This window comes from Microtus pennsylvanicus, chromosome X (genome assembly GCF_037038515.1).
Source record: "Microtus pennsylvanicus isolate mMicPen1 chromosome X, mMicPen1.hap1, whole genome shotgun sequence".
In the NCBI taxonomy this organism is placed as follows: Eukaryota; Metazoa; Chordata; class Mammalia; order Rodentia; family Cricetidae; genus Microtus; species Microtus pennsylvanicus.
This window is the reverse complement of record NC_134601.1, coordinates 133,653,017-133,725,105: the sequence shown is the minus strand read 5'-3', so window position 1 is coordinate 133,725,105 and position 72,089 is coordinate 133,653,017. Positions and strand designations below refer to the sequence as shown.

Sequence of the window (72,089 nt, the reverse complement as noted above, 5' to 3'; positions counted from 1 at the left end):
AAGAAGTTTTAGTAACATACTTTTCATGACAGTGAGACACATCTACTCTTGGCAGCACCAATGTATTCCAGTGAAGATGATGGACAACAAAGAAACTCTGTGTAGAGTCTGATCTCTTAGTGACAAAAGCTAACCATGTGTGCAAAGAAACTGACATTGCCTCAATTGCTGACAGTTACTCTCTAAACTGGACCAGGAGGACCCATGAAAGGTGACTGCTGACCTTCACAGACAAGTCTGTCAGATATGCTAGGCCTATAGGCCAAAGATGGATGCCCCAATGTTACAGAGGAAGCTTGGGTGACGGCCCAGGCAGCCAGCTGTTTCTGTCATTTCTCACACGTTTTGGAAGTTGCTTGCTTGCACTTCCTGCTTACTCAGGTAATATTTCCTTCCCGGGCCTCCAATGGAGTTGAAGACTTTATAGCTATAATTATAGTTATTTTTTAGTTATGATAAAAAGGAGATTAGATATAAAAAATTAAACTCACAAAGACAGGATAATTAAATATTTTCTTTAATTTTGTCAAATACAAATAGACTAAATACAAATTACTAGGAACTGTAATTCCTAATTAATAACATTTATTGTCTGTAATTTTCTATGTTAAAGTTGAAATCTTCCTTTTTAATTAGACAGAAAAGGGTAAGTGTTGTAGGATAACCCTTCTAAATGCTGTAAATATTTATTCTTCTCATTGTTTAATAGAGAAGCTATTTTGACCTATGGTAAGGCAGGATAGAGCCAGGTGGGAATTCCAAGCAGAGATACAGGAGAAGAAAGGTAAAGATAGAGAGATGCCAGGAGCTGCCCAAGAAACAACATGCCAAGAGACCAATAAAAGAGAGAGCCACATGGCAATATATAAATTAATAAATGAGTTAATTTAAATGTAAGAACTAGTTAGTAATAAGCCTGAACTGTCAGGATCTAGGGTGAATACTGCTGCAGTCCTAGCCACGGTGGGTTCGTATGTTCTAGGGTAGGGTCATGAGACTTAGAAAAGTTAGGTAGGAGGAACAGACCTAAGAAGGAATCACAGACACATAGGATAGTACTGAGAGGGAAACTCCTGAATGCTGAATTCTGACTTCTGAGTCTGCCCATGCTTAATTTTCCATACACTATTATACCCCAATACAACAGGAAGAAGAACACAAAAGACTGCTTTAACATGATACAAAGAACAACTGGAGCACGTACTTGCTTCAATACTTTGAGACATAAAGCCATTAATTCTTGAGAAATGCATTCTGTTGTTTAGGCAGTGAGCCTACCCTAGACCAAGTATCCTAAAGGCAACCACTTTCTAGGTCAAACCTCCTAACTCAAAAGAAGGAGCAGAAGTGTGCTTGAATTCTCTGACATTTGGTCAGGATGGAGTGGATCTACCTGTATGGACCATCATAATTTCAAAACACCTGGTAACCACACCCTACATCAGGGCGTGTAGCCACACTTGTTGACAACAACTTTGAGCAAGACAAAACTCTCCGACCTTCAGGCAAGGTGGAAATAGGCTCATACTTTTGGGCCTCCACATTGAATTATTGGTCAAACAGTTTACAATTAATATTAAGCTTCTGAGTGATTTAGAAGTGGCTGTGGGACAGGACAAAGACAGCAAAATCTCCTTTTATATACAGGCTCTTGGAGATCTAACTGCTCAATTTTAACTTGTTATATATCTCAGAGTGTAGTGGCATATCATTTGTATTTTAATAAATAAAGTTTACCTGAAGATCAAAAAAGTAAAATGGCCATACTGGCCAGCCTTATACACCAAGCAATGGTGACACATACCTTCAATATCAGTAGCCACAACAACACACACTTTTAATCCCAGGAACCATGCTAATTTGCCATAGAATCCAGGTTCTAGTGGTGCATGGCCTTAATCCCTGTACTACACAAGATTATAAAACGGTGGGCACAGGGAGACATCTCTCACACACAGTCTCATTCTGAGATTCCCGTAGGCAGGATTGTCATTTTGGATTGAGATAGAGCCAGTGGCTAGCTGTTTCACTTTTCTGAACTTCAATTGGAACCAAATTTCTCTGGGTTTTTATTAACTGTGCTACATCAGAGAGAACCTACCTCTTGTTTCCTGTACCCTGATTACATGAGTTTCTTGAAAGTACAAGACTTTAGGATAAGGGAAGTATCCAGAGAAAAGGTGTCAGGATCTGCTCATGTCTATCTGGGTGGAGTGTGATTGTCTGTGTTTAGGACATGGCACCGGACAATGTAGACTATAAACTGAAGGTGTTACATGTTTACTATTTGCCTATTATCCATAATACATAATACATGTCCACTCAGCCCTGACCCAAAGAAAGAAGCTTCTTACTCTTTAGCCAGGCATCTTGACTGAAAGACCTTCATAGACCCACTCTGTCCACTCGGCTTCACTGCTATGGCTATGGCCACTATCAGAATTATTGATCAAGAATCCCATGGCCTGCTCCTTGCAAGTCATGAAAACCAGGATATTGACTAAGATTCATGGAAAGAACCAAACTGTTAGTCCCTCACCAGGCAGCATGAGCAGATGGATACACGGGGAGTTCTGGGATGTTTCCCATTTAATAATACCCACAGGAACTAAGGCCTACAGGAGATAAAAGCCCAGGACACAGACTTGCACTGTGCTGGCTGATCTCTGCTTTCAGCCATGGACGGGATACAAAGGGTCAGGATGCTCAACAACTCCCTGGACATTTTCCCATGAAGAGAAGGAACATGAGGGAGGGGGACCAACTACAGGCTCAGAAGAAACCCCAGCACTAGAAGGGAATAGGGGACACCTGGGCTTCTCTGAACCCACAAATTCCTGCTACTTAGTTTAGGCCTGTCATTCTGATGTAGTTTCTTTTCATAAACCCATTAGCATATTTATGCCATATGGCCAGGTTTGCCCACTCTTCCTCAGTGAAGTGTTGAGAAATATCCTGGAAGGCCTAGAGAAGAAAAACAGTAAATTCAGGCAGGCATTTTGTGGGACATTTGTGCCACTTTGTCTAGACTGACTTCTCTGTAACGGGATATCATTGGAATAAGTGGGAGCCATGAGCAACAACCTCTTCTCAAAAAAGTTATAGGTACTGGGTGGTGATGGCTTTAATCCTAGCACTAGGGAGGCAGAGGCAGAAAGATCTCTGTGAGTTTGAGGCCAGCCTGGTCTACAGGGCAAGTTCCAGGACAGCCAGGGCTATATAGAAAAACCCTGTCTTGAAAAACCACATGAGAGAGGTATAGTTCTTCAATACTGGTTACCTGTTCTCCTCCCTCATATACAAGGGATTGAAACCCACCCAATTTGTATGGCAATATGTCACCAAACTGATGTCTTCACAGATGCTGGAGAAAGACATTCTGAGTGTGTATTTGTGTGTGGAGGGAGATCTGGAGACATCTTCTTGTCATAGGGAGCTTCAGTTCCTTGTCCCAAATACTAACATTTCCACTTTCTGAGAAACCTTACAAAGACTTTTGATCACTGAACTCACCCTGACCAATCCTCAGAATGTCTCATCTTACATGTCTTCTCTGGTTTACGAATGTCTTCTCCAGAGCTCTTGAAACAGGGCCTAACTGCCTTCACATCACTGGGAACAGTGTGGCATTGATATTCACAACATGACTGTCTCCAACACATGACATGTTAAGATCATGTTAATGAAGATAGCATGGAGGAATAGTTGCGCCTAGCACCTGCAATCAGAGTGTGCTTTTCTTTGCCTTAGATTGCCTATTTCTGGGAGCCATCATGGTTGGGATGAGAGAGATTCCATTATCTTACATAAATTGACTTTGATTCTTTGAGAATAGTCCAGCTCCTGTTCTGAGTAGGTTTTCCTGGAGTATGTCTTGAACTAAAGACAAAAGAGAAACACGTTGGTTTCAGCAGGCACAAACACTACATGCTTGTACCCACGTGTGGACAGTGAAAAGTGATTTCATAAAAAATGATACTCAAAGACTAGTCAGTGAGAACTTGGCAATGGAGGGTTGAGTAGAGAAAGGTGAAATGGTAACCAAGTACAGTAAGTAGAAATAATGTCTAGTTGTTTTGTTTACTCCTTGACTGCTTGATTGGTTGATTGGCTGGTTTTTATTTTTGTCAACTTGAAACAAATCCAAGTGTTCAGGAAAAAGAAAAATGAAGCTCAGAAAATGCCTTCAACGGATCGGCCTATGGGCAGGTCTGTGAGACATCTTCTTTAATAGTAAGTGGTGGGACAGGGTCTACAGGAAGGTGGGCAGTGCCATTTGTGGGAAGGTGGCCCTGGGAGATACAATGAATGTAACGAAACATGACCCTGGAGCACAAGCCAGGAAGTAATATTCATATATGCCCTCTACTTCAGTTCCTCCTTACAGGATCCTGCCTTTTTAGTTTTTGCTGTAAGCTAAAATAAACATTTCCAAACTGAATGTTTGGCAGTTGACAACCAGACTACCATGTGACCTGAACTCATCATGTGCTGTTATCTGACCCACCAAGTTACAAAATAGGATGTGCACAGCAGCAGTCTATAATCAAATGGAAGTGGTACCTAAACGATCAGGACTGAGCAGGTCCTGAAAGCACAAGCAAGTTACACAAAGACACTGCCCAAATGCCTATACTTTCTACTCCTGTTACAACGCTGCCTGTTGACAAGTATGCACCTACAACATCATGGGGTGTGTCCTATGACTGGTTGAGTGAGGGAAAGAAGACTAGGGCCTGGTTCGTGGGTGGTTCTTCACTTGATGCAGGCACCACTTACAAGTGGACAGCTGCAGCATTGCAACTCCTTTCTGGAACAACACTAAAAGATACTGGTGAAGGGAAACCTTAACAGTAGGCAGAGCTTTGGGTGGTGCACACGGTCATACAGCTTGTTTGGAAGGAGAAATGGCCAGATGTACAGTTGTCTGCTAATTCATGAGCTGTAGACAATGAGTTGTCTGGATGGTCAAGGGTTTAGAAAATTAGCAAGAAAGACATCCGAGGAAGAAGTATGTGGAGAGATCTCTCTGAATGGGCAAAGGTTGAGAAGATAATTGCATCCTATGTAAGTGCTCATCCAAAGGTGACTACAGCTGAGCAGCAGTTCAGTAATCAAGTAGACAGGACAACCCATTCTGTGGACAGTCAGCCTCTGTCCCCAGCCATTCCTCTCATTGCCTGATGGGCCCATGAACGAAGCAGCTATTGTGGCAGAGATGATGCTTATGCATGGGCTAAACAACATGGATTTCTACTCACCGAGGCTGACCTGGTTACAGCTGCTGCTGATGCCAAATCTACCAACAGCAGAGACCCAGATATGACACCATTCCCTGGGGTGACAAGTCAGTGACTTGATGGCAGGTTGACCACATTGAACCACTTCTTCCATGGAAATGACAAAGCACTGTCCTTACTGGAGCAAATACTTATTCTGGTTATAGACATGCCTTTCTTGTACATATTGCTTCTGCTAAAACGACCATCTGTCGACTTACAGAATGCCTGATCAACCATTTGGCATTCCACACAGTGATCCTTCTGACCAAGGAACTCATTCATCAACCAGAAAACTGTGACAATAGGCACACAATCATGGAATCCATTGATCTTACCATGTTCCCCACCATCCTGAGCAACTGGTCTGATAGAAAGATGGAGTGGCCTTTTGAAGACACAGTTACAGTGCCAATAATGTGGCAGCAGCCTGGAGGCCTGGGGAACAGTTCTCCAGAATGTGGTATATGCTTTGAATCAATATCTAATAGATGCCAAAGTTTCTCCCATAGCCTAGATCCATGGGTTCAGGAATCAAGGTGTGGCAAAGGGAATAGTTCCACTCACTATCACCCCTACAGACCAGTTAGGAAAATGTTTGCCGCCTGTTCCTGCAGTTTTAAGTTCTGTTGGCCTAGAAGTTTGGTTCCATATGGGGAGCACTTCTGCCAGGAACTACAACAAACATTCCATTGATCTGGAAGCTCAGACCCCCACCCCCGGCCACTTTGGGCTTCTGATGCCCTTAAAACAACAGGCTAAGAAAGGAATAACAGTGTTAGGAGGGGTGATTGATGCAGATTACCCTGGGAAAATTGAATTGCTTCTCCACAATGGAGGTAAGAAGGATTATGTCTGGAGTGCAGGAGATCCTTTAGGGCATCTCTTGGTGCTACCGTGTCCTGTCATTAAGGTAAATAGCAAACTAGAGTGGCCTCATCCAGGCAGGATGACAAATGGCACAGACCTTTCAAAAATGAAGGTATGGGTCACTCCTCCAGGAAAAGAGCCAAGGCCTACTGAGGTTCTTGCTGAGGGTGGAGGAATTACAGAATGGGTAGCATAGAAAGGTCTTTATAAATTCCAGCTAAGGTCATGTGACCAATTACAGAAATGAGGAATATAATTGACATGACTATTTTCTGTCGTATTTTGTTAAGAATGTGTTCTGACAGATAGTTGTAGGGTTTTTCTCAATGTCTTTATCATGTGATGTAACACCAATTAAGAGAATATCAATGGTTATCAATTTGTCACTGAAGAGACATTGCCACCTATTCTAAATTTATTATGCATTTATGGCTGTAAGATAGATAGTTATCTAATGTTAGTTGTAATTATGACCTGGTTAAATACACAACACATTTGATATTATGCATGAGATAACTCTACCATGTTGAGGCATTATTATGACCTGGTTATCATTTTCATTTGGAGACTAAACATGACATAAGGAGATATGATTAGGTGTAAGTTGAAGAGGGGTGGATTGTGATGGCTATTTTGGTTGTCAACCTGACTCCATCTCAAATTAACTAAAATCCCAAAATGGAGGGAGCACATGGGAGGGATTTTTGCTTAATTTGATGTAGGAAGATCTACTTTTATTCCAGATCTAAGATGTAGGAAGATACACCTTTAATTCAGATCCTATGAAGTAGAAAGATACAGCTCTAATATGGACCACATCATCTCTGGAAGCTTATAAAAGGACATGGATAGAGAAAGCTTGCTCTCTTTGCCTGCTTTCTCTCCCCTAGCGTACAACTACTATTCCCCATCTACTATTACAGCCTATGTCTTTGGTAATGTGTCATGCCCTTCTGTATATATCTGCTTTTATTGGTCCATGAATAACACTGTTTTGGCCAATGAATTAGCAGAGTAAAGCCATGTGGGAAATCTGAACAGAGATATAGAGAGAAAGTAGGTGGAATGAAGGAGGTGCCTGTAGCTGCTGAAGGAGGGAGACACCAGAAACTTACCAGTAAGCCACAGCATCATGATGATATACAGATTAATAGAAATGGGTCAATTTAAGATAAAAGAACTAGATAGGAATAAGCTGAGGCGTTGGTCAAACCATATTGTAATTACTATAGTATTGTGTGATTATTTGGATCTGGGTGACCAGAAATGTAAGTGTGGTCTCTGATTACAAAATGGTGCCCAACATGGGGTGCATATTAAAGAGGTCCACAATAACCCAGAATGGAGTATAACAAAGGTTTATTTTGGGGGGGATAAAACTCACAGTAAGGATAGAGATCCGTGTTCCTTTGTGTGTACTGGAAGCTGGGACCTGAATCCAGCATAAAAGGGACCATACACACTTTTCATCTGTGCTTAGCGTATCTCACATCATGCTCAAAATGGGCCAGTATCTAAAAGGCTATTGGCTGAAGGAGTTCCCACAACACTTTGGGATTTTAGTTGATACTACAGAGCAGCTGAGATATCCAGCCTCATGCACTGAACAAATACTGGATTCCAAGACCTTTTCTATAGGTAGGCAGTCATAGTTGGAATAGCTAGACCACCAGCCTGTAAGTTGCTCTAATAATGCCCTTTTCTATTTATTTAGAGAGATTTATTATGTAAGATCTGTTCCTGTAGAAAACCTTGACCAATACATTTCTACACAAATGAAAAGAAACCTAGCAACGTACAAGGTATGACCTAAATAAAGCATGTTTCCAGGACAACGATGCTTGTCTTTATATTCTGCTAGACTGACATTTGTGCAAGCACAAAAGATGTGCATGTAATTAGGGGTGCAGTTTAAGGTCAGTTTGAAGAAGAAAAGCAATGGATGGATCCGCAAGTCCTGTGAAAGGCATAAATTCTATGAAATATGAGGCCCCACACAGAAGCTTGTGCACTAGGTGGATGGTAAATTTATGACTAGAGGGGAGACAGTACTGTGCCATGATGGTGTGTGCTGATGAATTCAGGGGATGGAGAAGAAAGAAAAGAGACACAGTGATCTTTATCAGAGAATGTGGTGCCAGGTGTGGTATGACAGGGAGTGCTCGTGAGAAGACTCACATGGCATTGGGCAAGGGAGCACATGTACCAACTCTGCTTGCAACAGGAGTTGTTGCTGGTCACTAACCCTGGGCTACCATTCACTCAGCTTCCCCAGATTTACTGGAGAGAATCTATGTGCAATTAGCTGAGAGAAAAAATTCCTGATGTTGGGAACACTACGCTCTAACTTTTTAATGTATATTTAAATCTATTCATGTGTAGTATGTATATACTTATGTCATATTCATGTTCACGCCTGGGGGAGGGCAGAAGATTTTGTCAGATTCCCTACAGCTGGAGCTACAGGTGTCAGTGAGCACTCCAATATGGATGCTTAGAACCGAACTCAGGTCCTCTGAAACAACAGCAAGTTCCATTAAATATCAAAAGGTCTTTCCAGACCCCTCTTTTCCCCCTGTTATTTCTTATTTGGCTCCTCGTTCTGAGACTGTCTCTTTCTATCTTGTGTAAAGGTCTAAGTGTCGTGACCATGGAGACCTGAGAGCATATGCGTGTGTCAACACACTCAGAAGTAAACCCTGATTAAATGGTGCAATCACGATATTGAGTACTTTCCCAGGGATCCGCTCACTGCATTTGATCTTCAGTTGTACTGTAATTGCCCTCCACCTCACCCTTAACCCTCTAAACCTCTGAACATGCATCAGAGGAAGCTCCCAGTTCGTAGAGTCAGTCGCTTCTGAGGGATCCTCTGAGCTGGCACTGAGGAGCAGGCAGTTCCCACGTAAAGACACCATCCTGAAGGAGACCGCAGTGGCAGGGGTCAGCAGAGAAAGCCCTGTCATTTCCTGAAGGAGACCACAGTGGCAGGGGTCAGCAGAGAAAGCCCTGTCATTTCCAGTCAGGGGTGACTATTTCACAAAGCAGAGACTTTCTGGTCTATCCTGCACGGGGAGTGGTTCTCAGAATGCAAGTGTTGGGAAGCCGTGTGGGAGAATGCCCAGGGCAGGCATGATGCTGAGCAGGCTGAGCTTCAGAAACCAATGAAGTCGGGAACACAGTTCAACAGTCTGGGCTACTGGTTAGAGAGACAGTGAAGCCACTGCTCAGGACAATAATTGATCACATTTGTTTGATCCTCGTTATTATTCCTCTAACCATAAGAATACGCTGACTGAGAAAACACATACCTGGTGGTGTCAGTCTGGCCAGGAGTACATGGTTGGGGAGCTCACAGGCCCAGAGATGAACTTGGGATGATTATTTTGATAAACAGACACATATGGAGTTGCCCTCTACATGGATGTCTTTATACCCACAGATTAGTGTAGCGCTCACTGTTCATAGGAAGTTTCTTTGTGCAGTGGACGGTGGTTGATGCAGAAACCCACAAGTGGTCACAGTGCAGAAGAGCTGTATGTTTAGCCACAACAGAGGCACATGCTGTACTCAAGGCTCAGGGACTAGTGCAAAACAGAGGACAGAAAGATGGCAAGAGGCAGAAGACTGGGGGGATCTGAGGACGACTGTGTCTTCTAGTCGTGACAGGATGGTTGCACTTTTGAGCTCACCGCAGTGGAGTTTGTGTGCATAAGACCTGCACAGGATGACGTCAGTCAACATTAGACCATGGGGATCAAGAGACTCACGAGCCCCCCCAGCTAATGGAGGAGCTGCTGACAGTTTATGGCTTCTGGGGGAGGAAGAGTTGGTTTCCTTCAAGAGTGTGACTCCTGGCAGATTGACTATAGTCCAGCGGATGGCTATACTCACGAGGTATACATATTTCTGTTCTTTGGGGTAATTTAATGAAGGAATTGAGTAAAGGGATCATCTGGTAGGTGTGGAGTTATGTTTCTGTGAAACTGCCCAACTATTTTACAATGTGGCTGTACCTTCTTTTTTCATTTTGTGGTAGCTTCTCACTATGTACCCTAGACTGGCTTAGAACTGACTCTGTAGACCAGCCTGACCTTGATCTTACAGGGGTTTCTTCTGTCTCTGCTTACTTAGTATTAGTATGCAGGCAAGTGCACTCACATGCCCACTGCCCTATTATGGCTCATGCAGGTATTTCCATACCGTCTAGGCACCTGCACTCACCAGTTCACTGCCCCACTCTGGCCTCCTCAAGCACCTGAACTCACAAGTCAACTTTCCACTCAAGCTTCTGTAGGCACCTGCATACACATGCCCACTGCCCAAAATCTGGTTTTGTAGGCACCTCCACTCACATGCTCACTGCCAACCATGAGTCTGCAAGAACCTATACTCACATGCCCATTCTCTGGTCTATGTGCACACCTGAACTCTCATGGATACAGTCCCACTGCAGGCACTACATGTATGTGCCTCCATGCTTGAATTATTCACATTTTCCATCCTTCTTGAGATAGGGTGAAGTGGTCCCAGCCTTGAAGTCCTATTACTTTGTGCATGTGTGTGTGTGTGTTTTATATGTTGATGAGTGTATATGTATGTGAAAGTGCACAGTGTCCATGAATGTCTATGCACCTGCATGTGTGGAGGAAAGGTTGATTGTGGAGTGTCTTCCTTGATTGCTCTTCACCTTATTTTTGATACAGGGTCTCTCACTGAACTGATCATTCTATGCCGTCTATAGCGACTGGCCCGTGAGTCTCAGCAATATACCCACACTATACTAAGGGTAAAGAGGTATATGAGTATGCCCACTTCTTCATGTGGTCCTAGATACCCATACTCAGGTCCTCATGCTTGTGCAGGCGGCACTTTACTACCTGAGTCATCCCCTCCTCCACCCTAATGTTTCTGCATCAGTCTTCAAAGCTCCTGGGCCTAGAGCCACATTCAATCATCCCATGTTCTGGTTGTACGATTTCAAATTCCTTGAAGCAATGATTGTGTGTACCAACTCGTCCAGGTATCTGTTCATACCTAGTATGCCCTGTGTTAATCAAGACTGTAGACTTGATCTAGAAACACCTTTGGGGCATGCCAGTGAGGGACTATCTAGATTAGCTTAGTTGAAAGGGTAACACACATCCACTGTGGGTGGCTCCTTTCCTTATGCAATAGTCCTAAACTGAATACACACAGGGAAAGTAAGCTGGGCATTCATCCCTCTCTACTTCCAGACTGGGGAGAATATGTCACTACCTGCTTCAAGCTCCTGTTACCATAATTTCTCTGCCGTGACAGAATGTACACAAAAACTGTGAAACAAATTTAAATCTTTACTTCAATTCCTTTTATCAGGTATTTTCTCACAGCCACAATCCAAGGAACTAATGGAACCAGTCACTTAATTGTTTTCCATTTAAAGAGCTATGTGGTAATGTATTATGTTTAGATGTGTATATATATATATATATATATATATATATATATATATATATATATATATAATTATGGTGATGTTGTTGAGTATATTTTCATGTGCATATTTGTTATCCAAAGATCTTTGACTCAACTCCTAAATTTTTCTCTTCTTTATTTTTCTGTTTTGTTTCTGAAGATCCAGGAATCAAACACTGGATGTTAGCCAGCTGGGGAATTGATCTACCAATGGTCTACACTCCCAGACTTTATTGATTTGTTGGCTTGTGCATTTGGTGTCAGATCTAGATAACATTCTATTATTCACATATTAAGAAATTCACTTACTGTGCTTATTTCTGGAAGGTCTACACTCTTACCTTTTACGATGTTGGTCTCCGAATCTGCTTTATTTTTGGATCTAATGAGAGGCAGGAGTCGAGCATGTCCAGTTGCCCACCAATAGCCATCTGCCACAGTGCCATTTACTTCACTAAACTGCCTCTTTCTCTTAAAATTGTTGCTTTTTGTTGCCACCTGATAAAATGATAAACACTTTTGCTGGAGATACTAAACTTTGGTCTCAGGTCATGGAAAAATTAAACTGATACTTACCAAAAAGCTTCCTCTCTAGTGGCTAGCTTTTATAGTACAGAATTTCTATGTACAGTTCAGAAGCAGGAAAAAGCCATCAACAGTCTTTGTCAGCTGTAAACCCTGTGAGCTACAATAATGACCATCATGGCAAGATATGCCCAAAGGGGCACAGAGGCATGGAAGATGTCTTAGTTAGGGTTTCTATCGCTGTGAAAAGACACCATGACAATAGCAACACTTACAAGGAAAACATTTAATTGTGGGGGCTCGCTTTCAGTTCAGAGGTTTAGTCCTTCATCAACATGACAGGGAGCATGGAGGCAGGCAGGCATGTGGTGGAAGAGTAACTGAGAGTCCTATTGATGGAGGAAGGTCATTGGTTAAGTAATAAAGAAACTGTTTGGCCTCATAGATTAAAACATAGATGGGAGGAGTAAAACAGAACAAAATGCTGGGAGGAAGAGGAAGTGAGCTCAGATGCCATGCAGCTCTCTCCAGGCCAGACACGATGAAGCAAGCCACCAGGTCAGACATGCTGAATCTTTCCCGGTAAGCGCACCTCGTGGTGCTAAATAGATTATTAGAAATAGGTTAAGAGGCTGAAACTAATGGGCCAGGCAGTGTTTAAAAGAATACAATTTGTGTGTTGTTATTTCGGGGTATAAGCTAGCCAGATGGCCAGGAGCCGGGCTGTGGGAAGAGGCCCACAGCTCCCACAACAGAATGGCGCCCAGACGTGTGGACAACTGAATCCACTGAAAGCCTGAGAAGGCTTGGGAAAGAATAGAGTAAAGCATGTTTTCTTGGTAGCAGCAATTTCTTGGGTCTGCTCTGCTTGCTAGAGGCAAGCAAGCACTCTCATCTAAGAGAGGCTTACTGACTCAGCTTTAGCTGCAAACCTTGCAGCTCTTTTAAGAGGTCCTGCCACGAAACACTTAAACGGTGTTGATGAAAAGCTGAACGCATGCTTTTCAGTTTTCAGCCGTAGCAGGAAAAAAAGCTGCGCCATTTAAAAATGCCAGCTTTCTGGGCCGTCCTGCCAGGGCAAACTCTGACTGTTTGAGGCAGGAGGGCCGGCTACAGAGAGAGGACTTGAATGTTGTCTGTTACAGCTCGCTTGCTGGCAGGGACCGTGAAATGCCATAGAGTTGTGGCTACAAACATGGCTACAGCTTGTATCTCCTCCATGAGGCTGGAAAGCTAAGGAATGGGCTGGATCCAGCCGTCAAAGCCATGGCTTTAGTCCTACTAATATTGCTTGGTAAATTAAAGACTCATGTGGTCAAAAAAGAGAGATATACAGTAAAAGAAAGATTCAAAGAAAAAAGAAAACTTTTAAATGATTTACAGTGTGTTAAAAATATATGCAGGCTAAAGTTAAAGTTCTTAAAGTAAAAAACAAAAAAAGGAAGAAAGAGAGTAGTTGGGTGTGGTAATACACACCTTTAATCCCAACACTTGGGAGGCAGAGGGAGATTGACCTCTGTGACTTTAACGTGTGGTAGCACACGCCTTTAATCCGAATGCCTGGGAGGCAGAGACAGGCAGATCTCTGAGAGTTCAAGGACAGCCTGGTCCACAGAGTAATTCCAGGACAAAGATATACAGAGTACCTGTCTCAAAAAGCAAAAGTAAAAATAAATGAAATAGAGGTTAAAATAAAGCGCACAAAGATGGAAAATACACAGAGAATTTTGATACTGTATGCTATTATGCTCTGTTTGAATTGTTTGAATGCTGAGGAAGGAGCAACAGCTGCTAAAAGATATTTGCTTATAAATGCTGCTGAACTAATCCAACATATATATTTTGAAAATACCTTGATTTCAGAATTTGGATCTAAGGACACGATACTTTGGAAAAGAGATTCTTCTTTTGTTTTCACAGACAATGAGACCCTGTGGATTGTTTCTATTCCAATATGGAATGACAGACCACGCCCTCCTGAAAAGTTGCTGTGAATACCTTCAAAAAATTACTTCACTCAACTGCTGACTGAGATGAACCTAGCACACAGGTTATACCCTGAAATACCTGATTAACAGTGCCCCCATACAGCAGGAAGCAGTTTGGAGAGAAATAACTGCACCCATATTCCCAAATATTGTTTATAAATGTTCTTTTACATCTAAAGGGGGATATGATATAGGACTTTTCATGACAATGAGACACTCTGCTCCTGTCAGCACCAATCTACCTCACGAAAACGATGGGCATCGAAGAGGCTCCTTATGGAGTTTGATAGCCATTTGGGCAAGAAACTGCTCTTGCCTGGACTATTCCATAAACTGGACACAGAGAACCCGCAGAGAGAGGACTACTGAACTTGCCTAAAGGTGAGATGATCTTTCGGGGTTCCTGATTCATGAAGGAGTCTGCAAGACATTCTGCAGGACACAGCAGATAGTGACTGAACTGACTTTGAAACTTCATGCTTCATGGAAATGTCTCTGAATACTATGGGCCTGTAGACCGAAGATGGATGCCCCAATGGTACAGAGAAACTTTGGGTGACTGTCCAGGCAGCGAGATATCTCTGTGATTTCTAGAGTTTGAAAGTTGCTTATTTCTTGTTTACTTAGGTGATATTATATCCTTCTGGAGTCTTTGATGGAGTTGAAGAATAGATAGATAGTTATAGTTTTCCTTAGTTATGATAAAGATAAAATAGATGTAAATATTGTAATTTTTACTTGATAACTGTTTTGTTATATGTAATTTTGCTATGTTAAAGTTAAAGCCTTTCCTTTTTGTTTAAACAGAAAAAGGGGAAATGATGGAGGAAGGTCATTGGTAAAGAAACTGCTTGGCCTCATAGATTAAAACATAGGTGGGAGGAATAAACAGAACAGAATGCTGGGAGGAAGAGGAAGTGAGCTCAGATGCCATGCAGCTCTCTCCAGGCCAGACACGATGAAGCAAGCCACCAGGTCAGACATGCTGAATCTTTCCCGGTAAGCGCACCTCATGGTGCTACATAGATTATTAGAAATAGGTTAAGAGGCTGAAACTAATGGGCCAGGCAGTGTTTAAAAGAATACAATTTGTGTGTTGTTATTTCGGGGTATAAGCTAGCCAGATGGCCAGGAGCTGGCCTGTGGGAAGAGGCCCGCAGCTTGCCACAACATCCTATGTCTTACAGATATAAGGAAGGCAACTGAAACACTGGTCAGTATCCTGAGCATAGAAAACCTCAAAGCCCATCCCCCATGGTGACACACTTCCTCCAACAAGGCCATACCCGTTCCAAAAAAGCCACACCTCCTAATAGTGTCACTCCCTATGAGATTATGGGTGCCAATTACATTCAAACTACCACAGATATTATGGGGTAACCAACAGATTTCTGGTTGGAATTAAGGCTTCCATGGGAGGAATCACTTGTCTACTATGGTAAATCTGGCCAAGAATGCAAGTCAGGGAGCTCCCAGGCCCAGGGAATAAGCTACTAGTGTTATTTTACTGAGTGAACACAGTATCAAATTACCCTGGAAATTCTCATCTCATTCTCCGTAGATCCGTATAGCTCTCAGACCCCATCAGAGATGTTTCTCTGTGTAGTGAAAAACAATGAATGCATTAAGTCACAACTGGTCAAGAAGCAAAGAAGTGGGAAGGGGAGAGAAGCCACAGATGGGATATCACATCCAATTGCCTCACCCCATGGCTACAGAAACATTAGCAAAGGAGAGACAAAAAGTCTCTAAGATCCAAATATCAGAGAGTATCTTCCTAACATGACAGGATCACTGCGCCCATGAATTTATAGCATCTATGGTTGTCTGTACAAGACCCAAGCAAGCCCAAGCCAGTCAATATTCTAGTGCAGGGGAGAAGGCCGTTAAGTTCATCCCCCTAACTGGCAAATAACGACAGTCAATGACTTCTGGAGAAGAGAGAGAGCCAGTTTTCTTTAAGGGTGTGGCCCCATTCTCCAGTGGATAGTAGCATACCCATGACTATATAGGCAGGACAATTTGGATTCAGTAGACTATTAAAAAAACAAGAGGAAGTGGTGTTGGCAGAAAGTGTAAAGTTCAGGGTCCAATCTGGAAAGATATAGGGAAAAGAGTAGGGGGGGTGAATATTATTAAAATACATTATGTGCATATATGCAATTTTCAAAACCTTGATAAAGTTTTATATTTAATTTTTTTCTGCTAACCTATGTGGAGGTATATGTCTGAGCTACATTCTTTTTCTTTATTTGCTTTTTATTTTTTTTGTTTTTTTTTCTATTTTCTCAAACAACTTTAGTAATTACATTTTAAAACACTTTGTTGATTTCCTACACTTATTCTTCAATTTCCTGACATAGCTAAAGAAATTTTATATTTGAAATCTTTTTTTTATTGAGAAAAGGAAAAAAAAGTTTCCCCCTCCTCCCAGCCTCCCATTTCCCTCCCCCTCCTCCCACCCTTCTCCCCCTCCCCCCACTCCTCTCCCCCTCCCTCTCGAGTCCAACGAGCAGTCAGGGTTCCCTGCCCTGTGGAAAGTCCAAGGTCCTCCCCCCTCCGTCCATGTCTAGGAAGGTGAACATCCAAACTGGCTAGGATCACACAAAGCCAGAACATGAAGTAGGATCAAAACCCAGTGCGATTGTCCTTGGCTTCTCATCAGCCCTCATTGTTCGCCATGTTCAGAGAGTCTGGTTTTAACCCATGCTTTTTCAGTCACAGTCCAGCTGGCCTTGGTGAGCTCCCAATAGATCAGCCCCACTGCCTCAGTGGATGGGTGCACCCCTCGTGGTCCTGACTTCCTTGCTCATCTTTTCCCTCCTTCCGCTCCTCATTGGGACCTTGGGAGCTCAGTTCAGTACTCCAGTGTGGGTCTCTGTCTCTATCTCCATCCATCACCAGATGAAGTATCTATGGTGATATGCAAGATATTCGTCAGTATTGCTATAGGCTAGGGTCGTTTCAGGTTCCCTATTCCTCATCTGCCCAAGGAACTAACTGGGGACATCACCTTGGGCTCCTGGGAGCCACTCTAGGTTCAAGTCTCTTGCCAGCCCTAAGGTGGCTCCCTTAACTAAGAATTGTGCTTCCGTGCTCCCCTATCCAGCCTTCCTTTATCCCAATCATTCTGTTTTCCCAAGTTCTCCCCATCCTACCCTTCTCACTTTTCTCTCCCCATCTCCCCTTACCCCCATCCCACCCCACCTCCAAGATCCCACTTTCCTCCCAGGCAATTTCGTCTACTTCCCATAGGCAAGAGGATAACTATATGTTTTTCCTTGGGTTCACCTTCTTATTTAGCTTCTTTACGTTCACCAATTGTAGACTCCGTGACCCTTATTTATGGCTAGAAACCAATTATGAGTGAGTACATCCCGTGTTCATCTTTTTGGGTCTGGCTTACCTCACTCAGGATAGTGCTTTCTATTTCCATCCATTTGCATGCAAAATTCGAGAAGTCATTGTTTTTTACTGCAGCGTAGTACTCTACTGTGTATATATTCCACACTTTCTTCATCCATTCTTCCATTGAAGGACATCTAGGTTGTTTCCAGGATCTGTGCTATTACAAATAACACTGCTATGAACATAGTTGAACAAATGCTCTTGTCATATGATAGGGCGTCTCTTGGGTATATTCCCAAGAGTGGTATGGCTGGGTCCAAGGGAAGGTTGATCCCGAATTTCCTGAGAAACTGAAACACTGATTTCCAAAGTGGTTGCACAAGATTGCATTCCCACCAGCAATGGATGAGTGTACCCCTTCCTCCACAGAGGCGCTAAAAGTATACAATGGAAGAAAGAAAGCATCTTTAACAAATGGTGCTGGCACAACTAGATGTCAACCTGTAGAAGAATGAAAATAGACCCATATCTATCACCATGCACAAAACTCAAGTCCAAATGGATTAAAGACCTCAATATCAGTCCGAACACACTGAACCTGATAGAAGAGAAAGTGGGAGGTTCCCTACAACAGATGGGCACAGGAGATCGCTTCCTAGGTATAACCCCAGAAGCACAGACATTAAGGGCAACATTGAATAAATGGGACCTACTAAAACTGAGAAGCTTCTGTATAGCAAAGGACACTGTCACTAAGACAAAAAGGCAACCTACTGACTGGGAGAAGATCTTTACCAACCCCGCAACAGACAAAGGTCTGATCTCCCAAATATATAGAGAACTCAAGAAACTAGACTTTAAAATGCTAATTAACCCAATTAAAAAATGGGGCACTGAACTGAACAGAGAATTCTCAACAGAAGAAGTTCAAATGGCCAAAAGACACTTAAGGTCATGCTCAACCTCCTTAGCGATCAGGGAAATGCAAATCTTTATTTGCTTTTTTTTCCTTAAAGGGATAGAGTCACACTGCTACTCACAGTGTCCTAAAATTCTGATTATCAAGCAATTCTCCCGCCTTCACTTCCTGAGTAGGTGGGATTCCATCTAGGAGCCATCACACCTGTCTTTTTTTGTATTTGATTTGTTTAAAATAAGAGTTCTTCTATGTAGACTTGGGGAGCGTGCGACTTCCTATGTAGATCAGGCTGGTCTTAAGTTAGTGTTGATTCTGATTGATCTCTACCAGGATCACCTGGTGTGAATGCCTGAAGCATTAGAATACATAAGTCAGGTTGTGTCTCATCCATAATCCTTGTGTCTCTACTGTTGCTTTGACTATCCTGCATGTTTTGCATGTCAGTATGAACCTTACAATCAGTTTCTCAGTTTCATCAAACATCTTGCTAGTATTCTCATTGACATTACACTGGTACGTGAACAAGTTTGTGGTAAATTTGCATTTTAACAATCTTTAGTGTGCTAACTATGGAATAATGTATGTCTCCATTTCTTTAAATCTCACTTCATTTCTCTCAGTCCTACCTATTGTGACTTTGATTGTACATGTCATTTTTATCCTCACCTGTACTAGGAGGCTGCTTGTTCATTTTCCGGCTGTACAGACTCCCTAAAATAATCACACAGAAACTATATCATTTAAATCACTGCTTGGCCAATCACTTAAGCATATTTCTAGCTAGCACTTACATCTTTGGCTAACCCATTTCTATTATTTTATATTTTACCATGAGGCTCATGGCCTACCAGCAAGATTCCAGCTGGCAGCTCCTGTCTTTCCCTTCTAGCGGCTCCATGGCATCTCCCTGACTGGGGTCCTCTTTCTCCCATCATTAAGTTTAGTTTTCCCCACCTAGCTCTGTTCTGCACTGTTATAGGCCCAAAGCAGTTTCTTTACTAATCAATGGTAATCACAGCATACAGAGGGGAATCCCACGTCATTCGCCTAAATAAGTCTTTGAGTATATCATTGTATATTAATACTTAATTTTTAATTGCTTGAAAGTGGGATTAACTTTTCTATATTACTCATGTACCTTGTGTCAATGCTAGGGGTACTGGCTGAGTTTTAAAATTTTTATTATTTTTTTAGAGAATTTTGCACAATGGTTTTTGGTGATATTCATATCCTTTCCCCCAACTAATCCTAGACACCTCCCCTTTACAAATAATCCAACTTTGTGTCATTCAAAAAAAGCTCACCAAGGACTGACAAGATTGCTCAGTGGGTAAAGACACTTGCTGCCAAACCTGATGATCTGAGTTCCATCCCTGGAATCCGCATGATGGAAAAAAAATGACTGACTCCTGAAAGTTGCCCTCTGACCTCCACACACGCACCATGACAAAGCCATGCACTCACACATACAAATAAATCTAAAAAATAAAAATTGGCTTTGTGGGAGCCTAGCCTGTTTGGATGCTCATCTTCCTGGACCTGGATGGAGGGGGGAGGACCTTGGACTACCCACAGGGCTGAGAATCTGGACTGCTCTTCAGACTCCAGAGGGAGGGAGAATGGAGTAGGGGGAAGAGGAGAGGAGTGGGAGGAGGGGGAGAGGAGTGGGAAGAGGGGGAGGGAAATGGGAGGCAGGGAGGAAGCAGAAATTTTTTCAATAAAAAAATAAAAAATTTAAAAAATAAAATAAATAGTTCAAAAAAATAAATAAATAAATAAAATAAAAAACCTCAAAACCAATTTGTTCTGCCCAAATATTCCCCCTGGAGTGAGTTTGACTTCCCAGGGTCTATACTATCAGAGAAAACTGCCTCTCCTTCTTCCAGCCACCTATTGTTCCTGGACTAGCAGCAGGACATCATGGCCAATTATCCTTGATTATACAGAAGTCTTGTGCATGTCTTAACAACCTCTAGGAGACTGAATGCTTCATCTTATTTTGTCATTTTTGCTATTATCTCTTAGAAGCCTTTTCTTTTCTAATGAGGGCCAGAAAGAATGGATGTGGATGAGAGGGGAGGTGGGGAGGAACCAGAAAGAGTAGAAGGAGGGGAAATTGCAATCAGGACATATTGTGTGAGCAAAGAATCGGTTTTCTTTTTTTCTTTTTTAAATGTTGGGATGGATGTTATTAGGGCTTCTCACAGTGTAAGGGTCAGTCTGTCTTCAGAACAATCACAGTACAAGATGTACATCACCCAGATTGCCCAAGAAGTCTGAGCAGCTGAGTCATATTGCTTAAAATACACATATTCACAATAACTGGCGGACATTGATTTGTCTCCCACAGGAATGTGTTCGTGGCTGCAAAGCTGACCACAGCACCAAGTCTTCTGCCTACCCGCTTCTCCCATTTACCTGAAAACCCAACTCAGTCATGTCTCCCTGGCCCCTAACTCACTATTTCCGATGCTCTCTCTGAGCAGCAGGGGCTAGACTTTAGCTCAGTCATCATGGTAGGTGCTTCACGGAAGCTAGTCAACCCCTAGGCCAGCTCCCTACTCTGTCGGGGGAAAGAAAATGAGAGGTCCTACCTCATCATCAGTTGACTAAAGAGGGGTTCATTTGGGAAAACTTATTCCCCTGTGAGAAGCTTCATTGTCTGAGATTCTAACAAGAAGGCTGCAGCTTAGGCCCCTCTGGCCACACACCAACCGTCTAGACCTCCACAGAGGAGGTGCGCACTTGTGGCATCAAAGTGTCTGCCAGAGATTCCTAGAGATCCTGGGCAGGTTGATGGCTGGGCCTGTTGGAGAGCGGTGACTCACTCTCCTGTACAACCTGTGAAATGAGTCTTTTGGGCAGGAGGTGATAACCATCTGCAGGAGGACCTCTGGGCCTTGTTATTGTCGTCTGGCTCTAGAGAACCAGTCGTGCTTTGATAGGAAAAAGGAGCACAGAAGGAGCTGACAGGAACATTTCCCACACAGTTCAGTTCATGCAAAGAATCTGGTTCTTTCTCTGCTCTTGAACAATGATACGTAGACTCAGCACTGTCGGTAAGAAAGGAAAAGGAAGAAGAAAAAGTCAGGATGTAAACACACACAAACAAATTGGAGGTCATGAGATAATGCATGTCTAGGGACAGGGGCAGCCATGAGAACCACAGATAACCAAGGTATTCGTTTTAAGTGGTAAGTTTAAAATGAACAACAGACTTAGTCAAACTCAAGAGAAAATAGTGTTTGAGAGACAGGCTGTGAGGCTGCCTTACCCAGGTCACACAACTTCCTCAGTCCACCTGCTTAGGAAGGACAAGGAGTGACTGCAGACTGTGTTCAGGACTGGCAGTGACCACTGGTCACCTGTGTGCATAGACAAAGGGCAAAGGTGGAGGAGGCTACATATCAACCAGACGTCAGACTTAGGCCCCAGCTCACAGAAGGCCCAGGGCTACCACCACCAGGCCTGTTCACACTCTCTTCTGACCCAACAGTAGCCAGACTCTTGCAAACGCAACCTGGGGAAGAGCTGCAAAATTCCCTTGTCCAGAAGAGAATTCCTGCCTGCCCACTAGCACGGTTCTTATTTCCAGCTAGCCATTGTTATTTGTTTTTGTTTGTTTTTTAATTTATTTATTATGAATAGTATTCTGCCTGAATGTATGCCTGCAGGTCTGAAGAGGACACCATTATAGATAGTCGCTAGCCACCATGCAGTTGCTGACACCAAATTCAAGACTTCTGGAAGAGCAGCCAGTGCTCTTAACCACTGAGCCATCTCTCTAGCCCCTTGTTATTTGTTTTTAAAGAACACAGCATAAGCTTATCCACCTGAACCAGGCTGAAGCCTGCAAAAGCCTACTGGGAAGGGCTCCCTCTACAATGCACAGATGTGTACTGTCCCCCCGGGGCTTGCCAGATCTACAAGCCCCTCATCAACTTGTCCATTGGTTCTCACCCTCACACTAGACTAACCTAATGTCAGCTCTGCAGACACTGGCAGCCACAGGTGACAGCCAGAGGCTCGGATTTCCTACTTCACTCAGGGCCAAGATAAACTGTCTCTCCCAGACTGAGACACAGTGACACTCTCTTCCAAATGCAGTCTATCACAGAGCACAGCCCCAACCTCAGTCCTTGAGGGCTTTCCAGACACACGGTTCTCAGCTAGGCAGGTAGGTGAGATATAGCTCTGAAAAGAGGGGGTGCAAAATGAATCCCAGAACTGCTATAATTAAAAAAAAAAGCGGGAGACTGAGAGACGCCATCCTGCAACAGGGCTCACAGGGAGGGCTTATTAGGGGAAGGGAATGGAAAAGCGGGGAGAGAGGTGCAAAGGTCTGTTTGCCTCTTCAGTGAATCAGCAGGAAAGAAAAGGGAAATGGGCAAAGCTCACTTTTAAAGGAGGCTTAGTGCGTGTGCACAGACTACATAGTGATGTAGCAACCATAGAAACCTGGGCTGGAGCATTGTTTGTAATAGCCAGAACCTGGAAACAACCTAGATGCCCTTCAATGGAAGATGGATGAAGAAAGTATGGAATATATACATATTAGAGTACTACTCAGCAGTAAAAAACAAGGACTTCTTGAATTTTGCATGCAAATGGATGGAAATAGAAAACACTATCCTGAGTGAAGTAAGCCAGACCCAAAAAGAGGAACATGGGATGTACCCACTCATATTTGGTTTCTAGCCATAAATAAAGGACATTGAGCCTATAATTAGTGATCCTAGAGAAGCTAAATAAGGAGAACCCAAAGAAAAACATATAGGCATCCTCCTGAATATTAACCTTCATCAGGCAATGAAAGGAGACAGAGACCCGCATTGGAGCACCGAACAGAAATCTCAAGGTCCAAATCAGAAGCAGAAGGAGAGAGAGCACGAGCAAGGAACTCAGGACCCCAAGGGGTGCACCTACACACTGAGACAATGGGGATGTTCTATCGGGAACTCACCAAGGCCAGTTGGCCTGGGTCTGAAAAAGCCTGGGATAAAACTGGACTCTCTGAACATAGCGGACAATGAGGACTACTGAGAACTCAAGAACAATGGCAATGGGTTTTTGATCCTACTGCACGTACTGGCTTTGTGGGAGCCTAGGCAGTTTGGATGCTCACCTTACTAGACCTGGATGGAGGTGGGTGGTCCTTGGACTTCCCACAGGGCAGGGAACCCTGATTGCTCTTTGGGCTGACGAGGGAGGGGGACTTGATTGGGGGAGGGGGAAGGAAATGGGAGGCGGTGGCGGGGAAGAGACAGAAATCTTGAAAGAAAGAAAGAAAGAAAGAAAGAAAGAAAGAAAGAAAGAAAGAAAGAAAGAAAGAAAGAAAGAAAGAAAGAAAGAAACCCTGGGCTGGTCAAGTATCTGCATGCACACAGGGGATGCTCTTAGTGGTTATAGCTGAGGACCTTGGGGGCAGTGCATGTGCATAGGGAGTGATTGGGGTTGGTGACATATTCTGCTAGGTCACCAAGGGCAGGTGGACATAATGCCTGAATGCTAACAAGAACCAGTCTCTCAGTCTTCTACTGAGAAACTCAGGCCCCAGCAGATCTGTAGCCATAGCACAATCCCTGAATCCCTGAACACCTGACTCTGAACCCAGAGCTGGTGAAAGAAACACACCCTGGATCTGGAGCCAGCAAAAGAAACACCTTATCCCAGAACCCAGAACCAGAGAAAAACACCCTGACCCTGAAACCAGAGCCAAAGAAAGACACTTGCCCTCTAGAATCAGAACCAGTTTAAGAAATACACCCTGACCCTAAAATTAAAGCCAACCAATCCTTGAACCGGAAAGTGGCTCCCTCTAGTCTATAAGCTTCACCTCCCCCTGATTTTAGCCCACAGGGAGAAGCCAATCAGAAACAGGCAGCACATCACCCTACCAAGAGAGACCAATCAGGAATGGGCAACACCTCACCCCCACAGGGAGATACCAATCAGAAATGAGTAAACAATTCCAGGTGTCCTTGTGCTGAGACAACAATGTTGCAATTCCCCCTAGACCCAAGGCAGCCAATCAGCTCAGTCTGGATACCCTTCCTCAAAGCTTGAGCCAATCCCAAATCTGTAGCTATGCATGTTTGGAATTCCCCAAACCTGCCCCTTCTTGCACGGCCACTATAAAAAACCCTTCATCGTGCTGCCTGGGATCTCTCCTGCTCTACTGCTGCTTCAGATGGATGGACAGAGAGGCCTGAGTTAACTCGCAATAAAGACTCTTTGCTTTTGCATAGGATTTGGTCTCATAGTGGTATTTTGGGGATCTAGATTTGGGGCATAACACTACAGTTCTGTGCTTTTGTGGGGGAGATGAGGCATACACCCCAAGTTTGTGTATGGAGATGTGGAGAAAGTTAGACAGGAAAGAAAAAAAATAAAAGGACAAAGTGGTTGTTTTTTGTTTTGTTTTGTTTTTTGAGACACATAAAGCTGTTTAATTAGGTTATCAGCAATTTAGAAAACCAGTTTGTGAGGATACATCCCGTTTGTCAGAGAGAACTGAGAGTGCAGGTAGCCCTGCAGCTGAGGAACAGCTTTGATCTTTGGCAGAATCTGCGAGTCCACCGTTTTCTGATCAGCCTTGCGCTGCTCCGTAATCTCGTATTTCTCCTTCTCTGTGTCAAAGATCTCGCCCTCCTGATGCCTGGGCTTACGCAGCTGCTTTTTCTTGAAGTAAGCATCAGTCAGGTGTTTGGGAATTTTAACTGTGCTGATATCAACTTTTGTAGAGGTGGCGATGACAAACTTCTGATGTGTTCTTCTCAAAGGAACCCTGTTGAGGGCAAGAGGTCCTGTCACAAGCAGTAAACCACTGCCCAGTTGCTTCGGGAAAACCACTCTCTTGCCCCTGTGGCGCCCGGTAAGGATGATGAGGACAGTCCCAGGAGTGATGCTGGCACGCAGGTGTCTCACATGCTAACTGAAGGGCTTTTTGCCATGGCTCTGCAGCTTCCGAGGCACATCTTCAGTAGGATAATTCCTGGGCATTTTTCGAAGCTTAACCACCCGGGTACCACCATTCTTGTCACCACCAACTGGTTTTGTGACAGTGGCAAGGACCTTTTCCTTTTTCTTCTTCTTTTCAACCTTGTTTTTTGCAGCTGTGTATTTCCTTTTGTACATGGCCTTTCTGGAATACATAGCAGATCGGGAGTACCTGCCGATTCCTCTAACAAGGACTAGATTTCGGCTGCAATGGGGCTCCCCCTTCTTGAGCTTTTTAGCCTTAGGGTCACCCTTTTTGGCTGCACCAGTGGCAGGGGCATCACTGCCAGGCTTCTTGGCTGCAAGTTTCTTCTCTTTTGTATCAGGTTTCTTGCCTTTTTCACCCACCATCTTGCAAGATGGGAAAGAGGACAAAGTGGTTGTTATAGGACCCAGTCATGACAAGCTCAATAGAGGCCTGAGTCTCAGTAGTTTACCCTGAGGCAATACCTGATTTAGATAAAGACCACAAACTGAGATTACCCAGGTATCACTCAGAACAGAACATCCAAAGGAAATTCCTAGCGTCCAACCATTGTAGATGGGATCCCCAGCCAGCACACACCCATTGCTTTTCACCGGGACACCCCTAGACAAATGTCAGTCAACTGGGGTCCTAAACCTTAGAAATCCCTCATTCCCACCTTTGCTACTATAAAAACCTAACTCTAAGCTCAGGGCTCTCCAATCACTGAAATACATTGGACACATGGAGAGACCAAGTTTGCAAACTTGTGGAAGAAAAAAGGCTCTTTGTTTTTACATGCAGGACTCAGTTTTCTGGTTTGTTTGGGGGGCATTCCGTGATCTTGGCATAACAGTTGTACCACTTCTAAAAGTCACTTAATGCTTCTCTTGTGGGTGTCCCCTACCCTGGTTGTTTGTCAAGCTCTCAGATACAGGCAGGGCATTATCTAGCTGGGGAAGTTGCTGCACTGTGAGTGTGGGGAGGCCTGTTCATTGATGGCATTTAGCAGTAGGCATGAAGACAGTGGAGGCAGATGGGGGAGCCCAGGCTCTCAAGACTACTCCTCAGAGGACAGACAGAGTCCTTCAGTGACAACTGTCGCAGAAGTCCAAGGGCCCATCCAGGACATCATCTGAGTGTATTGGATTCTTTGAGACCATCCTCATGGTGGCTCCAGTTGCACACACATAACTTAATGCCTGAGTCATCTGTGAAGCAGTGATGCCTGCCAGGTGTCTTGTCATTGCTGTTGCAGGAGGAGGGGACACTACCATGCTCAGAACCTGAAACTTTCCATAGCTTCCTCCTACACTCCAAATCCCTGTCCAGCAAGGCCCCTGGGTCCAGCTCCCCATGGCCAGTCACTGAGGCACTGGATTCTATTCCTTCAAAGGGCTGAGGGTCAGCAACACTTGGGGGTCTTGTGCTGCTCATCGGGTCGATTCAGACAAAGGACTGCTCTGTGCTCCCTGGGAGCCCTGGGGTAGGTCAGCCCCTGGGGGACTGCCACCTGCAGGGCCACCCTGAGGAAGCAGCAGCTGCTGCTGTTATGGCTGGAAGGCCCTACATGATGCAGGAGGAGTTGCATAATGGATTATTAAAAATTGTTGCAGGATCCCCAGCAGGGGCAAGCAGCAAAAACACTGCAGGACAACAAGTAGTGGCAGAAGGCCATGTGGTAGCAGGCAGCAGGTCCTGAGAAAAGCCAGGCCTAGACAGGGATGGTACATGAGCCCATGCTGCAGGTCTCCAAAGGTGGCTGGTCCCCAGCAGCAAGCCATGTGGCAGCAGGCAAGAGACAGATGGATAGGCACACCATGTAGAGTGAGGTTGGATATTTATTTAGTGGTTATGGAAGGGCGGGGAGAATAGCAGAGAGAGACAGACAGGGAGACAGAGAGACAGAGAGAGAGGAGAGGAGAGAGAGAAGAGAGAGAGGAGAGACCAAAACTGCCTCTCTGAGAGAAAGTCGGAAAAGAGAGAGACTAAGGCTGCAAGCAGGAAGGAAGACCTGCCAGCCTCAGTGGATGGGGGAGGGAGTGGGCGTGGCTTGTCTCTTAAAGAGACAGAACAATCATTACAGGTTGTAGGTGGGTTTCACCACTTCCTCATAAGGAAGTAGTAAATAGTTTGCCAAAACCCTAAAGTAAAATGGCAGCATTGAGTAATTGTTGACTTTCTGGTAGACAATCAGGTTGACTTCATATTGCCGCTGCTAGGCTTGGCTCAGTGGTGGTGATAGTGGAGACACAGCAACAACTCAGGATGATGGTGATGGTCCACGCCAGCCATAACAGTAACTCATTAGGAATTGATGTCAAACTAAGTCCACTAAGCTGAGCAATAATAGTAATAAGTTGCCCACTAGAGGTTAGGACCTACCTAGCCATAGGTTCTTGGCCTAAAAATGGTGACAGATAAGGGGTTTATCTTGAGGAATTGAAATTAAATCCAATCAGAAAGTGGCTGGTTATTTCCATGATGTTTGTGCCATTATTGCAACGATGAGCATGTCTTGCCAGGCCAACTGTTATCACAGCTTGCAAGTTTCCTAGCTTGGTAATACAGATGATTCTTTTTTCTCTTCTGTTAGCATGCATGGAACTTGTCAGCACTGTAAAGATAGGATGGAGCTTCCAGGTCAGTTAGTACTTGATTTATCATTGTACATTTACACATTATACTCAAGTGTATGCTGTCTTCTGAAATAAAGTGTTACCTTCAAGTTCTGTAGGATAGTCAAGAGTGTTGCCGTGTTTGAGGTTCTATGGTACCTCACTGAGAAGCAATTCCTAAAGCAGTAATCCATTCCTGACACAGGGATTTTGTTAGACTGTGGTATCTAGTAGGAGCATTGCTGCTGTACTATAGAGTAACTCCATTTTTAAAGAAATTTATTTATTATGTCCATAGAATTCTACCTCCATGTATGCCTGCACACCAGAAGGCACCGATGATCTCATAGATGGCTGTGAGCCACCATCTGGTTGCTGGGAATTGAACTCAGGACCTCTAGAAGAACCGCCAGTGCTCTTAACCTCTCTCTGAACCATCTCTGCAGCCCTGGATAACTCCATTTTAACTCTTTTTTGTTGTTTGTGTGTCTTCATATCTATCTATATCTGTGTCTATCTATATCTATAGGAAGCTAGATATAGCTATAGATATAGGTGGGAAGCTTTTATGGTAATGGGCTTCCATATGACTTTTTGAAAGGTCTTTAGTATTATAACTGCCTTTATTCCCCCATCTATCCTGGCCTCTCATAACTCACCCTAATTTAACCTTTCCTGTTCTGTAATTTCCCTTTAATCTTTTATAACTGTGCATTTTATCTCCCTTCCCTTAAAAGTCCCTCCCCATGGTTCCTTGTGAATTTCCCAATATCTATGAATATTCCAAATTAAACCCACATAATCAAAGCTAAATTCACAAATGAGAGAAAGCATATGACATTTGTCTTTCTGGGTCTGTGTTACCTCACTCTCTAATGAGTCTTTCTAACTCCATTCATTTCCTTGTGCATTTCTTAATTTCATTTTGCTTAAAAATTAATATTCCATTGTGGAAATATAACACATGTTCATCATCTATTTCTCAGCTGATAATGTCTAGGCTGCTTCCATTTCCTGGTTATTGAGCAGCAGTGAATATAAATGAGCAGGTATTTCTGTATTAGGGTTCAGAGTTCTTGGGGTGTATGTCCAAGAGTGGTGTACCTAGATCATGTGGTAGATGTATTTCTAACTTTTTGAATATCTTACAGAAGGATTTCCACAGTGGATACCCCAAATGTAAACAAAGGCTCCCTTTCCACATCTCAGGCAACATTTGTGGTCATTTGTTGTTTGGATTTTAGCCGTTCTGACAGGTATAAGATGAAATCATCTTTTATTTTCATTTTCTTGATGGCTAAGGATGTTGAGCATTTTTTTAGTGTTTCTTAGCCATTTTTTATTTCATCTTTTGGGACCTGTCTGTTTAGTACCAAGTCAAGATTCATTTGTTCCTTGATGTTTAGTTTTTTTCTTCAGAAAAGGACAGGCCTCCCAGGGATATCAACCAAACATGGCATATCAAGTTATAATAAAATTAGGCACATCTCCTCGTATTAAGGTGGGATGAGGTGACCCAGTAAGAGGAAAAGGATCCCAAAAGCAGACAAAAGAGTTAGACACAGTCCCCGCTCCCACTGTTAGATATACCACAGGAACCCCAGGTTATATAGCCATAACATTTATGCAGAGGATGTAGATCAGACCTATACAGGCTCCCTGATTGCCAGTTCAGTCTCTGTGAGCCCCTATGAGCCCTGCTTAGTTGGTTCTATGGGCTGTGATCTTTTACTGTGTTGACCCTCTGACTCCTTGCTGCTTTTAGTGCTGTTTATGTATGGAATCATCATCTGAAAATAAAGACATTTTGACTTCTTATTTGTATCCCCTTTCTCTCCATTATTTGTCTCATTGCTCTTGTCAATACTTCAAGTATTAAGTTGAATGGAAGAGAAGAGAATAAACGTCCTTATCTTGTTCCTGATTTTAATGGCCTCTTTTACTTTGTATTACTTTAATGGATTTTACATATATATGTACACACACACATGCATATCCTTTGGTACACAAATATTACCTGCTCAGTCTGTGGGATATCACAGGTACATATATTTTCAGGGCTGACCATTTGGTATTAGATAATCAATTGGTGTGCCCAACCCTGGGGAAGACTATTTCTCTCTCCGTCTCTCTCTCTGTCTGTCTCTCTGTCTGTATCTCTGTGTCTCTTTCTCTGTCTCTCTGTCTCTTTCTCTCTGTCTCTCTCTCTGTCTCTCTCTGTGTCTCTCTCTCTCTCTCTCTGTCTCTCTCTGTCTCTCTCTCTCTCTCTCTCTCTCTCTCTCTCTCTCTCTCTCTCTCTCTCTCTCTCCCTCTCATTATTCCTTAGTTGCCTGTGGTTCTTTATGTAGAACTGAGACTTCCTGAGCCTTTCCCCTTCCATGTTAGCATTTATTTTGGTGTCGTCCTTATTCAACTCAGGTTTAGGCAACCATGTTGGTGAGCCTTCATAGGTGTAGCTTTTGACATTCCTAGGAAACACAATTTCACAGCAAACCCCATTCTTCAGGCTTTTACAATCTTTCCACCCCCTCTCCTATGATCTCATGATCTCAGAGCCTATCAGTTGGGACTGGGTTCCAAGACCCAGGACTTCACTAGTCCTGAGTTGTTGGTCAGGTTTTAATACTAGGCATGGTTTCCTTCTTGTCTTATTGAGCAAATTTTAAGTCCAACTAGAGAGCTGTTGGCTACCATCAAGCAATGTATGTCACTATTGAACCCTTGTAGTTATTGTGCCGTGCTGGTCATTGTGGTGCACAGGCACCAGAGCTGGTATGACTGTTGGTTGCTTCCCTCCTTTGGAAGTTTGCATGATGCCTTCTGGGACCATAAAAGCTAGTCCTCAGGGAAGAGGCATTCAGGTCAGCTCTAGCTCAGGAGCCTCTGGGCCCTTTATCTTACATACATGGTGTCTTCAGCAATAGGGACTTTCCTTCTATCTCTGGTGTTGGAGGGGTGGGCCTAGGGCAATAACTTGCGATTTTGACTGGGGTAAGATGAATTCTCAAAGTTGTTTTGATTTGCATTTCTCTAATTGCTATGGAAGATGAATATTTTTTAGATATTTCTTAGTCACTTTTTCTTATTAAAAAAATCTATTCAGATCCCAGGACCATTTCTTGAATGAGTAATTCTTAACTTATTTGTTGTTGTTGTTTTGTTTTGCTTTATTTTTTTAATTTATTTATTTAACATTTCCACCTCCTCCCATCCTCCTTTTTCCTTCCCACTTCTCCCACTCCCCCTCCCCCTCGCTCTCCAGTCCTAAGAGAAGTCAGAGTGCCCTGCCTTGTGGGAAGTCCAAGGCCCTCCCCCCTCCATCCAGGTCTAGGAAGGTATGCATCCAAACAGACTAGGTTCCCAAAATGCCAGTACATGCAGTAGAACCAAAATCCAGTGTCATTATCATTGGCTCCTCAGTCCACCCTCATTGTCAGCCACATTCAGAGAGTCTGGTTTGATCACACGCTCCATCAGTCCCAGTCCAGCTGGCCTTGGTGAGCTCCCATTAGATCAGGCACACTGTCTCAGTGGGTGGATGCACCCCTCGCAGTTCTATATATTTTCTAGATAGTAATTCTCAGATATATAACTTGCAAAAATTCTCTCTCATTTTGTGAACTTCCTGATCACTCAGTTGGTTGTTTCTTTAGCTGAACAGAAACTTTTTAGTTTTAATGAAATACCACTTGTCTATTGTTTGCCTTATTTCTTGGGCAAATTGTGTCCTTATTCAGAAAGTCCTCTCCTACACCTATATCATGTAGGGTACTGCCTATATTTTCTTCCAGAAGTGTTTCAGGTTTCACATTTAGGTCTTTGATCCATTTGGAGTTAGTTTCTGTGCAGTGTGATGTTACATGTCTAATTTCACTCTGCCCCATATGGACATCCAGTTTCCCCAGCACCACTTGTTGAAGTTTTTTTTTTGTTTTGTTTTTTTGGTTGTTTTTTTTTTTTTTTTTGAGACAGGGTTTCTCTGTGGCTTGGAGCCTGTCCTGGAACTAGCTCTTGTAGACCAGGCTGGTCTCGAACTCACAGAGATTCGCCTGCCTCTGCCTCCCGGATGCTGCTGGGATTAAAGGCGTGTGCCACCACTGCCCAGCTGAAGATGTTTTCTTTTCTCCAGGTTATTTTTGGCATCTTTACCAAATATTGAATAGATAAAGTTACATGAACTTATATTTGGGTCCTCAATTTTGTTTCATTGGTATTCACGTGTTTTTCTGCCAATACCATATTGTTTTTATTACTATAGCTCTGTAATATATTTAAGAATTAGAATGGTAATCCTTGCAGCATTGTTCTTTTTGCTTAAGGTTGTTTTGGTTATATAGGTCTTCTGTAGCTCCATAAGAATTTTAGAATTTTTTCTATTTCTATGAAGAGTGAGATAGAGATTTGGGTTGAGATTGCATTGAATCTACAAATGGCTTTTGGTAAAATTGTCACTTTCACAATATTAATTCTACCAATCCATGTGCATGGGGTGTGTTCCCATTTTCTAGTCTCTCCCCCCCCCCCATAGGTTTAACGTTTTCATTGTAAAGGTATTTTAATCTCCTTGGTTAGACTTATTCCTAGATATTTTATTTTGAGGCTATTATGAATGACAGTGTGTCCATAATCTCTTTCTATAGATGTTTTTGTAGAAAAGCTATTGATTTGTGCAAGTTGACTCTCTATCCTGCCACACTGATGCATTTGCTTGTTTCTAGAAGTTTGCTGGTAGAGGTTTTGAAGCTCATATATAATACTATGTCATCAGCAAATAGGGACAGTCTGATGTCTCTTCCTATCTGTATCCCTTTTATTTCCTTCTCTTGCCTTATTACTCCAGCTAGTGCTTTGATCACAGTGTTGAAAAAATGGAGCTAGTGGACAGCCCTGTCTCATACACAATATCAGTGGGATTGCTTCAAGTTTTTCCTCTATTTAGGATTATCCTAGCTGTGGGTTTATCATATTTAGCTTTTATTATGTTGAGGTATGTTCCCTTTAGTTCTACTTTATCCGGGATTTTTATTATGGTGGCATGTTGGACTTTATCAAAGGCTTTTCTGCCATATATTGATATAATCATGTGATTTTTGTCTTTATCCCCGCTTTTTATTACATTTATTAACTTGCATTTCAGGGATAAAGCCAGCTTGATCATGATGGATAATCATTTTTATGTATGTGAAGCATTTTGAATTTATGGGGATATTGGCCTGTAGTTTTTGTGTTTAGTTTTGTCTTTACCTGTTTGATTTTAGAATTATACTGGCTTTGTAAAAGGAGTTTGGAAGTATGCTGTGTATGGGCACGCACGCGTGTGTGTGTGTGTGTGTGTGTGTGTGTGTGTATGTGTGTGCACTCATGTATGTGCACATAATTAAATCGTGCGTGTGTGTGCGCGCACTCATTTATGTGCACATAATTAAATGTATATTTATTATTGTTTAAAATAACTAGAATTTTTTAATTAATTTATTTATTAAAGATTTCTGCCTCCTCCCCGCCACCGCCTCCCATTTCCCTCCCCCTCCCCCGATCAAGTTCCCCTCCCTTGTCAGCCCAAAGAGCAATCAGGGTTCCCTGCCATGTGGGAAGTCCAAGGACCTCCCACCTCCATCCAGGTCTTAACTAGAATTATTTTAAAATATATTATTAATTTATTGTTTATATGTAATGTTAATAAACATATATTTAATTTTTTTAGTCATTTGACTTATACTTTATTTTTTTCTTTTTTTAATTATTATTTATTTATTTATTAAAGATTTCTGTCTCTTCCCCGCCACCGCCTTCCATATCCCTCCCCCTCCCCCAATCAATTCCCTCCCTCTCATCAGCCCAAAGAGCAGACCAGCAGACCGGGTTCCCTGCCCTATGGGGAGTCCAAGGACCTCCCACCTCCTTCCAGGTCTAGTAAGGTGAACATCCAAACAGCCTAGGCTCCCACAAAGCCAGTTATATATTTAATTTTAAGGATTGCTTATAGCTCTTCTTTGAAGACATGATAGAATTCTGCTGTGAATTCACCTGTGCCTGGGATTTTTTTTTTAGTTGGAAGGCTTCTCATTATTATTTTGATCTCATTTGTTATGGATCTGTTTAGGTTGTCTTCTTGTTCTAATTTTGGTAGTTTAGCTGAATCAGAATTCACCTATTTCTTTTAGGATTTTCAACTTAATGGATTACTGGTTTTTAAAATATTCCTTTATAATATTCTGAATTCCTTTAATGTTCATTGTAATTTTTTTCCCTGCTCACTTCTGATTCTGTTAATGTGGGTCCTGTCTTCCTCTTTCAGTTGGATCAACAGCCTGCAATCTTTTTTTTAATTAATTAATTTATTTATTAAAGATTTCTGCCTCCTCCCCGCCACCGCCTCCCATTTCCCTCCCTCCTCCCATCAAGTCCCCCTCCCTCATCAGCTCAAAGAGCAATCAGGGTTCCCTGACGTGTGGGAAGTCCAAGGGCCAACCTCCCCTTTGCCTGCAATCTTTTTTAGTCTTCTCAGAGCACCAGCTCTTAGATTTATTGATTATTTGTACTGCTTTCTATTTTATTGATTTCTGCTCTGATTTTTATCACTTCCTAAAGTTTTGGACTCGGTTCTTTTGTATTTTTCCAAATGTTTGAGTTGCGTCATTAAGAAGTCATTTATTTATATATCAGTCAGTGATTTAAAGGACTTGAGAAAGTTTCCTCTGCCCTAAAATTCATCCCCTGAACACACAAAGTAATTACCCCTCCTGCAAATGCACCTTCATAATAATTATCTCACTACATTTTGACACAAGAAAATGGGAAACTTGTCTGATCTTTTGCTGTATTGTTCACAAGAACATCAATGTCACAGTGAAACAGATGCAAACACATAATTACACACATGTTAAAAGTCTACTCAAGTAAGTACACTGATGTGACAGTAACTTTTCCAATTCATTGGCAGTTAATTCAGTAACAATGAAAGTAGCCAGGTTCTCCTGAAGATTTGTTCTAAATAGTCTCATTTAAATATCTTCCACACTGAAAAATCAAGTTCTTATGTTTTTGTCTTCAGGAAAAGGCATGGGAACAAAGACAGAACACAAGGGAGCAAATAACTTAGTGTAAACTATCACAGAGTTGTCTCTAGCTCTGCTAAAGCAGGAGATTTTACCTAGTAATTGACAGTGACACAAAATTCCCCAGGCACTTCACTTTTTCACTCACCCAACCCCCAACATAAAAGAAATCTGACTTCTGGTAATTCATTGCATATAAAGGCAAGGATGTAAGAAGGAAAAACAACAGCATACACAACAGTTATTTTTTTCAAGTCAAGCGGGCCAAAATTCCCCAGTCCAAGACCCAAATTTGCTCTTTAGTTTACAAGTGTGGCCTTGAACCAGTTCATTCAACCGTTTTAAGTCCATCTAGATTGTTAGTTTCACAAGACAAAACGAAAACCCGTCGTCTTCCTGGCTCACTAGTGTGAGCCATCTGTAAACCTCTGGAGCGTCCGTTGCTTTTTGAATGCAGGAAATAGTAACGGGAGTTGTCACAGAGCATCAAATGGAGGAATCCATGAGATCTGTATATATAAAGCTTTGATACAGTGATTGATCACGGTACATGCTTAATTGCAAGTTATTGGCACTACTAACTAGCAGCTATCAAACCTGAAAACAGTTTGAAAACGTTCAAACACCAGTATGTAAAGTTGTTACCCACCAAATAAAATTGCTCAAATGTGCATATATTTATTCCACAGAAATCTAATAGTTTCTATATCAGGATTTGCTAATGCAATGAATGAATCCTGAATTGTGAGACAGATCTAATCTACTACAAGGCATTCAGCAGACTCCAAGCTTTTCTACTTCAAAAGGGGCCTTAAGCACAGGGCCTAGGGGCTTCCCAGTCTCCCCTTCAGGCATCCCCGGTTGCCTAGAAACCCTGCTCCTCCGTGCACAAGGGGGCAGGGGTGGGGGGAGGGGAGAAAGCCTCGGGAGGGCAGGGGCCGGGGATGGGGCGGGGGGCTGGCATTGCTGGACCTAGTCATCCAGCTCCACGTCAAGCACGATGGACCCCGGCAGCTGGTTAACATCTAGGGCTTCGGGGAGCGGCTCCCTACGATAGCTGCAGGGATTTTCGGGGATCTTCTGACAGTCCGCGTCGCGGGCTTCAGACTGCTGGGCGAGCCAGTGGGCGATGCTTCCAGCTCGGAAGTTGCTCCCGGCGGCTCCAAGGAGGTCACACTCTGAGCCAGGAGAGGTGGGCCTGGAGCCGAGTGGTGACAGGGGCTGCTCCAGGGCCTGGCAGCATCCTGCATCCAGCGGCTGCATCAGAGAGGCACCTCCCCCGCCGCCGCAGAGAGGCTGCTCGCAAAAGCTGTAGTCGGGAACCCCAACCCCCTTACGCTTGCACACGACCTCAGGGGGCATGGGGTACTCAGCCTGCGATGGCAGCCCCTGGAAAAGCTCCGCGGCGGCCGGCGGCCCCAGGAAGCGCAACGGCCCCATGCTGGCCAGGAAGAGGCTCCGGCCCTGCTGCTCCCAGGCGGCGGCGGCGGCTAGCCCCAGCTCTTTGCAACGGGTGGCGGGCGACGAGGCTGAGGAGGCGGCGGCGGCGGCAGCCGACGACAGCAAGAAGCGGCGGGCAGCGGCGGCGCAGTCTTCGGGCTCCAGGTTCGCATAGCGCGGCTCCAGGTGCTGCAAGGGGGCGGCAGCGTAGGCCCCGTCCCGCAGCGGCTGCGGCGACAGCGGCGGCTCCTCCTCTGGGCCGGCGGGGGCGGGCCCGCTGGGGCTGTGCACGATGAAGCACAGCATGCAGGGCCCGCGGAAGAAGCAGTCCCGGTTCCTGGGAGCCGAGGACTGCGGGGACGCCTTGGCGGGAGTGCGGCCTGGCAGTCGGATGAGAGGGCGCCTGCGGCGACACCAGCTGCAGCAACGAGGCTTCTTCTGGCTCTGGCGGTTACGAGGCTCTTTGGACAGAAGCTGACCCATAAAGACGGTCCCTCGGAGGGATGAGCGGGACCTGGTAGAAAGGAAGCCCAAGAGACGGGCTCTGCTGGCCAGGTAGGCCGCTGGCTGATGAGGCCTCTGCTCGCCGCGAGCACCTGGCACAGGCGACGACTCCGGTGGGCGTCAGCTGCGGGGTATCCAGGCGGCCAGATGCGGGCTACATAGTTTGGCCCGGAAGCCAAGAGAAAGATGAGCCCGAGCTGTGGAAGCTCGAGGGAGGAAGCGAGGATGTCGCTCGGCCAGGCGGTTCAATCTGCGCAGTGCTGGGGGCAATGCGGGTCCTGCTCAGACCACTGTAACTGCAGCTACGCCAGTGGTGCGTGTGCCTGCGACACGACTGGAGCCGCAGGAGCACACCACCCACTCCAAGAGGGGGCGGAGCCGGCCTTGGGGGCGCGCCGGAGGGGGGGAGGATGGAGAAGGGAGGGGGGCTGTGGAGGAGGTGGGGGGGCTGTAGTGATGCTGGCTCACCTGTGTGAGTCGCCAGACTGACCAAAGGCTGGCTTCTCTCCCAGCCTTCCTGTCAGAGGTTCTTTAGGGGCTTCAGTCCACACCTCTCTTTTGAGGTGGGCATTTTTTCTGATTTTTTTTAATGTACGCACTACTTTGATTGAATCCCAGAGATTTCATATTGTTTCTCTTTAGTTCCAAGAAATTTTTTATTTTTTGATTGCTTCTTTGACTCATGCATCGTTCAATAATGTACTGTTTAATCTCCATGAGTTTGCATATTTACTAGAGATATGTCTGGTGTCAATTTTAAGGTTGATTGCATTATGATCAGATTGGATACACAGTGTTATTTTAATCTTTCTGAATTTGTAAAGATTTTTTTGTGGTCTGTTTTAGAGAACCTTCCTTGTGCTGCTTAGTAGAATGTGTGTCCTTGGGTGTTTATGTGGAATATTCTGTAGATAACTGTCAAGCCTATGTGATATATGAGTCTCATGTTTCTCTGTTTCTTTTTGTCCAGCTGACTTAGCTGTTAGAGAAACTGGGGTATTGAATTCACATAGAATTAACAGGTTGGTGCTATTCTGTCTCTTTAAGTCCACTAGGAATTTTTAAATGAAATTGGGTGCACCAAAGTTTGGTGCATATATGTTGAGGATAGCAATGTCTTCTTGGTTAATTGTTTCCTTGATTAGAATTAAGTGTCTTTCTTTATCTCGTCTCAGTAATTTTAGTTTGAAGTCTATTTTGTCATGTATGAGGGTAACGATGTTAGTTGCTTTCTTGTCCCCTGTCTCATTTGACTGCAGTACCTCTGGCCATCCTTTTACTCTAACTAAGGCAGTGCCTATCTTTAAAACTAACATGTGGTGGGGCTGGACAGATGGCTCAATGGTTAAGAGCAATGACTGCTCTTCCAGAAGACCTGAGTTCAATTCCTAACAACCACATTGCAGCTAACAGTTGTCTGCAATTCTAGTTCCAGGGGATCCAACACCCTCACACAGACATACATGTGGGCAAAACACCAATGCAATACAAATAAATAATTTTTAAAAAACTAAGATGTGGCAGTAGATTTTGCTTTTTGATCCATTAAGGCAGTCTGTCTTTTAATTGAAGAATTGGGCCATTGATAGTTAAAGTTAATATTTAAAGTCGGTGCTGACTGTAGTCATTGTGCTGTTGATTTGGGTGGCATTGTGTTCTCAGCAGTAATTTGTGTTTTGTGATTATGGCTTTGCATTTCTTTCTACAGCTCCTATGCTCATTTCTCTCTTCAGCCTGAAATACAGCTTCCTGTATCTTCCTTAAGTTTTGTTTGTTGGATATAACTTTTTTAGGCTCTCTCTCTTTCACTGGGCAAATTAGCTCAGGTTCTTTAGCACTTGGGGTGCATTGTTCCAGGATCTTCTGGCTTTCTAAGTTTCCATTGAGAAATCATTTGCTATTATGATAGGTTTTCCTTTATTTGTGACTTGCTATTTTTCTCTTGCAACTTTCAATACACTTTCTTTGTCCTGTATATTCAGTGTTTTAACTATCATATGCTATGGATATTTTATTTTTCAGTTTTGTCTATTTGGTGTTCTGTTGAGCTATTTGTAAGGTGTGTCTTTCTTTTTATAAGACTTGCCATGGTCATGGTGTGTCTTCATAGCAGTGGAACACTGACCAAGACAGAAGTTGGTACCAGAAAGCATGGTATTGCTATGACAGGCCTGAACATGCCACCTGCTGGTGAAATGAAGACTGTGGGCTTTGGACTAGAAAAGCAGTTGAATGCTTAAGGTGGGGCGTAAAAGGCCACATGGAAGACAGTGGTGCTAAGAGCAATGTAGATTATGATGGCCCAGCTCAAAAGGTTTCAAAGGAGAAAATATTACAAAGTGTCCTCCTAGAGACCTAGAGATAGTTCTTGTGATAATTTGGCAAAGAATGTGGCTGCTTTCTGCCCTTGTCAAAAAAATCTGCCTGAGGCTAAATTGAGTTTTGGCTTAATGTGGTAGCAGAGGAGATTTCAAGATAACCTAATATTGACTGTTTCGTGTGGTTTATTAGTGTTCATTCTTCTGCAGGTCTAATGAAAAGGAACAAGATGAGCAAGGAAAAACAGAAAGTGACAGTTTAAGAAGAAAAGAAGCACTGGGAAATATAATAGAGCTAAGTCCTGTGCTCAAGGAGATAAAAAGTTGAAAGAGAAACCTGATCCTAAATGGAATACAAGGAGTGGTAACCTCAGAGCAAGACCCCACCCAGCTAAGCTTCCAGTTTGTAAAAAGGAATTAAAGAAAAGCTTAAGCAGCGAAGGGAATCATCAGAAACAGAAGGCTGTTGCACATGTAATTGAAAGAGGGGCCCATGTTCCAGCCCTGGCAAGAAGCAGAACTTGACAACGTTGGCTTTGCTGTTCCTTTCAGAGACAAGGCTGCACATGCGCAGGATCATTGGCCTACAATTCCCTGAAACAGTAGAGGACTACAAATCCCAATTCAACGAAAGCCACGTATGCGCAGGACATTTTCCCAGACGCACCTGGACCCCCCCCCATAAAAACGGGGAACGCCATAACTCGCCCTTTTCCCTTTGGTCTCTTCACCCCCATCCCTCACCTGTCGTCACCCCCCCCATTAAAGTTCACCCATGTGGGACCGCCGTGTGTCTCATGTTTTCTCTCCAACCCCACAGAAAGAACAACAGTTGGTGCTGTCTGCTCGGGGACCTTTCCTCCCGGTCACCTGAGGCCGTGGCTCCGGTTTTTGGTGCCTCCCCGGACAAGGTCAGGACCGAGGACTAGCAACCGCCCCCACATGTTAAACGCAGCCATCTGCAACCAACAGCGGCTAATTCGTGAGTTTACCTGGGTTGGCTTACCGTCCCCTCTCACCCAGAGATCATCCGGTGGAGCTCCCGGCTTTCTTTGGCATGTCCTGGGTACGGATGCTGACTCCTCCCCCGTCCCCCCAGCCTTCCACCCTCGGCTAGACCTGTTTTTTATCCGTGCCTGGAAGCTCGGAGCTTCCAGTTCTCTCTTTCTGATCTTTTTCTGTCCTCTTTACGTATGGGCTCATTACGGTATGAGCACCTCGGCTGCAATGGGCGGCCTTCAGGCCTAACTGTTCCCTCTTGCCCGGGATCCCGCTTCCCGCTGGAGGCTAGGATCGGTTCAGTAAGGTCTTTTTTTTTTTTTTTTTTTTTTTTTTGGTTTTTCGAGACAGGGTTTCTCTGTGGTTTTGGAGCCTGTCCTGGAACTAGCTCTGTTGACCAGGCTGGTCTCGAACTCACAGAGATCAGCCTGCCTCTGCCTCCCGAGTGCTGGGATTAAAGGCGTGCGCCACCACCGCCTGGCCTCAGTAAAGTCTTTTAACACTGCCCTCTGGTCACTCGGACGCCTGTGACTAGAGCTGCCAGCGTTCCTGGCACCTCCCGGTGCCTTCTGTGGATATTTCCACGGTTCTAGCCATGGGTGCTAAGCCTTCAAAGACAATTCCCCCGTCCTCTCCCCTAGGACGGCTATTGGAGACACTACAACCTCACGCCCTGATTCCTTCCGTTAAGTTATCTACACTCATCCGTCTTTGCTCTAAGACGTGGCCAAGATACAGTTTACACGGAAACTTTAAATGGCCTCCTCATGGCTCCTTTGACCCCGATATTTTACGGGAGCTAGCTAACTTCTGCCATCGGTCTGCTAAATGGAAAGAAATGATGTACATTATGGTGGTTTTTTACATGGCCATTAAAACTGACCCCTCCGCTGCTTCTCACTGTTCACCTGCACATATGTTCTTATCAATGCCGTCCCTCCAGGAACCCTCTGCTCTTGCCATGGACCCCGCGGAAGAACCTCCACCCCCTGGCCTTGAGGGGCCACCCCTCTCGCTCTGCCCAGTTGAGTGACAGCTCACCCATTCCTCTTTCCTCCAAGGTCTCTTCTAGGCACAGGAAGGACTCACCTACATCTCCCCATAACGCCTCTAAACATTCCACTTCTAGGTCTCCAGGAGTCCCGCGTAAATATTCTTCCAGGTCACCTAACCGTTCTCCTTCTAGGTCCCCAAGAAAGTCCCATTCCAGATCTGCAAGGGCCTCGCCTAGCCCCTCCGACAGAGTCCCACGTAAATATTCTTCCAGGTCACCTAACCATTCTCCTTCTAGGTCCCCAAGAAACTCCCGTTCCAGATCTACAAGGGCCTCGCCTAGTCCCTCCGACTCAGCTTCACCCAATTTTTCCCACAGCAGGTCACGCAGGCAGCTGGAAGCTCCCCCCCCCCCCCCCCGCCACAGGTCACACAGGCAGCTGGAAGCTTCTTCGGACTCTTCTCCATCTTCTTCCTACCCTACTCCGCTCCTTCGATCTTCCAAAGCCCCTCTGGGCTCCTGCTGTCACTAATCACCATTCCCCTTTTGTTATTCACTTAAAACACCCACACCTGAGGATATCGGGTTCCTAAAAGCTACCACGGCCTCCTGTCAGATCTGCCAAAAGATAATGGCCCAGAGTTTACTTCCCAGATTTCTCAAAATCTGTCTAGGGCACTTGGAATCCCCTGGAATTTCCACATACCGTACCACCCTCAGTCTTCAGGTAAGGTAGAACGGACTAACCGCTCTTTAAAGGAAGCCCTCATCAAAATGTCACAGGAACTCCACCTCGACTGGGTAAGACTTCTGCCTCTGGCTCTTCTCAGGCTTCAGGCTCTCCCAAAGGGCCCCCTTTTCATTTCACCCTTCAAACTCATGTATGGGCAGCCGGTTTTAACCCCTGGCCTCTCATGGGAACCTCTCCCCTTCCTGATCACCTGCTCACTCCCCTCCTTTTCCACCTATGCTTGCTACTGTGGGACTTCACAGATCACTCACTACCTCAACCATGTGCTAATACATGTCCACCGCCGGTTAAAATAGGAGATAAGGTATTATTCTCACCTCCAGGCCAACGTCCCTCACCCCTTTCCCCTAAATGGCAGGGTCCCCTCAGAGTAATCCTTCTAACCCCCACAGCTGCCAAGCTTGAAGGAATTCCTCATTGGATTCACCTGTCACATCTTAAACCGCTCATCTCCACAGCTCAAGATGATCCTCCATACACAGTAACTCAGACAGGACCTTGTTCTCTTAAGTTCCAAAGGACACCAGGTTCAGCCTCCTCTACTCCAGTCTAAGGAAAACAGTGGTCCCATCCTTCACTTAATCCTCCTGTGTTAACACACCCTCCCTTCTTTAAATTCCTAAATAACCATCCAGCTGTCGTTACAGAAATCATCATCAAACACGGAGTCAAAGGCTCAGGTGGTAAGCAGATTCTTACAAAGTTCCTTGACATAACAGGACTGTCACTGACTGCAGCAGTGACCCCTAAAATGTTAAGGAATATACAGTTAAAATCTATTTCTTTTAAGACATTTTCTTTAAGCTCCAAGACGCCAGCCTGACCCACCTGAACAAAGTAGACACAAATGGATCATTAACGGAATAAGTACCATCCAATTAACGGAATAAGTACCATTTAATTTTTTTATCATTTTTAACCCCAGACCTCCTACGGCCCCCCACCCCAAATCTCCCCTTTAATTTCCCAAACCCCCTCTCCCCTTTAATTTTTTCTCTACTAATGCGACTTTTGTTTTCCAGCATCTTAACAATGATCCAGCTACTCAAGAGCCAGACAGACGCAATTTCTTCAATCAGCCACCTCAAAACACCAGCGGACAGGACATAATCAACAAAACATCATCAGAACGATCAGACACTCCCCGGATCCCTCGACACCCAAAGCCAGCAGGAAGCAGTCATGAGAGACCGGGCTATGCCCCCATTCCCTACCCATTAAGACCCCTCCCATTTTTTTTAATAAAACCAAAAGGGCGAAATGCTGTTCCTTTCGGAGACAAGGCTGCACATGTGCAGGATCATTGGCCTACAATTCCCAGAAGCAGTAGAGGACTACAAATCCCAATTCAATGAGAGCCACGCATGCGCAGGACATTTTCCCAGATGCACCTGGATCCCCCTCATAAAAACGGGGAACACCATAACTCGCCCTTTTCCCTTTCGTCTCTTCACCCCCATCCCTCACCTGTCATCACCCCCCCCATTAAAATTCACCCACGTGGGACCGCTGTGTGTCTCGTGTTTTCTCTCTAACCCCGCAGAAAGAACAACGGGCTTTAAAGTCAAGGATAGAAGAAAGAGGTTATGGAACTTCCCTCTGCAACTAAAGAGGTATATGTTGTACCATTGCATGTTGTAAGTATGTGACCTGCTTTTTGATTTTGATTTTACTGGGGGATTACAGTTAAGAGACTGCCTTGAGTCTCAGAAGAGATTTTGAACTTTGGACTTTTAAACAGTGTTGAAACTGTGATAGACTATGGGGACATTTGAAGTTGGACTAAATGCATTTTGTATTATAATATAGCCATGAATTTATGGGGGCCAGAAAGAGGAATGTGGTGGTTTGAATAAGAATGGCCCCATAGCCTTATAAACTTCAATGCTTAGTCATCAGAGACTGGCACTATATGAAAGGGTTAGGAGGTGGGGCCTTGTTGGAGGAAGTGTGTCATGGGGGGGGCTTTGAGTTTCCAAAAGCCTAAGCCTGGATGGACCAGTAACTCTGTCTTCCTGCTCTCTTCAGATCCAGAACTCTCAGCTGCCTTATATGCCTGTGTGCTGCCAAGTTCCCCACCATGAGGATAATGGACTAAACCTCTGAAACTGTAAGCCAGCTTCTTCTTTTGTGAGTTACCATTGTCACGATGTCTCTTCACAGCAATGGAACATTGACTAACAACATTGCTGTTGGATTTTTTTTTAATTATTAAGAAGTATTCCTCCTTATACCTACTGATTGGTTTTGGTTTAAAGTCTATTTTTTTCTAAATATTAGAAGAACTACACTTGTTTATTATTAGTTCCATTTAATTTGAATACAATTTTCATCCATTTATCCTAAGGTAATGTTTATTGTTGTTAATGAGATGCATTTCTTGGACTATTAAAAAAGATGAATCCTGTTTTCTAATCCATTTGTTAGTCTGTGACTCTTTCTTTATTGGGGAGTTAAGACCACTAATATTAAGAGTTATTACTAAACAATGTGTATTCTTGTCATTTTCTTGCTTTGTGGAGTTTCATTTGACCTCTTTTGATTCAGTTTTCTGAAACTGTTTGTTTCTTCCTTGTGCATTCTTGGGCATATGAAACCTCTCCAGACCTGAGGATTCCCTTCATCATCTTCTATGGAGCTAACTTAATGATCATAAATTCCTTTATCTGTTTTTAGGATACAAAGTTTTACTTTCTTCTTTGGTTACAGTTGAGTTTTCCCAAATATAGTATTATGGGCTGATGCCTGTGGTCTTTACCAATATGTGTAACAGTGGTCTAATCCCTTCTTTATTTCATGGCCTACATTGAAAAATCAGTTCTTATTATGACAGGCCTACATTTGTATGTGAATCTCTTCCATCTTTTAATATCCTTTGTTCTGTACACTTAGTGTTTTAATTGCTATATAATGTGGGGAGTTTCTTTTCTGGTGTTCTGAATATGTCTTAGACTTTGATGGGCCCCTCTTTTCCTTAGTTTATCTTTTTATGACTTTATTGAAAATATTTTCTGTGCCTTTGACCTGGATCTCTTCTTCTTCAGATATTAGAATTATTCTTTTTATAGTATTCCAGAATTCCCACATGTTTTGCATTTATTTATTATAGATTTGAAATTTTCTTTGAATTTGACATTTTTCCAATACCTCTACCTTGTCTTTAAGATTCAATATTGTCAGGGGAGAGAGATGGCTCAATGGTTAAGAGCACTGGCTGCTCTTCCAAAAGACCTGGGTTCAATTCCCAGCACCCACATGACAGCTCACAAGTGTCTGTAACTCCAGTTCCAGGGGATCATACACCCTCACAAAGACATGCATGTAGACAAAATACCAACACACTTTAAAAAATAAAAATAAAAAACAATTTTAAAAAGACTCAGTATTGTCTCTTCCACTTGATCCAATCTATTGGTGGGGATTTCTGCTGAATTTATATTTGAATTGCTGAAATTTTCATTTCACATTTTATTTCATTTTAGCTTTTATTTAGAGATTCTCTAATTCTCTATTAAATTTTATTTTCATATCTTGAACTGTTTTAATTATTTTTTTCAATCATGTTTAAGCAGTCTTCTGAAATTTATTCATATCCTTTTTGAGTTCTTCTAATTATGATTATTACTGCTATTTTGAAATCATTGTATGTCATACAAGTCATGATTGTGGGGGAACATTAATGTTGGAGTACTAACTTTTTATTGATTTTTATTGAAATCTACATTTTTCTGTGTACCCCTCCCTGACTCTCCCCACCCTCCTCCAACCCTCCCCCAAGGTCCCCATGCTCCCAATTTACTCAGGATATCTTGTCTTTTTCTACTTTCTACTTCCCATGTAGATTAGATCTATGTAAGTCTCTCTTAAGGTCCTCATTGTTGTCTAAGTTCTCTGGGATTGTGGTTTGTAGGCTTGTTTTCTTTCCTTTATGTTTAAAAACCATCTATGAGTGAGGACATGTGGTAAGTGTCTTTCTGGGTCAGGGTTACCTCACTCAAATTTTCTAGCTTCATCCATTTCCTGCAAAATTCAAGCTGTCAGTTTTTTTTCTGCTGTGTAGTACTCCATTGTGTAAATGTACCACATTTTCCTTATCCATTCTTCAGTCAAGGGGCATTTAAGTTTTTTTCCAGGTTCTGATTATGACAAACAAAGCTGCTATGAACATAGTTGAGCACATGTCCTTGTGGCACAATTGAGCATCCTTTGGATATATACCCAAAAGTGGTATTACTGGGTCTTGAGGAAGGTTGTTTCCTAATTTTCTGAGAAATCACCATACTGATATCCAAAGGGGCTGTACAATTTTGCACTCCCATCAGCAATGCAGAAGTGTTCCCTTTTCCCCAAAACCTTTCCAGCATAAGTTGTCATCAGTGTTTTTGATCTTGGCCATTCTTACAGGTGTAAGATGGAATCTCAGAGCTGTTTTGATTTGCATTTCTCTAATTGCTAAGGATGTTGAACATTTCCTTAAGTGTCTTTCAGCCATTTTAGATTCCTCTGTTGAGAGTTCTCTGTTCACGTCTGTACTCCATTTTTTATTAGATTATTTGTTCTTTTAATGACCTTTGCAGCTCTTAATATTCTTTCTTTACTCTGTATGTTTCATGTTTTGATTATTATGTGGTGAGAGGACTTTTTTTGGATCTAGTCTATTTGGTCTTCTGTAAGCTTCTTGTATCTTCATAGGCATATCTTTCTTTAGGCAGAAAAAGTTTTCTTCTATAATTTTGTTAAATAAATTTTCTATGCCTTTGAGTTGAACTACTTCTCCTTCTTCTATACCTATTATTCTAAGATATTGGCCTTTTCATGATGTCCCATATTTCCTGGATATTTTGGGTTAAGCTTTTGTTAGATTAATGTTTTCTTTAACTGATGAGTCTATTTCCTCTATTGTATCTTCAGCGCTTGAGAGTTCCTCTTCCATCCCTTGTATTCTGCTGTTCATGCTTGTGTTTGTGGTTCCTGATCGTTTTCTCATGATTTCTGTTTCTATAATTCCCTCAGCTTGTGTTTTCTTTATTGTCTCTATCTCAGTTTTCAAGTCTTGAATAGTTTCTTTCATATGTTTGGTTTCTTTTTTGTGATTTTCGTTGAGGGATTTGCTGATGTCTTCCAATTTTTTGTTTGTTTTTTCCTCCATTTCTTTGAGGGAATTTCTCATTTCCTCTTTGTTTCAAACATTCTCCTCAAGTTAATTTTTAGGTCATTTTCTTCTGCTTTATATTTGGTTGTTCAGGTATTTCTGTTGTAGGGTATTTAGGTTTTACTGGTATTGTGTTGCTCTTTGTGGTGTTGTGTGTGATCTTACCTTTTCTACTCATCTTTTCCTCTAATAGTTGTGGTTGGGGCTGTCTGAGATTCTATTGAATAATCTAGGTGCCAGTGAATCCAAAGCTCAGATGGTTGTTCCTCGTGGTACAACCAGTGTCACAGTTCTGGTTACTCCGTGTTCCTGGAGATAGCTCAGCGTTCCTGTGCTTTGCTCTGCTCCCTTGGAGTTTGCTGTCTCAGGCCTACATTGGCCTAGGTTACTAGCTTTGACCTGTTTCTGTAAAGCCTGGTCTGCATCCCCTCTTGCAGAAGTCCCTGGCTTGGACTTGGTCCTGCAAAGGTTTCTGGCTCTGGTCTACTGCCTCAGAGTTCCCAGGCTCAGGTGTACCCAGAACTGCAGAGGACCTGGCTCAGGCTTACTCCCTCAGAGGTCCCAGACTCACGTTCAGACTCACAGAGGTTCCAGGTTCCTGCCTATTCCCTTTGATGTCCCAGACTAATGGCCAGACCCAAAGAGGTCCTGGCTCAGGCCTACTCCCTCTGAGGTCCCAGACTCACACTGGCCCCACAGAAATCTCTGATTCCTGCCTACTCCCTCAGAGGTCCCAGAATCATGCCCAGACTGACAGAGGTTCTGGCTCAGGCCTAGTTCCTGGGAGGTCCTAGACTTATGCCCAGACCCACAGGGGTCCTGGCTTAGGTCTACTCCCTTAAAGGTCCCAGATTCACGTCCAGACCCTCAGAGGTCTCTGGCTCTGGCTCACTCAATCAGTGGTTACTCCCCAGCCTGGAGTACTAATTTTTGTCAGAGACTGTTTTGCCTGTTCCTGTTGTGTATTTATGATCAGACTTAAGTATCTGGAGTTAGGTCATTGGTATTGTTTCTTGGTGTAGGCGGCATAATGACCAGGCTAGCTTAATATGAAACAGCAAATTTTAATGAAGGAATAGCTTACAACACCAGGGATCCAGCGATGAGCAGAAGATACAAGAGAGAGAGAGAGACCGGCGGGGCTCACACTGCCAGATTTATATGTAAACATTTGCCTGAGGCGAACACGCCCCCCATTGGGCGGAGTTTCCCCTACATCTCCCCTTTTTGTCTAAATAAGACATAACTAAACCAAATACAACTATATACAATAGTAACAAATAATAAATATAACAAACAATATTGAGCAAGAAACATATAACAAAAGTTTTGCTAAACATTCTATCTCAAGGAGTCTAAATAAGGTAGAAAGTAACTACAATTATCTAATCTTCAACTCTGCCAAAGATCTGAGAAGGGAATTAATATTACTTAACAAACGAGAGATATCCAAAATGTGCAACAAATGACAGAGGCAACTGATTACCTGGGCAATCACCCAAAGTCTCGTTTGCAATGTTGAGTCAACCAACTTTGGCTAAGGCCTAACATAACTGACATACCATTATTAAAGGCAAGGCACTTTCTTAGAATTATCCTACCCTGTCTTGGCAAGGTAAGACATTCCTGTTTCATCCACTTGTGAATATTCTGTATCTTTGTCAGTAGTTGAGGTATGGGCTTTTCTTAACCCAAAGGCCAGTTTTGCCAAGAAGACAGCTCCCAGTGGAGTGTCTTTGGTGCTCAACGTTCTCTCGGGAGTAGAGTGGTGTCGCCAGGAGTGATTGTGTCTCGTTGGCACAGAATTCTAGGTTAGATTAAAGGCCATTTTCTACAGTTCTTCAAAGAGGCTGACGATTATACTATATACTAAATATAATCTCTATGTATCTAAAAGACCTGATTAATTCTCAATACCTATCTAACTTGAAGACTAAGAGAATAAACAACTGTGCAATATATGAAGACAATGATCTTCAACTGTAAACAATGTCATTACATATCAAATTTAAACAATGTTATTATATAAATAATATCGGAGGTAGAAATGTACATTGTAATATGGTAGATGTATCAATACAATATAGAAAAAGTTATAAGCATACTCTTATACAAAAATAGAGGTAGGAACACTCACATTCAATATTCAATATATCAATATACAAGAAACAGTACCAATACAATTTTCTAAAAACAGTAAATCACAAATACCAATCATCCCATCAAACCAGTTAATCCTCACCTTTTTTTGAAAATACCCTTAATTCCATAAAATATCTCCCCATCCCCTCAATCCTAAACCAACCATTAAATGATGTCCCTAACCCTGAGGGCAAACTCTGTTGGGAGAGAGGACATCGTCCTCTAAGATTGCTTCTAGCTGACATGGGGGTGACATTCTTCTTAGGGGGTCCTGTGAAAGCAAATGATGGTAAAATTCCCAAATTAACCTTTGACCTAAGAAAATTGTAACTAGCCTCTGAGTATTTTGAGAAGGTCCGGCCAGAGTGTTGTCAAAAATGTGCACCATTCGAAATTGTCTCGTGCAGTTGGTACCAAAAAAACATGTCTAATATTAGCGCTTAAAAAAAATCATGACATCATAAAAACCAGATTGAGTTGATGTCGTGGGGCCCCATCTTCATCCTGGAAATTTCAAAGATTACTGTAGGAAAGTTTGTTGCTTGTTATGGGAAATTTAAACATTAACAACAAGGATATATAATGACATATAAAGAAAGACACAGATATGAGGAAAGGCAAAGAAATTTATCAAGTACATAATTATTCTTATTCTGTCCGATTTCATGGCTCCTAACCTAAGACATAAACTCTGAGATATCTCTTATCAACAGGCTTGGAATTGAAGAGGGACTGAGCCATAGTCCAACTCCAAAACCAGCTCTACATATTAATAAAGAAATGTTTGATAAGACATATATATATATATAATCAATACTTACATTACATATATGGTTTTATTGCTGATCCTTAGTGGGTCGTAACTAGTTTCCATCCATCATTAATTAAATATTCAGGGTCCCTTAAATTCTTTGAAGATGAGTATTTTCCTGTGGAGATAAGAAAAGAACCCTGTCCCCAGCCTATCTGTACTTCTTACCATCAGTATGATCGCCATCCTTGTGAATGAATTGTTATTTATCTTTTCCAAGTGGCTTCTCTTCTTCAAACCAAACCTTTATTAATTTTGATGGTATCCACAATTTTTCCTTACCTGTGGAGACAAGAGCAAAACCCCTTCCCCAACGCAGCACATCTCCTGGCTTCCATTGTTAGGTCAGCACATCCTTGAAATAAAATGGTTGATTTAGTTCAGTAGATTTTCCATTATCCAATGTCTTTCTACAACCGTTGTTCCGTCTCTTTAGCACTGAGAAAATTCAAGGTTAACAAAGCATTATGTAACCTATTTCTGGGGGTGTTTTCCACCCCTTTCTGTTTGTTCAACATATCCTTTATAGTTCGATTTGATCTTTCTATGACTGCTTGACCTGTAGGATTGTATGGTATACCTGTAACATGCTTGATATTGTAATAATCAAAAAACCATTTCATTTTCCCAGAGACATAAGCAGAACCATTATCTGTCTTTATTTGTGTAGGTATACCGATAATAGCCATGACTTCTAATAAATGAATGATTACTGAATCAGCTTTTTCTAAACTTAAAGCAGTTGCCCATTGAAAGCCTGAATAAGTGTCAATGGTGTGATGAACATATTTTAATTTGCCAAATTCTGCAAAGTGGAACACATCCATCTGCCAAATTTCATTCCTTTGGGTGCCCTTTGGATTAGCCCCTGCAGGCAGTGGTGTTTGGTTATAGAAAGAGCAAGTAGGGCATTTCTTTACAATCTCCTTAGCTTGTTGCCATGTAATAGAAAACTCTTTCTTCAAACCTTTGCTATTAACATGATTTTTTATGAAATTCAGAGGCTTGTAGCACACTACCAATCAATAATTGATCAATTTCTGCATTACCTTGTGCTAGAGGACCTGGCAGACCCGTATGGGATCAGATGTGTGTTATATACATAGGGCAAAGCCTGTTCCTGATCAAATCTTGAACCTGGAGAAACAATGAGGTTAGTTCTGTATCATCAGGTATAAATTCAGCAGTTTCAATATGTAAAATAACTCTTTCTGCGTATTGTGAATCTGTAACTATATTAATAGGTTCTTTAAAATCCCTTAGCACCATAAGAATGGCATATAATTCTGCCTTCTGAACAGAATCATAAGGACTTTATTCCACCTTACCCAAGTGTTCTGATTTATAACCTGCCTTCCCTGATTTATTGGCATCAGCATAAAATGTATGGGCTCCAGTTATTGGAGCATCACAGACAATTCAAGGAAGGATCCAAGAAGTTCTCTTTATGAAGTTAAGTCTCTTGCTTTTTGGATAGTTGTTATTAATGTCTCCCAAAAAATTAGCACAAGCTCTTTGCCATGGTTCATTATCTTCCCATAATTTCTTTAGTTCATCAGCAGTGAAAGGCACTATAATTTCTGTTGGGTCTATGCCTGCTAGTTGACGAAGTCTCAACTTGCCTTTTATAATTAACTCAGAGACTTTTTCCACATAAGTTTTCAGTTTCTTACTTGGTTTATGTGGTAAAAAGATCCATTCCAAGATAATATCATCTCTCTGCATTAAAATTCCTATAGGAGAAATTTTTGATGGTAGTATGATGAGAATACAATCGAGCTCTGGATTCACCCTGTCCACATGTGCCTGTTGTAATTTTTCCTCAATCATTGTCAGTTACTTTTCTGCTTCAGCTGTTAATTCTCTGGGACTATTCAAATCTTTATCGCCATCCAAGATTTTGTTCAAATGAATTATTAGATCAGGTGTTATCCCAATAGCTGGGTGTAGACTGGAAATGTCTCCTAACAGTCTTTGAAAGTCATTAAGAGTCCATAGGCGATCTCTCCTAATTTGTGCCTTTTGTGTCTTAATTTTTTGCAAACCTATTTTATAACCTAAATAGTTAACAGAATCTCCCCTCTGAATCTTTTCAGGAGCAATCTGCAATCCCCATTTAGGTAAAAGTATCTTCATTTCTTAAACAGTCTGTTCAAGGTATCCATGTTTGAATCAGATAACAAAATGTCGTCCATGTAATGATATACTATAGATTTGGGAAATTTCTTGCCTATTATTTGCAATGGTTGATTCACAAAATATTGGCACAGGGAGGAGCTATTTAACATACCCTGGGGGAGGACTGCCCAGTGGTACCTCCTCAAAGGTTGAGAATTGTTATAAGTAGGCACTGTGAAGGCAAATTTTTCTCTATCTTCTTTTTGTAAAGGTATAGTGAAAAAACAGTCCTTTAAATCAATAACTATGAGAGGCCATCCTTTTGGTAATAAAGAGGGCAAAGGAATTCCAGATTGCAGAGGGCCCATAGGTTGAATAACCTTGTTGATGCCCCTGAGATCTGTCACCATTCTCCATTTACCTGATTTTTTCTTAACCACAAATACAGGAGAATTCCAAGGGCTGGTAGATTCTTCTATATGTCTAGCATCTAATTGCTGTTGTACCAGCTATTCTAAAGCCTGTAACTTTTCCTCAGCTAAAGGCCATTGCTTTGTCCATATTGGTTTCTCAGTCAACCATTTTAGAGGCAAGGCTGTTGGTATCGCTGAAGGGACATCAATTGCTTGTTCTTGTACAGCCCAAAAGGCCGGTTTTCTCCGTTTGTAAAATCTTTTAATATCATTCTCAGAAATATAGGCTCTGGAAGTAGCAGGAATGTTAATTTCGGTATTCCATTGTTGTAATAGGTCACGACCCCATAAATTCACTGCAATATTGGCTACATATGGCCTTAATTTTCCTATTTGTCCCTCTGGCCCTATGCATTCAACCCATCTCATGCTCTGCCTTACTCGAGATAGGGTTCCAATTCCCAGGAGCTGAACATTTACATTCTGAAGAGGCCAATATGGATGCCACGATTCTGGGGTAATAATACTTACATTCGCACCTTTGTCCATTTACACACACTCTTAGCTTTGGTCTTTGATCACTTATAGAAGTTTGCCAAAACACACGGAACTCATCCTTCTGATCATTATTGCTTGTAACAATAGGCATGGGGCTTCCTAATTGTCCTGACGGAGCACGTTCTCTGCAGAAACTGGAAATGACTGAACTATGTTTGCCATGGGGGCCTGTGAGGCCCCCCTCTCATGTTTCCAGTCTGTATCAGGTTGCCTTGTCTATCTCTTGTAGACCGTCATTCATTCGTCCAGTGTCTGCCTTTTCCACATTTTCTACATAAACCTGAAGGCTGAGTCCTCCTATTTCTGTTATTTCTAGAAGATGCATTATTATTATTATTATTATTATTATTATTATTATTATTATTTCTGAAAATTTGTTGTCTACAATTCCTTTTCATATGACCCATTTTGTCACAATTAAAACATTTGGTATTCTGGTGTCTCCTTTTACCATTGGAAATTGCTTCTTCTACCCATGCTTCAGTGCCATAGTCAAATGTATCAACATTCAGTGTATGCAAGACCCATTCTTCCAAGGGCGCTGATCTGAGCTTTAAAGGCCCCAAGATCCTTTTGCATTCCACATTTGCATTTTCATAAGCCAAAGATTCAATCATTATACGTCTTGCTTCTGGGTCAGATATCCCTATTTGTACAGCTTTAGTTAGTCTTTGTAAAAAGTCACTAAAGGGTTCTCTCTGACCCTGTTTAACTCTGACAAATTATTCCATTCTCTGTCCTGGGTCTTGTACCCTGTCCCAAGCCCTTAAGGCTGCTGTAGTACATATGGAGAGTGTGTTTTCGTCAAAATTAGCTTGTTCCTGAGAGTCAGAAAAGAGCCCTTCACCTAGAATTTTATCTAGGGAAATGTCAATTCCCTTTGCTCTTTCCTGCTGTTCTAAGAGTCTAGCCTCTTGCCTGAATAAGCATTTCCAGTTCAATTGCGGTCCACTCTCAAGTACCGCAGAAGCTAACTGGAGCCAGTCAAAGGGCATGGCCCTGTTTATTGTGGCCCAAGATTTTAGCATCTCTTTAACAAAGGAGGCGTGCATTCCAAAAAGTCATCACAGCCTGTTTGATTTCTTTGAGATCATTCATACAGACAGGCTCCCATGTATCTTCCTTGATGACCCTAGGGTTTCTGGAACCAACCACTTTCTCTGTTGTTATTACTGGAAAGGCAGGTAGAGCTGTAGGTAGAGCTTTGTGGGAATTGTCCCAGAGAGATTTACCCACAGATGTAGTTAAAATTTGCCTTTCTACCCTTTGCTCTCCTTCATCAGAATTTAGAAATTCCTCAATCTTTTCAATTCTATTCACCATTGCCTTTGCAATGTCTGAATCTCCTGTCCGGAATTATGTTCCAAAGCCTTCATTGAGGATTCTAAAGTATGAAGTTTGTCCATTAGAGATAACATCTCATCTTTGGACATAATTTTTATGGCATAAACCGTGCCTTCTTGTATTGACAATCTTTCCGCCAATCTGTCATAAGCTTTAGACAAAATCCGATTGTCACATTCAGCAGTTTTGATTCTCTCAGTTAATGTTTCAGTTCCTACAGAAAGGGACCGAAGCTTACGATCCAAATCAGCTGTTCCCTTTTCCATAGTAATGAATTTCTCCTTAACATCAGCCTGTACCTTTTCTAAATTTTGCTCAGTCGATCGAGTCATGTTAAACAAAGATCTGTTCTCTTCCTGGAGAACTTCAAACTGATTCTTGAGAAGATTGTTGTCATTCTCAATTGTTTTTAAGTGTTCAACCTCTGCCTTAAGAATCCTGGATTCATCTCATAAAGACTTTATCATATTTCTATTATCAAACCATATAGTACCAAGGAAAACTATGAATCCCAGAAAGATCCATAGATGTGGGGTGACAGACACCTCTTGTAAAATCTCCCACATGGTACAATCAAAAAGGCTGTTAAAGTCTTGAATGGTAACGTTTTCAGACATTTTCAATCAAATCTGTATTTATTTTTATTTATAAAAGAAAATTTTTTTACCTGTAATGACTGTTTCCTGCCAGTGGTGGCAAAAGAAATTCACCTGAGTCCACGTGGCCGAAGTCATAGCCCGTCTGAAACAATTAACTCAAAACCGAAAGTTAAAGTAGACTGTGTGCTGTGTGAATTAGAGCAGACACCAGGCTGATAAATAGCAGTTGGGGGGAGGGCCAGGAAGCCCGGCAGAGCCAAGGCCGGATTCAGCCTTGAATTAGCCGTGGATTGTTATGCCTGAGGAGTTAGAGTGGTCGCGGAAGCAGTCCCTTTGTATCAGACCAGATCTGCTGCTGTGGCGGCTGTAGTGGCGCAAATGGGGAACCACCCTGGTGCTGCAAAACCGCAGGCACCTGAGCTTCCACTAATTCAGGCAGTGGGGTTCCATTGCAAACTTAGCCAAGGCAGGCAGGGAGGGGTTAATGTGCTCCGGGCGAGTAGGTCTGGCGGGCGGGGCAGAATGGGCCCCCGCATGCATGGCCGAGTGTATCTCGGACTCGGCACTGGGGCCCGAGTCACGAACTAAAAAACTGCTGTGTTTTTAGGACCCAGGCAGAGGGCTACGAGATTGGGGCATGTAGCTCTCTCAAAGTAAAATTCAAGCCTACGTCCCGAGCTGCTCGGGGCAGGGCAAAAAAGCCCGACATTGGCACCAAAATGTAGGCGGCGTAATAACCAGGCTAGCTTAATATGAAACAGCAAATTTTAATGAAGAAATAGCTTACAACACCAGGGATCCAGCGATGAGCAGGAGATACAATAAAGAGAGACCAGTGGGGCTCACACCGCCAGATTTATATGTAAACATTAGCCTGAGGCGAACATGCCCCCCCATTGGGCGGAGTTTACCCTACATCTTGGTATGAAGATCCTGTCTCTCCTCTGTTGAAGCTTTCTTTCCTGGCATCTGTGTGGGATTTAGAATTCAGTTTTTGGGCATCTTAATGTTGATATTCAAATGGGTATCAGAAGCAGTTTTTACTCAGCCCAGACTAAGTAAGGTTGATGACTTTCAAATTAGAAGATTCCCTCAGGCAATCTTCAGTAATCTGGGAGAGGTGTTCAGACTTTCCTCCAGTAAAGGGGTCTAACTGAGATGGTGATAGACTAAGATCTCTACATAAAGAAGAGAGGCAGGCTGGGCGATGGTGGCGCACGCCTTTAATCCCAGCACTCGGGAGGCAGAGGCAGGTGGATCTCTGTGAGTTCGAGACCAGCCTGGTCTACAGAGCTAGTTCCAGGACAGGCTCCAAAGCCACAGAGAAACCCTGTCTCGAAAAACCAAAAAAAAAAAAAGAAGAGGGGCAGGATGGGGGCTGAAAGGCAAGCATGATACATGTGATCCTACAGTAAGTAGAGTCAGTGGAGTCGTAGATATGGGTCTAATGCCCCCCTCTAGAAAGGTTGCAGGGATGAAGGTATTTGGCAGCATGAGTCTAATGTTTCTGCCTAGAGAAGGGACCAAGCGTACTTGGAAGTATGGTGATGCGGGGTGTCATATATCAATCTGTTGATTTTATTGGTTAAGCAATAAAGAAACTGCTTGGCCCTCATAGATTAAAACGTAGGTGGGATGAGTAAACAGAACAGAATGCTGGGAGAGAGAAACTGAGTCAAGGAGTCGCCATGATTCTACCATTCCAGGCAGACGCAGGTTAAGATCATTCCTGGTAAGCCAGCTCGTGGGCTACAGCAGATTATTAGAAATGGGCTAGTTCAGGTGCGAGAGCTAGCCTAGGAGAGGCTAGATATAATGGGCCAAGCGGTGTTTAAAAGAATACAGTTTCCGTGTAATTATTTCGGGTAAAGCTAGCCATGTGGGCGGCCGGGTGCCGGGGACGCAGCACCGCCGCTCTTATTACAACAGTATGGGTCCAATGAGTAGGGTAGATGAAGTTGACAACATAATTGTAGGCTTTGACTATATATGGAGAACAAAGGGGCCTAGTGGGGATAATGGCAGGAGTGAAATGGAGTTAACAGCACAAGCTTGAGTTCTGTTATTCAAGGGGAGCAGGTGCACATGCACAGAACACATTTGTTGAGATCTTTAATGAATTGTCACATTGCCTATGCAGATGATCATGTCACTTTTTTAAAATGATTTATTTACTTATATTTTACCTATATGAATGATTTGCCTGCCTGTATGTATATGCACAATGTGTGTGCAGTACCTGTGGAGACTAGAAGAGGGAATCACAACCCTAGAAGTGGAGTTAAATACTGGGTGAGATCCCATGTGGGTTCTGGGAACCAAATATGAGTCTTTTGTAAGAGCATGTGTACCCTTAACCACAGAACCATCTCTCCATCCACTGATCAGATCACTTTGGACTTTACTGTTATTCTTTGCAGCTCTACAGATCTGTCCCAGGACCTGGCCCATGCTAAGAAAGTGAGTCACAAACCCACAATTCTCACATACTGCAAAGAGGTAAGTTGCAGTTGTTTTAACCTCTTTTCATTGGGATGTTTTAACACAAGCATATAATGTGTTTTGATCGTGACTATGTCCTATGTCCCATCACCAAGTGTGTCCTCTTCTCACTCCTCCTGGTCTCAGTATTTTTCTCAACTAGTCTTATTTCTATTTTCATGGGGTTTTTTGTTTGTTTGTTTTTATCAACCTGTAACCTCAATTAAGGTTACCTAGAGAAGCATATGTGGAGAGCTTATTTAACAGATTCTCACCCATCCATGTATTTTTTATCCCCATAACCTCCAAGTACCTTACTTTTTCTCCCTACCACTACTCCTGATCCCAGTACCCAGGTAGAAATCCTCCAGTCCCCAGGTACTTTCTTTTATATCTTCAGAACTCTTTTGGTCAACACATGTTTTTCATTTGTTTCCTATAGTGGCATGTGCTGGGGGTTAGAATCATGGGCACCTTACTAGTGGCTACACCACTGAAGTAAATTTCCCTCACACTCTGAAAGCATTAACTGCCTAGAGATCCATAGGGAGGGGTAAAATTTCCCAAGCCCATCTCCCTAGCAACTGTAACTTCCTACCAATCCTCAGGAATGTGTGAAAGGCTCATGACCTTTCTACTCTCTCCATGACAGAATGATGAGGGCCCAGTCTTCTGCAACTAATAACAGCTACTGAGCTTTCAGGCATGCAAAGGCTATGTCATGTCCTAGAGAACTAAAGTCCACACCACTCCACCCTGTCTTCTACTTCTTGTATTCTTTCTCCACCTTCTTCCATGGAGTCCCCTGACCCATGGAGGGGATGGTATGCATGTCTCATTTAAGACTGTGGATTCAACAGTCACATGTTCTCAACACTTTGGCTACCTAGGAATCTTGGGAGTAGTAAGATGGTGGTGGTGGTGCACACCTTTAATCTCAGCACTCGGGAGGCAGAGGCAGGTGGGTCTCGGAGTTTGAGGCCAGCCTGGTCTATAGAGGGAGTTTCAGGACAGTCAGGGCTGAGAAAACTTTCCACAGAGAAACTATGCCTCAAAAAAGTATCTCTGGAGTAACTGCTACCAGACACTTCTCTGGACAGTTCTGGCAGCAATAACTTGTGGGCATAAACATAAATACTTAGAAGGAAATTTGACCTTATACCCAAATTTGGCATTTTAATGTGCTAAATACACAAAAGTAGACACAGAAGCCACCCACAGGAGCCTTTCTTCATTACTTGTTATCATTGTCAAGCTGGGTCAAATGGGTAACTTGGAACCAGATTCTCCACTCAAGTAGAGTTTCTGGGGGAAAGGGCTGGTCCAGACACACTAAAGATTAGAGTGGAAGTGAAGAATATCTGGGAAGAGCCTCTGAAGGGTAGCCAGATGAGCTGACTGAAGATCCCAGTTTACCAAGATCTACGATGATAACAACACAGCATGCAGTGACTATGCTTTCATTTCCTTGTGCCAACAGTTTCTTCAGTGCATAAAGTCATAAACTATAGATAATGGCTCAGAATTGGAGCCTAAAACTCTGGTAGAACTGATTTGTTAAAGAGGCTGGGTGGATTTGGTCCTTACAAGAGTAGCCCATATCAGCCAACCTAGCAAGCAGAGTACCATTTAAGGCTGGCAGCCACACCCAGATTCAGTGTCCTTTCCAGGTGGATAGATATCTGCTGAGTATCTCCAGGGAACAAAATCCAGATGTAAACCCAGACTGAATTCTGAATACCTTGGATACAGAACTTCCAAATTTCTCCATTGGCACTTGGAGCATTTAAGGTGTATTCATTGTGTATTTGGTATTTTCATAAATAGTTACTATTTGGGGGTACCTAATATGCTCAAGGCAAATCATATACATTTTAATCCCTATAGGTACATATAAAGAATACTTAAATATCCATAAATCAGTTGAGCCATGGATATTTTTCTTCCATTATACATGAATTCAGTACAAAATCTTTAGGCCATATTTTCAGAAACCTAGAACACAAGGTCCATTGCCCAGACCTCTGAGCATGGTACTGCAGCTGGAAGGCGTCAGTCTGCCACTATTAACATTTACCTTGGGAGTAGTCTTCAGTTTCTACTTCACATGTGTTACAGTGAGTGTTAGTGAGGCAGATAACTGGGTAAGAGCATTTCTAGAGCGTGACAAGAATGGCCAGTTTTCATCTTTCATTTTCGTGGATCCCAGTTTCCCCCAAATATAAGATTTTTTCCACCAGAAGATCACTAACTCTGCTTCAGAAGTAGACTCTTTTCTCTTTGCATTTCATTCTCAGGACTCTGTTTACTTAATGTTTTAAGGTAGCATACAAAGTAATGGTTTTCAGAATGACATATCCCCATGTTATTGGTTTTTAACCAACAATCACCTTGTCCCACTGTCTATCCCCTTTGCTAGTCCTCTTCTTCCTCCCCAATTGTCCCTGTTACTTCCATGCCCCCTGTATAAACACTTTTTCCCTCTTTAAGGACTCAGCCTCCCATCTTATGGTACCCTTTCTAGTTTCGTGTCCTACACACAAAGTTACACAAGAATTCAGATTTAAATGTGGTTACTCATTAAAATTAAACTTGAACCATCTGCCTTTCTGCACTTACTTGTTTTGTTGAACATGATCATTTATCAGCACCTCTGCATCCTCACATGATGCTGAGGCAGAGATCTCTTGTCTCCTCCCTTTCCACAAGGCCAACATGCCAGTTCATGAGAGCCATAGCTGTAGGAACCTGCATTACCTCTATCACCCCTAGAAGAGCTACACTGGGCATTATAGTTCCTACATATGAATGGCGTGTGAGATGGGTGTATGACACAGCTCACCTCATAGCATCTGCCAAGTAATATTAATGAAGTCTAGACCTGACTGTGGCACACACAGATTATGTGTCCCTTGTCTACATTGGTCCAGAGCCCTAGGTCTCATTTGTACCATCTGTGTTCTTCAGATATGAGCCTTAAATCCATTATTCTCTGAACTCTTCTAACTTTGGTGCCATTCAGGTCTGACCTTGTACTTAGCATCTGTTAATCTTTCTGCCTCTAGTCACACACTTGTTGGGCCACCTTCCTTAGATTGCTGTTAAGTTACTACTTCACCATCTATTCATGTTCATACAAAATCCTAAATGTCAGTGTGTCTTTTTTTTTCTAGAGTGCCATCTTGACCCCTGGTCCTGTTGGGTATGTTAGTCAGTCAGAAGGGAGGAACATCCTCTCCTACATGTTGTATGGATGGGAAAAGAATCCATCAACTGAACCCACTGAAACTAGAAGCCAAAGGAACATTTCTTCCTTTATTTTTATCAGGCATTTAGTCAGCAATAAAGCAGTAACTACTCATCGAGAGGTAGAGCATTATCCTTGTATGCATGCGGACCTGAGTTCAATCCCTAGAATCAGGTGTTACAACTTTCTTCCAAAAAAGTAAGATTAGAGCCCCAAAAGTTTTAGGGGCTGGAGAGATGACTCAGTGGTTAAGAGCACTGCCTGCTCTTCCAAAGGTCCTGAGTTCAATTCCTGGCAACCACATGGTGGCTCACAACCATCTGGAATGAGGTCTGGTGCCCTCTTCTGGCCTGTAGACATACACATAGACAGGATATTGTATACATAATAAATAAATAATTTTAAAAAAGAATAAGTTTTAATCTTCATAGAAGCAAATATTGGTCTACACTGAGCCTTAGGCTCTTGGGTAAATGAGGGTTACCTGTGTTGTCAGGCAAATCCAGATTCTCCTACATCACAGAATTTGGATTTGTCACCTGTGTGCAACCAGGGGTGAAAGTACATACTGACCAGAAAATGGAATAAGGTGGTTGTGACTAGACACAGTGCTAGTGGAGCATGGCAGGTGACAGCTGACCATAGTGATGACATGTACATGTGTGTTCACATACAGAGAAATGTGCTAAAGTAAACAATACAACTCTGCTCAGTAGTCCTGGGCAAGGGAAAGGGCAGTATGCTTCAGTGCAAAGGATGATTGATAGCTCACGGTCCCTAAGACAGGTACAGGACAGACAAACAGCTGTTTGCATTAGGAATATGTCTCACTGAGTAGAATATTGATAGACTTATTTTATCTTCATATATATATGAATATATATGTTGTGTATGTACAGTCGTGAACATCAAAAGACATTATCAGGAATCAGTTCTCTCTGCCACCATGTGGGTCTTTGGGATTAAACTCAGGTCATCAGGCTTGGCAGCAGTATCCTTTACCACTGAGCCATCTTGTCTGCTTGAAACATTGATATTCTACCAGAGTGCTTTTCACACAGTAAGAATATTAACAGAATGCTTAGCATGTAGGCTCCCCAGTGTGACCAGATGCCATGTAGCAAGATTTATGCTTAAAGATGGCCTGGCAAACAGAAGAACATTCTAATGGGACGTATCACAGTGTCAATAGGGAGCAAAGTCCTGACAGAGTGCTTGACACATCCTACAAAATTGCTAAGAGATCACTTGACAAATAATATGAAAACCGATACTTAGAATTATAGTGACTATAAATAAATATATGCATATATCTATAAAGAGAGATAGCTATATTTGATATTTAGTCTTTCAAAGTCATGGCAATGATCCAGAATTCCCACCACATTCTTCTTCTCATCCTGGGATTATTTCGACTCTGTGATTGAAACAAAAAAGAAAAGAAATGGTAGTGAGTTCACACTACTTACTCACTGGTCTGTTTCCTCCCATCCTTCAAAGCCTACATGCTTCCCTCCAGCCAAACCTCAGAGCCTCTGCTACACAGCTCAACCCTCTGCTCAGAGCACAGTGACTGCCTCACCTTCTCTTTGAATTCCTAAACCAGAGGAAGGCATGGCTTGTACTTTGAGAGCTGACCTGGGTTTTGGGAGCCCACAGCATCCTGGGTAGGGAAGGTCTCCAAAAGACCCAGCTTTGAAGTAAAGGAAGCATGGCATAGTACTTCAGGTTCAGTGTAGCACCCTCAAAGACTAGAAGTGGATGACTGATCCAATACCGTATGAGAAAAGTGTGTATTCTGGGGTTTGGGAGATGTGTCAAAGGACCACTTACAGATTCCGTCATCATCTATTTGGGATCCCTGATCTCTTCATGGATCACTCGCTTCTTCCTTTTCCTCAACCGGTTACTCCAGACATTTACCTGAATGTCACCAGCTCCTGAAATAGGGAGGGATTAGTACGTGAGCGTTAGATGGTTTAGGGCCTTGTTTTGTCAGAAAAGAACAAGGCTTGTTTCTTCCATGAGCCTATAGGCCTTCTCCATTGTCTGATTTTTACATCTGCTAGCTCACAAAGACTGAGCTATTAGCCATACAGCAATACAGACCAAAGGCCACTTCAGGTTATACCATCCAGTATACTGTTTGGTTCCCCTCCCCCATCATCTAGTATAGCTTTCCTGTTTTATCCTTCATTAGAAACACAACTTATTGCCTTTTATTTTATATTTATATTTTTATTTATGTGTGCATGTGTATGCCTCTGCGTATGTGTGACATATGTATGGATTTGTCAGATCCTCTGGAACTGGGGTGACATAATAGTGAACTACCCATTGTGGGTGCTAGGAACTGAACTCCGGTCCTCTGGAACAACAGCAGATACCCCTAACCACTGAACAGTCTCTCCATACCCACTCTTTATTTCTTTTGGGTTTTGGTTGGTTGGTTGGTTGGTTGGTTGGTTGGTTGGTTGGTTGGTTGATTTTGGTTTTGAGACAAGATCCCTTCACGTACCCTAGAAAAATCTTAATCTAATGACCCTACAGAGCTTTGCAATTATAGGCATGCCCAACACACCCAAATGGAAACACTGTTTAAATGATATAATAATAAAACTGAATACTTGCTCTTCTTTAACTGTGCCTTCACTGGCCACGAACTCTCAGCTCCCTAAACTTTCTACACTAGACTAGAACCTGCAGCCGTGGAAACTACCATTTCATAAATTGTCAGGTATCTCTCAGGGTCCCTGGGTCTGTGAGGCAGACAGTTTCCAGGTGTCGATATGTCCTGGAGTCGATAACAGTGAGAGGAGTCCACAGTGAAAGCCCTGTCATTTCCAGTCAGAAGAGTACATGGGCCATTTACAGAGCAGAGGCCAGCTGGTGATTCCTGGTTAGACAGTGAGTGTCAGGATAAAAGAACAGACTATGGGGGAATGCCTGACTAAATTTCAGAAATGAAAGAAGACATGAATGCATTTCAGTGGCTTGGGCTATGGACTAGAGAACCAATGAAACTGCTGTTCAGGCCAATAATTCGCGCAGTTGTGCTGATCCTCATCTTTAATTACTAGAATGCTGTGATTGAAGACATGCAGTCCTGGTACTGTAAATCTGACCAAGAACCTGTGGTTGCACAGGCCCCATGGGGAAAACCCATTACTATGATTTTGCTAAATGAATGTAGTACAAACTAACCTCTAAATCCATATCTCTCTATGCATAGATAGCTCGCAGTCATTACCAGATAAGTTTTGTTGTACAGTGAGTGGTGGCTAATACAGAAGCTCCCAACTGGTTAGACTGCAGAAAATAAGTGTCTATCGATTGTTTAGATAAACACTGAACATAAATGTCACACACATTCCTCCCAAGCTCAAGTACCACTGCAAAATAGGGGCTAGAGAGATTGTAAGAAGCAGAGGACAGGGAGGAACAGAGCATATAGTGTCTTATGGACATGGCAGGAGTGTCAAACTCAAGAGCTCACAGGAGTTGTCTTTTCCTGCATAAGACATGCATAGGATCAAGCCTGTCAGCATTCTAGCAAGGAGTAGGGACTCATGAGCTTCCAGACCTCTATGAGCAGCTATTGACAAGAGATGATTTTCGTGGGAGGGAGAGTCGGTTTTAAGGGTATGGCCCCTGTTAGGTCAGCCCATACTCTTGTGGATGATTGTACATCACTTAGTATATAGACAGCACAAATGGGGCTTGGCTGGTTATTTTTAAACAGTAACAAACAAGACATGAATTTGAGGAATGTGGGGAAGTGAGGGAAAACATCTAGGAAAGATGTTTTATGTTAATTAGGTGAGAGAGTGGGGTATGTGTGACTATGGTCAAAATACATTATATAAAATCCTCAAACTTTAAATAAAATACCATATTGAAAAAGAATGAAGAAATTATGTTCAAGAACAGAAATTAGTGTAAGAGGTCACTTGTTCGTTTCCCAGCCGTCCAGACTCCCAAAATAAGCACACAGAAACTGTATTAATTAAATCACTGCTTGGCCCATTAGCTCTAACTTCTTATTGGCTAGCTTTTACATCTTAATTTAACCCATATCCATTATTTTATATTTTACCACGAGGCTCGTGGTCTACTGGCAAGGTTTTAACATGTCTATCTCCAATGGCAGCTCCATGGCTTTTCCATGACTCCACCTTTCTTCCAGCAGTTAGTTTAGTTTTCCCCACCTAGCTCTACTCTACCTTATCACAGGCCTAAGACAGTTTATTATCAATGCTATTCACACATACAGAGGGGAATCCCGCATCAAATTAGATTGCACTCAACCTGGGACATTGGAAGCAGTGGAAGCTGTGGAAGCAGTGGAAGCAGTGGAAGCAGTGGAAGCAGTTGAAGCAGTTGAAGCAGTGGAAGCAGTGGAAGCAGTGGAAGCCGTGGAAACCGTGGAAACCGTGGAAACCGTGGAAACCATGGAAGTACTGGGGGCAGCAGCATCTTCAGAGGCAAGTCCTTCATTTTCATTATGAGGATCTAGATCCAGTGATGTCAACTATAAAAGAGAATCTTGGATAAAGCATTTTGGCAAATAGTAATCTACAGGCAGTATTTCTGCCATGTGATTTAGGGTATTTTAATTCACTGGGTATTATTTAACACAGGATCTTGCAAATAAATAATTACCCAGGCCCAAAGTTTATACAACCCAGTGAATTTCCATACAGTTAGAATTGTCATTTGAAACAATATGTGATGCTTCACATTAAATTTTATACTTTAAGTATCAAATATATTTTATACACTCATCCACCACCAAAAAGAAAACTATCCTCAACAATGTGGGCGTGAACTGAAGGCAAACATGGAGCATTCCTACAGAAATAGGTGATACTCACCTTTACGCGTTTTTTCGGTTTTATGCCACAAGTCCCTTCAGAATGTTTGTCTATGGAAAGTGAGAAGTCAGAAGGTTTTGTTTGTTAGTAAATATTTCAAAAATTCAGAATCCTGCCAGTTTAGGGAATGCTAGAGTGGAGGGTTACAGCGTACTCATGGAGGAGGAATGGGCGGAGCATGGCTCTCTTTCACTTTATTAATGACATAGGCATTATCTACAGTATCAGTTTCGAAGTCTCCTTGTGATTGTTTATGAAATATTGTCCCGGTCTCATAACTGCCTCATCCTATTACAGGACATTTCTTTTGCCTCATAATATTAAGTTAATTTCAGGAAATTTTGAACTGTCAATACTTTCAGATGTGAAATAATAAAAAACTTACTTAACACATGAAATGATTTGAATATTCAAGGGTTAACTGCATGAGGAAGTATAAATGACTTAGCTCAGTGTTTTGGGGGGCTATCTAGGGTAATAATTCTCCTTTGCTCTCAAAAATTGTGCATAAACTTCAGGCCTAGAGTTTAAGAACAAGTAAAGTGCTTGTGGGAGCTTGTGCAAACTGGCCTGCTTTCCTGGGAGTTACTGTGAGTGTGTGTGTGTGTGTGTGTGTGTGTGTGTGTGTGTGTGTGTGTTGAGTTCTATCTCTGTGACAATGATTGCATGTATGTGTATAGGGTGGATGCCTATGTTTAGGATGTGATACAGTACGGTGTGCATTCCAATGGAAGTTGTTACCCATTTGTCATTTACTTATTATCCAAAATAATGTGTGTTCTTTTTAACCTTTTAGACTTTTATATGACAAGGTCTTCTACATAATCCTCTAAATGAACCCTTTTCCACACAGTCCTAACGTGAATAAGCAAAGACCTGCCTGTGACCTTACCAGGCATCGTGACTGACCCTGACCACTCACCTTTACTCTCATGGTCATGAACTTCAATACATTCCACCAGGATTTCTTTGGACTGTTGCTTGCAACGCATGAAAACTGGTTGGTTGACTGTGACCCCTAAGAAGAAGCAAAGTGCTTGTTCTTTAACCAAAAGCACAAGAGAATGAAAACAGAATCTGGGACGCAGCACACAAGAGTCCCCAAGAACAAGGGACTGCAGGAAAGAACAGTGCAGACTGCAGGCCTGAGTCCTGCTGCCTGTGTGCTATGCTCTCAGCCCTGAACAAGATGGAAGAGAGCAGCTTGCTCAGCAAGCACCTTGATATTTCTTCAGGAAGAAAGTATAGTGTGGGAGAGGGACATGCTATATGGTGAGAAGAAACTGTGGCATAGAAAATAACTGGGAGACACCCAGGCTTGTCTGAACCCAGAACTTCCCGTTACCTAGGGCCGTCATTCTGATGTAGTTTCTCTTCATATACACATAGACACTTTTCTGCCATGTGCTTCGTTTCGCCCACTCCTCCTCAGAAAAGTATGTAGAAATATCCTGGAAAGCCTAGAAAAGGAGGAAATGTAAAATCTGGCAGCTACTCTACTGGACATGTGTGCCATTCATCCCAGAATGCCCTCTGTGTTGGAGGACCTCAGTGGTACGCCTAGAAAATCAAGATAATTGATCCTGGGAAATGCGTGGGTCAAATGAGAGATGTAAACAACAGCCATTTCCCAGTTACGCTGGAAATGCTCACTGCTGGTTATTTGTTCTCCTCCCCCACTTACAAGGGACTGAACGTCACTAAATGCGTTTAGGACTAGATCACCAATCTGGTTTTCAGGGATGGTTTAGAAGGACATATTGAGTGTGCGTGTGCATGCATGTGTGCATGTGTGTGTGTGCGTAGAGAAATCCTGAGATTTATGGAGGTCCTATGGAGACTTTGGTCCTTGTCCTGAGTGCCTCTGGTTTCCACCTTCTGAGAACTCTTTCTACAATGGCTCTTGGTCACTCAGCTGCTTCTGCACACCCCCTGCCTGGTCACCTCACCTTACACATCTTCTTTGGTTCATGAGTGTCTTCCACAGAACTCTTCACACAAGAACTCCCTGTTTTCATGTCGGTGGAATCAGTGAGACTTTGAAAAGACACTGTCCGATTTTCTTCCAGAACAAAACAAGGTATCCTGTGAAGGAAGAAGGTGTGGATGGTTAGTAACTCTCAGCACATGACATCTTCTGTCCTCCTCTTTATCCTGAGATCACCTACCCCTGATTAGGTCGACAGGAAAATTGGTGCTTAGGAGTCTATGAGCATATATGAAGTTAGATTGAGTCTCAGAGAGTGGGGCGAGCGTCTATCCTGAATAGTCACCCTGGAGTGTTCATTGAGATGAAGAGACCAGAGAAAGATGTTGAATTGGGCAAGCACAGGCCCATATCCTCACCCATATGAGGAAAGTGAAAACTGACTTCACAGGTGCTAAGAATGAAACATTTGTCACTGGAAGGCAAGTGGTGGGGAGTCCAGAAGAAGAAGGCCCAGCAAACACCCAACAGCTAAAGAGGAAGGCTAGATGCAAGTATTTCGCAGCACGCTTTTAATGACTACAAATTATAGCTCCATATGGTGAATTTGTAAGGGAGGAAACGAGAAGCCAAAGTTCCATTCCTATGCCTGTAATACAAGATAGTTGGGAGCCTGAGGTAGAAGGATCCTATGTTCAATACCTGCCTGAGCTACAAAGTGAGATCAAGGCCAAGCTGGACAATACATGATTAAATCCTGTAGGATTCCTACCTACCATGTAAGAGGCCCTTGCTTTAGTTTCCCAGCTTTGTCAGAGTAGAAGAGAGAGCTTATAAAGCTTCACTCACATAGAAATGATGACTACATAAGGACAGAGAAATATTAATTACCCATATTTGATAACACACACATACGTGTATCTTGAATAGCCATACTATATTTTAATTGTATATGCACTATTGTTGTATATCAATTAAAATAAATCATGGACAAAACTCAGAACAAATTCCCTTAGGAAGCTAGACTTGGTAGGGAACACCTGTGTCCCTAGCACTTAGGAGAATGAGATAGAAAGATGGGAGGACTTCAAGACTATCCTGTACTACATATAAGAAACTTTGTCTCAGAAAAAAAGAAGAGCAGTGTAAAAACTAACTTATCTGTGTTAAAGAGTCAGCAAAGGGACTTCAAAATATGTTTGAATAATTGGTTACATTTTTATTTGGTATGTATTTGTATGTGTACCCATTATATGTCTGTGGAGGTCAGTGAACACCTTACAGGAGTCCATTCTCCCCTTCTACCATGTGGATCCTGACTACCAAACTTAAGCTTGGTGGCTGGCACCTAACAAAATAAGAGTGCTGTCCTCTTCATTAAGCTATTTTCCTTTGTAAATGTGTTTGTTTTTTAAATAGCTTTTGTGGTTTATTTTCAAAAGCTGGCTTTCATGCTGATCTACTCATACATGTATATCATTATACTTTTCTTATATTTCACCTCCCATGCTCCTTTCCCATAGTCTCTGCCAGCTTCAGGTAGTTCCTTGACTTCCCACTCTTAATACACTTCTTAGCCTCAAGGCTGTTAGGTACATACTGCTTATTTGTAGATTTTTTTCATATTGAAGACAATCTTAGATATTTATCATTCTTTTTTTCAATTTCAGTCACGTTCTTACCTCTCAACCCAGCAGAATTTTTTCCTTCATCAATAAATAAATGTTTTAACCTTTTATTTTATTAAAAAAAATTAAGAGACATATTAAAGTTTTAAATAAAAGACACATTTCTGGGACCCTATTGAAATTTAAATCCATGTATCTACATCATTACCTACTCTTGATTTTTTTCCCCTTGAGACATGGTATAGATATTATGATGCTAAGCTGACAGAGAAACTCTGGGCTCAAATAATTCTCCTGTAGCCTCCTATTAAATAATTTAGATTGATGCTTTGTGGTACAGTGTCCTGCAACATGTGTAGATATTTTGTGGTGTATTCTGAGGTAAAGTCAGTGAAGGTTTAATGGTCTCCCTGACTTATGGTTTTCAGAGATCAGAGAAAGGAATATATGGCTCTGCTGTGCTGAAAAGAGGAGGATCTATTAAGGAGAGTGTGAATTACTAGACTAATTTAGAAATTCCTGCCAAGATAAAAGAGCTGGAATGCCCACATCTACTGGAATGTCAGTGAATTTGCTTTGTCTCAAGGGGGTCCACAAACTGAAGTCATCCAAAAAAATTTAGTGAGTGGACATTGAGGTATCTCTGGGACCTTGAAGATTGCAGATTTATCCAAGAGGAAGTTGAAAAGTAGCCCCTCTAATGGAGGCTATTTGGTGTCATTGAGGATGGAGGAAATCTCAGGCATACAGGTAATTTCAAAGTTTGTGAAGCTAAGAGGCATACCACTGCTTCTCTCCAGAATAGTGTCACATGAGTCTCTTATAGTTCCTAAGATCCTTAAGGGATTGCCCAGTAAGGGTTTAGCTCAAAGCATGGTCCTAAGTGTTGAAGATTGCTGAAGACACAAGAAAGGCACAAGTACTTGGTAGATCTACACAGGCTCCTAACCTTTCTGTCTGCTCAGCTTTAACTTATTGGAGCATCCTTCAGAAAGAACCTTCCTCTACACAGGAAGGAATGAGGGAGCCAGAGCCTTTCTCCAGAAAGAAACTAAGTACCTTGATCCAGTTGACCCTAGAGCATCAGCCAACCACAGCTGTCAGTGCCTTCGAAAGTCTCAGGAAAGTGGTTGGGAAAAGTGAGACAAGAATGGAGTATAGGGGCCCCAGGTTCTGGAACAGAAGTACATCACAAAGGGGGTGTACTCCAGGAATGTACTACTCCAGGACCTGCTGACCCATTGAGATGTACGTTTCTATGGATACCTGGGCTTTTCCTATGTCTAGACTATAATTCTACCCTCTACTGTGTAGTTCATCCCAAAAAAATGGCTTGCCATTTCAAATTCTTCTCCTCAGTCTTCCTTAATCAGTCTAACCTGGGATCTCTCTACAATAAAGGATAACATTTATTACACAGTGGGTAAAAAATGATATCTTGTAATTTGCAGGCAAATGGATGGATCTAGAAAACATCATATTGAGTGAAGAAACCCAAACCCAGAAAGACAAATATAATGTGGACTCACTCATAAGTGGCTTTTAGACATAAAGCAAAGAAAAACTAGCCTACAGTTCACAATCCCAAAGAACCTAGACAACAAGGACCCTAAAAGAGACATCCATGGATCTAGTCTACATGGGAAGTAGAAAAAGACTCTCCTGAGTACATTGGGAGTGTGGGTACCATAGGAAAGGGCAGAAGGGGAGGGGGAAGGAACAGAGGGGAGTGGAGAAAAATGAAAAAATAAATAAATAAAAAGAATAACATTTAAATTACTAAGAAAAGTATTAAAGTTGAAATTTCTATATGTGCTATTTCCCCCCAAAGACCCAAGAGCTTGTTTTGTATTAATATTCTTATGAATAGTAGTGTACAGTGTGCATGTGATTAGTGTGTTTTGCTCTTTAAGGGCCTCCCAAGTGCTTCTGTTAGGAAGGTTTTTCTAATAGCATATGCTTATACTGCCCCCCCCCAATGCTTTCTAGCCTTTCCACCCAGAAGACTGCTCTATCAGTAATGCCTGCTCAGAATGACTAAGACAAATTCAGGCAAGGAAATGGACCATGAACCTTGGGAGCAGCACTAAAACTTTCTTTGCATAGTCTCTTTGTGTTGTATTTCCTTCTGACTTATTTTTAAAAATTAATGCTAAGTCATGTTACAAAGCAATGGCTTCCCCACATCCAGCCTTGTCCTAAGTGGCAAAGAACAGGAAAAGAAGTGATCCCTCTAAAAACAGAAACAAGTCAGGGCTATATGCTACCCCCATTCATTTTCTTTTCTTTTTTTTCTTTTCTTTCTTTCTTTGTTTTTTTAAGAAGGTAACTTTACCTAAAGCATCGGAAAACACATTCCTAAGGTCAGGGGTGAAAGGTGGGGACGCAGAAGGTGGAGGAACCAAGAGGAGGTATGTGTGAAGGGGACGTCACAGGGACTCTTACTCATGCAGGGAGGTTCATAGAGAACAAGGCTGCTGGAGCATGGGTGAAGCTGGTACAGCGTCTCCCTGGCGTGGGTTCGCAGGTGGCGCAGTAGGTGCGAATTGCAGCTGAAGCCACAGCCACACAGTGCACAGGAGTAAGGCCTTACGCCTGTGTGACCCATCAGATGGCGCAGCAAGTTGCTGCTGCGACTAAAGCTCTTGCCACACTCCAGGCATTCCTGGGGGTCTTCCATCTCTCGCCTGGATGTGGTGTGTGTGATCAGGTGGCGCTGCAGGTACGCATTGCGCCAGAAACTGCGGCCTCAGGTTGGGCAGC

At 42.8% G+C, this 72,089-nt stretch overlaps 1 protein-coding gene, 1 long non-coding RNA gene and 3 pseudogenes across 2 annotated transcripts; 1 reads left to right on the top strand and 4 right to left on the bottom strand.

Annotated features, from left to right (window-relative positions):
• Positions 1 to 24,791: 24,791 nt before the first annotated feature.
• On the bottom strand, positions 24,792 to 25,736 carry LOC142840754 (large ribosomal subunit protein eL6 pseudogene; annotated as a pseudogene).
• A 563-nt stretch (positions 25,737 to 26,299) lies between these two features.
• Positions 26,300 to 35,881, bottom strand: LOC142840545 (WW domain binding protein 1-like pseudogene; annotated as a pseudogene).
• A 3,620-nt stretch (positions 35,882 to 39,501) lies between these two features.
• On the top strand, positions 39,502 to 65,527 carry LOC142840951 (uncharacterized). Its single transcript, XR_012908987.1, has 5 exons — positions 39,502 to 39,926; positions 40,109 to 40,270; positions 43,055 to 44,142; positions 57,590 to 57,668; positions 65,171 to 65,527. It is a non-coding gene; the product is annotated as an uncharacterized LOC142840951 (long non-coding RNA).
• Positions 62,746 to 67,840, bottom strand: LOC142840950 (protein SSXA1-like). Its single transcript, XM_075957623.1, has 4 exons — positions 67,721 to 67,840; positions 67,117 to 67,231; positions 66,700 to 66,789; positions 62,746 to 62,837 (listed from the first exon to the last, which is right to left on the bottom strand). The coding sequence occupies exons 1-4, from the start codon at positions 67,787 to 67,789 to the stop codon at positions 62,746 to 62,748; spliced, it is 366 nt and encodes a 121-aa protein (XP_075813738.1). The 5' UTR covers positions 67,790 to 67,840.
• A 3,915-nt stretch (positions 67,841 to 71,755) lies between these two features.
• LOC142840544 (zinc finger and SCAN domain-containing protein 10-like) overlaps positions 71,756 to 72,089 on the bottom strand; it is a 2,128-nt pseudogene continuing 1,794 nt past the window's right edge.

Coding starts and splice junctions, on each gene's coding strand:
- LOC142840950 (XM_075957623.1), bottom strand. CDS start 67,789: ATGAAAACAGGGAGTTCTTGTGTGAAGAGTTCTGTGGAAGACACTCAT. Junction 67,232..67,720: donor AACCAAAGAAGATGTGTAAG/GTGAGGTGACCA, acceptor CTCCTTTTCTAG/GCTTTCCAGGATATTTCTAC. Junction 62,838..66,699: donor TGAAGTTCATGACCATGAGA/GTAAAGGTGAGT, acceptor TCCCTATTTCAG/GAGCTGGTGACATTCAGGTA.